Source organism: Candoia aspera, chromosome 4 (assembly GCF_035149785.1).
Source record: "Candoia aspera isolate rCanAsp1 chromosome 4, rCanAsp1.hap2, whole genome shotgun sequence".
Classification (NCBI taxonomy): Eukaryota; Metazoa; Chordata; class Lepidosauria; order Squamata; family Boidae; genus Candoia; species Candoia aspera.
The window spans coordinates 3,177,245-3,238,192 of record NC_086156.1 but is presented as its reverse complement, the minus strand read 5'-3'; the positions used below and the strand labels follow the sequence as shown (position 1 = coordinate 3,238,192).

Genomic DNA, 60,948 nt, shown 5'->3' with positions numbered 1-60,948 from the left:
GCCCAGCCAGCCACCCGAGCTGGGCTTCTCCAGCCGGCAAATGGAGGAGCAGCCCTAAGAAGGCCTCTGTGCAGGACTGCGACCCTTGGGTAGGTCCTTCCTTTTTCCTTCTGGCTCTTCCTTCCGGTCTTCCTTTCCCTTTCTCTTTTTCACTACATTCCTCTTTTCCTCTCTTTGTCCTTTCTCCCTCTCTTTTTCCGTTCTCTCTCTTCTCTTATTCTCACTTCCTTCCGTGATATTTTACTCTCTTCCCTCCCTTATTCTCTCCTTCCTTTATATATTTTTTTCACTCTCTCGTTCCTCCTCCCTCCCTCCCTTCCCTCCTTCCTTCCCTTATGCTCCTCCTTTTCACTCCCTCGTTCCTCCTTCCCTCCTTCCTTCGCTCTTTCTTTCCCATTCACTTTCCCTCTTCCCCCTTCTCCTTCCGCCCCTTCCTTCCCTCTCCCCCTCCCCGCCCCGCCTCGCCCGGCTCCGCCCCCCCGCCGCTCGGGCCCTCCCCGGGGGCGGGCCGTCCCCGCGCCCCGCCCCGCCGCGGACTCCCGGTCTCGGGGCCCCGCCCCCCAGCTGGGCTCTCGCCGCTGGCCTCCCACCCTCCCGCCCCCCCGGCCGCCGCGCCTATAAAGGGGGCGCCGCCGCCGCGGCCGCGGCGATCCGGCTGCGCGGGGCGGGAGCGCGATGGTCAGCGCGCGCGCCGCAGCAAGATGCTGGATGGACGCCGCCTGCGGCGCGGGCTCCTCTCCTGCGGCTCCTGCTGCGCGCTGCTAGTGCTGCTCGCCTGCGCGCCGGAGCTCTCCGCCGCCTACTTCGGGTGAGCGCCGCGCCGCGCCGGAGGGACGCCGCCTGCGCGCGGGGAGCTGCCGCTGGGATCGCGCTGCGCCGGGGGAGGCGGCGCGCCGAGGCGGCTCTCGGGGGAGCCCGCTTCCCCGGGAGAGGAGCCCCGCTGGCGGCGGCGGCGGCGGCTTGCCCGGGAGCGAGCTGCGCTTGGCCGGCGCCCTGCCCTGCCCTGCCCCTGCCCGCCGGTGCCACCTGCTGGGCCGGCGCCCCCTTGGCCCTCCGGGCGCCCGGCCTCGCCTTGCCCGGCCGCCGCGGGGCGCGGGGCGCTCGCCTCGCTTCTCGCCCGGGGCCCCCCTCGCCCGCCTTACCTGCCGCCTCCGGAGCGCCGAACAGGTTGCCGCCGGCTCCGGCTTCCTGCCTGCGCTGGGGACTCTCCGCGCCAGATCGCGCCCCGGGTCCCCGTGGCCGGCGGTCGGTTTTCGGCTTCCGGACCGTCGCTGCAGCCAGCCCTCCCCTCCCCTCCCCTCCCCCCCCCGGCCTCCCGCGAAGTTTGGCAAACTTTGTAAACCACCCCCCCTCCCCCCGATGGAGGTGCCGGCTGACCTGTGGGACTACCGAGCCCATCGCATGGCATCCTGCTGGCAGGGGATGTCAGCTGGGGGCATTGTGGCTGTGGTTCGAGCCCCCTGTGTGGTCCAACTTGGGGGCTGCGAACAGGTGGGTTGCGGTCCCAATCCTGCCTACTGGAGTGAATGCCGAATTGGAGAAGAAGGCAAGGAAGGGCAGGAATATGCCCACCTTTGATATGGCCAGACTCCTCCTGGGAAGAGAGTTAAGCCTGTCAAAAGGAAAAAGTGGAGGACTGTCTTGTTCTGCCCCTTAACATCTTTACACCTACGTGTTTTATATCCTCTGAGGTTGTCTTTTACTAACCTGGTTGCATGTCCAGGGTGATATTTCCTAGTTATTGGCAGAGGATAAAAACTGAAGCCCACCGGGCTGGTGAACCATGAGGACTATTTCAAAGTTGTTTCTGCTTACTTTCCTAAACTTAAGGAGAGAGATGCACTTTAAACATGTTCCTATTCAAGATTTCTATTCTGTTCGGATATATGGAGCTAAGCTGATGGGAAGTCCCTGGCTGAGACAACATGGGAATTAGAAACAGTTTTATTAAATCCTCCTTGGAGATTCTTTAGTGCCTGTTAGTTTTTCAGCCTGTGCTGCTTCCCGCTGATGCCCAGGAAGATGTATGTTTTCCCAGTATTTCGCTGTGAGAAATTCAGGGTGTCCCAGCAAATGATGGATTGATGGTCTTGAATTGGGCTATTTTATGCATCTTGGGGAACTCAGCCATTGAAGAAACAGTGGGGTAAATGGCAAGAACCTGTATTCCAGTTTGACTGCGGCCCTTTTAACAAAATCTAGAAAGATGTTGGTTAATATAATGATCTTTCAAAAAGATCCAGGACGTTAGTGAACTATTATATTTGATGCTTGGGGGCTTTAATGGCAGGATTTTAAAGGATCCTTTCTAGGTTTAATGCTACCCTAGAGTTCCAAGCTTTCTGATCGAGTTTGGATCTGACGTTTTCTTGGAATTTGAGAAAGTTATGATTTTGGAGGGCCCCTTGCTTTTAAATAAAGTAGGTCGACCCCTTCAGATGTGGTTTGATGTCTCAGCTGATAAGAACTGAGATGCTTGGCCACGTCTCCTTTTGCCTTCTTGCTGAGGCACATGGGGTTGCTGTGCATGGTGGTGGTCAAGTCAAAACCAAATGGTTGTGCCCTGTCTCAGGGGCAGAGGAGCAGTTACAGATTGGCTATCAGGTGCCTTTGGATGATGAGATAATAATTTGGTGGTGGTAGGGAAATATGTGGGGCAGGATGCCTGAAATTGCTTTAAGTGTCTCCTCCCTACAAAACATCTGCTTTCAAATTTTGCATTTCTCTAGAGGGGTGAGCCTGCTCAGGAGCTCCAGGCTGACATTAGCTTTTAACACTGGCGGGTCTCCCTTCCTTTCAGCCTCTGTTGTTCTGGCAGTGCAATTTTGTTCATGCCTTGTGTGGAAAGGGGGGTGGGGGCAGCTGGCTGGTTTAGCATGGGGCAGACAATGAGAGTCAGCAATCGGTGTCCCCATCTTCCTTGGCCTCCTCCAGATGTTTCAACAGCATCTTCCCATAACTTGATTTGCTGAGAATTCCAGAAGCCATAGTCTGAAACCAGCTGGAGAGAATGTGATGGTTATTATAATGGTGAAGTCTCTGTTTTGAGTGTGGGTGCGTGCATGCATGCATGGGCAAGAAGGGAACTGTCACCCAAGAGATGCGAATAATTTTTAATACCCTGGCTGTTCAGGATATGTGTTTTTGTCTTCTGTAAGCTCCAGTTGCAGAAGGTGAGTGGCATTCTACGAGGACAGGTGGTGTGTGGCAAGGTTGTGGCTCTGGTTGAGGGCATCCCTTGGAGATTGCCCCCCCGCCTGGCATCCAACTGGGAATGAGTTTAGGCTGCAGCTGAGAACTCTGGTTAGGCTCCGCGTTTTGCAGAGATGCCTCAGGAGCTGAAAATGTGTGGCTCTGGTTCTGCAGCAGCGTGCAGCTGTTTTTCTCCTACCCCCTCCGAGCCCAAGTGGTGTTTCTGGTGGGCAGGAAATCAAAGTGGATAAACAGTCTTCTTTTCTTTCCTCTCTGGGTCTGGGAAAGTGCCCCCCCCCAATTTGGAACCTCGCTGGGCTGATCTGGAAGTTGGTTTTCCCCTCCTCTGTCTGACCTGCGCCCGATCAGTTTCTCTCATTTCCTTTCTGGAAATCCAACATGGGCGCGGACCCTTTTTCCCTTGTTCTGGAGGGGAAGATCAGCAAATTTGCTGTCGGTGTCTTTTAAATTATTCTGAATTTTTCTAGATAGAGTTTCCCTCTGTTCAAGTAAATAGGATGTGCTTTCCCCCCTTGCTTCTCAGCTCTCCCTTCTTCTAATTAAGTTGGATGACGATTCGACTGTCTAAAACAGCATTTTCCAAACTTGGCCACTTTAAGATGTGTGGACTTCAACTCCCAGAATTCCCCAGCCAGCAGTGCTGGCTGGGGAGTTCTGGGAGTTGAAGTCCACACATCTTAAAGTGGCCAGTGGCCAAGTTTGAAAAGCACTGTCTAAAAAGTGCCTGCTGTCTTGTCACTTGCTAAATCAGCGATTGGAGCATGGGGGAAGGGTGTGCATGAAAAGAAACTGCAGTTCCCACTGTTGCCAGCAGAGGGGTCCATTAAACCGTTAATTAAAAGAAAAAAACCTTCCAAATTTGTTGGTGTTAAGGCTTGCAGGTGTATCCTGTGCTTTAAGAAAACAAAATATTTTCATGGGAAAGTTATTTTGCCCTCTTTCTCTCCCCTCTCCCCGCCACCGCTGTTCATTTCCATTTATTTTCTTTCTCCCTGGGAGGATCCGTACAGAGGTAGTCTGGATTTGAAGGTGAATGGCGAGGTGAGGTTGCTCCAAAGCGGGGCCCTCTGTATTTCTGAAACCCCAGTTTTGCAAAATGGGGTTTAAGCAAGGTAGGCTAAGAATGGATCGTTGATCCTTTCGGGCCTCGGCCAGAGCCAGAAAGGAAACCCCCTTGTTGCATCCGTAAAGAGAGATTGATGTGCTGGGTCACCCAGCATCTTGGGAGTTGAAGGGAAGCCCACCCCCCCAATTGGTAAGCAATGCAGGAGACATCACAAATGAAGTTGACAGGTAAAGCCCATGGCATTTTGCAGGCTGCCATCACCCAACTGGGTTAGTCAAAGATGCCATGATAGAAAATAATGTCTCTGCAGATTGTCCTGGGATCTCTGAGTGGTCTCCCATCCAATTACTCCCTAAGCCTGTCCCTGCTCAGCTTTTCAAAATCAGCCAAGGTTAGCTAAGTGTTGACCTGTAGGGGTCTGGAAACAGTTTTGAGGTCAGCTTGGCTTCTGGTGAACTTCAGAGACACATCTGTGGAGCTTTCTTAGTTACAGTGCAGAAGTGGTTGGCCAGTTGATTTTACTAGAATGGGTTTTATTTCTTTGGATTCCCAGTCTGTGGTGTAACTTTGGATTTTCCTGTGGTCTTCCATCCAGGTAGTGCTACTTGGTGGTCTCCCAAGTCACAGGAAGGCTGAGTGCAATGTGGGAACCTAAAGCGATACTTCCCAGACAAGGAGGTGCCAAGCTTTAGAACTGTGTTTCTCAGCCTTAGCAACTTTAAGATGTATGGACTTCAACTCCCAGAATTCCCCAGCCAGCAAGGCTGGCTGGGGAATTCTGGGAGTTGAAGTCCACATATCTTAAAGTTGCTGAGGTTGAAAAACACTGCTTTAGAGCACTCCTGCAAAAGGTTGAAAGGGCTCTGTGCTACTAGGCCCCCTAATAGCTGTGGATGGATTAGGTTTTATCCCACTGTTCTTCCAGGACCCACATGAGGGTCTCCCTGCATTTTTCCCAAGCTAGTCTGGGCTGAGACAGAGGGATTGGATCAGAGTCCCCTAGGGCTTCCATGACTGATGGGGGCTTGAACCTGGGTCTCCCCACTCCTAGTTCAGGACCTTCCTGTATTGGTATGTGGGAAAGACCTGGGAGATGGTGTGAAGAGATGCTGCCAAGGGAAGGGTCAGATAAGAGACGGCTTAGCCCACAGCTGCATAATGGGCAGAGAAAGAGGCTCAGGAGGAACCCTCCCTAACTTCTCAGGCTGAAAAGGAGATGGGGGGAGGATTGTACTTTCAGACTTGCAATATTCTGTCAGTGTAGCTTTACAATAAAGGAGAATTAGCTCATCTAGTCATGGTTCCTGTCTGGTCCACCTGGGAGGGCTGACACTTCCCCACTGGAGCACCCCTTGAGTTGAGAAGGAACTGGCTCAAAGCAATTCCTGGTGGTCCCCCATCCATGCATTCACTAGGCCAAGCCTCTTTGGCTTCTAGGATTTTCTTGCTACCTCCCCCCCCATCTTTCCTTTCAATCATGCCTGGAGTATTAAGGCACCAAGTCAGACTTCCTGGGGGCTCCATCTATGCTCTTTCCCATGATGTCCTGGTCTACCGTACAGCCCTGTGATTTCTCACCAGGGTCCCATCCCAGTGGGAGCCCGGTCTGGCCCTGCTTAACTTGGGGATTGGCTGGGAGCAGCAGCCAATGGCCTTCTTGCCTTCCGCCGCCTCTCTTTCTACTCTGGTCTGAACTGCTGTGATATGCGGGGGCGGGGGGCAGGGGGGCTGTTAGTGCAAGTTAAAAGGCTCCTGTGGTGTGAGATGAGTATAGGAGAATTGTGGAAGCTGAGGTCCCACCGCCTCTGAAAACATGCCATCTTAGGAAAGGCTGCTCAACAGCTTTTTCACTTTTCCCTTAAAAATGCATCATGGAGGGTCTTTGGGTTTGATTATCTGCCATCAAGTTGGTGCTGACCATTAGATAGATTTGTGCTTTATTTCTAACCTGGTCCTTCAGGTCTTCCAACAGAAGCCATCACCACTGTAACTGAGTCTGTCCGTCCGTCTGGCCGGCCGGCCTGCCTGCCATTCATCCTCATGGATTTGCATTCATCCTTTGAAATTAAGCAGAAAAGTTTTTTTAAGCATAACACAAAGTTTAACTATGGAATTTGCTGCCACTAGACATTGTTGGCTGAAAATTTGGATGGCTTTGAAAGGGGATTTCCTTGCACAAAGACTCTTTAAATGGCAGCTAGTAAAGACCGCCCTTTACAAATTTGTTGGTAAACTTTGCGGATCTACCGGTCTGGCCACTGGATGAGCCAAATTCTGAACTGGGTGGCCCTCAGCCCAAAGGCCGTTCTTAAATTTTGAGAAGACTCTGGAATCGTAGAATAGGAGGGTTGGAAAGGATCTTAGAGGTCATCTAGTCCATCCCCCTGCCCAGTGCAGGTATCTGTTACTGCAGCATCTCCAATCAATCAATCAATCAGTCAATCAATCAAATAAATAATAAGGCCAATAGAACCAGAGCACGTATTCACACAGTCCTCTGCCTTCAGTAAATATAAAACAGAAGATTCTTTTTTCAGAAGCCGAGCGGCAGTGCCTGCATGCCATTGGCTGACTTCAGAAACTGAACCAGGGCTGGACTTAGTTAATACTTGGATGGGAGACCACCAGGAGCTGCACTGTAGACTAGGAAGTTGAAAAATCATCCCAAAATATGTCGGTGGCAAACTATTTTCATTCCTTGAATCATGAAATGACGAGGATTATGTCCCTGGAGGAACCCATTCACCCATCATTGATGGCTGGTATTTTTTTTGGGGGGGGGGGGAAGAGTAGCAAGCTTCAAAGACTTTCATGCCGTCTTTGGGGAGGGGGCGCTCACCAGCAATAGGGACCTGCTTTGCTTTCCGGAGTGGAAAGGACCCGTTTTGTGCCTGAGCGAAGTGGGGAGGGGGCCAGCAAGGTCACTGATTAACGTGTCCCTTGGGAAACCAGACAAGGAGGAGGGGGACAACCACTTTTTCTTCCACTCTGCTCCCCCCCCTTGGACAGGATGCCTTTCCTGTTTAATCATTACAAAACAGTGTGCTTTATCTCTTATTTTGAGGTTTCTTATTAGAGGAGCAAGTAATTGAATTTGCAGGGAGCCGATGGGGGGTGAGAAGCGTGTGTTGGATGTGTAAACCAGGATTTAGAGGAGCCACAGGGGCCTGCCTGATGCTGAGCTGCTGGAGGGGGGTAGAAATGCTGTCAGTGCCCTTGTATTTCTTGCAGAAATGGCGCTACAGGTAGTCCTCACTTAACAACCACAATTGGGACTGGAATTTTGGTTGCTAAGCAAAGCGGTCATTAAATGAATCTGACACGATTTAATTACCTTTTTTGCTCCTGTTAAGTGAATCACTGCGGGCATTAAGTGAACCAGGTGGTCATTAAGCGAATCATGCCATTCCCCATTGATTTTGCTTGCCAGAAGCTGGCTGGGAAGGTCGAAAATGGCGATCACATGACCACAGGATGCTGCGAAGGTCATAAATGCAAACTGGTTGCCAAGTGCCCAAATCGTGATCATGTGACCATGGGGACCCTGTGATGTCTGTAAGTGTCAGGACTGGTCGTAAGTCGATTGTTCAGCACCATTGTAAGTCCAAACTGTCACTAAATGAATGGTTATTAAGTGAGGACTACCTGTAGTCCTCTGTGTTCCTCCATTGATTGGGATTGGAGTTGGTCCAGAAACCTGCCATGCTTGGCTGGAGGTTCCTAGTATGAATCTCTTTCATTGTGGTTTATTTAACAACCATGGTTTTGCACAGGGGGGACAATTTCCATGGAGCTGGGAGCCATACTTCTAATTTATTTGCCCGTGTGTGTGTGTGTGTTTTCAGGGATCAGCTTTCAAGAGTGAAATAGATTTAAGGCATCTATTTTGCCTCCTTAGTTTTTCCTGGAAATAGGAAGTCAGGCTGGGATTTGGCAGGGAGGAGAGTTGGGGGTTTTAAGAGTAAAATGGATGATTTCCCCCCCCCCCCGTTTTGCCCTGAGATAGGAACTAAATTCCCTTTAATGCCAAATTTTTGTACCAAGTTAACTAAACACCTGTTTTTTTCCTGCTCCACCTCAGTTCTAGTATTGATTCTGGAACATAATGGAGCTGAGATTTTTTTATTATTATTATTTTTGGACAACCCGTGTATATCCTCCTGATTTTTAAGTCTCGTGTCTTTATTTTTCCTTGTAAAAAACGCAATGCAAAGCAACCACTGGTGGAAGGAATCATGCGGAACAGTCTGGTAAAATCCAACAAGATGGGAAAATCTGGACTAACTGTGTATTTTTCAGTATTAAGTCCCTCGTTTCCAGTAAGAGTTAAGTGTGTGTGTGTGTGGAGGGGGTAAATCCATAGATTGGGATTTCCCCCCCCCCCGCTTTTTTTTTTTTTGTATAAATGAAAAAAGGCAGGGGGCAGTGATTGGATTTCTGGTTCTCGTAACACGGTCTGATCTGATCAGTGGAAGGTGTTTTGAGTAATGATTGATCCAGGATCAGTAGGGTTAAATCAGTGGTTTTCAAAATTTCTTTTCAAATGTCTTCTAAGCCACTATCCATTTAACTGGAGCTTGTTGGATAATCGACTGTTACTTGGCCTTTTGCATCATTCCAAGCTGCCAGAAGCCAGCCACATCAGGACAAAGGCTGTACCTGCAGATGTTGGGACAGCAAGAAACATCTGCAGGGCCTGTTCTCTGCATCTGCAAGAGGCCTTGCTAGGAAGAAGGGGCATGCTTCTTCAGTTGGTCCTCCTAAAAGCCCCCCAGGGGTAGGCAAAGCAGGCTTGGGAAGAATAGGTGGAGAATGTGCCAAGGCAGGGCTCCAGAGTGAGCCACAGTGCAGCAAAGGACTTGAAGGTGGCTTGGCTGTAAGTGATGCTCTGAAAGCCAGGTCAGAGAGAGCGGTCCAGCGAGAACTTCTTTTGGCAAGCCATTGGGGGCCCCTGGTGAGCCACCTCTGGCAGGCAGGCAGGAAAACATCTGCCTTGTCTTCTCTTGGCAGGAAGAATGGCAAATCACCTTTTGTGTGTGCGTCAGGGATTTGCACAACTGCAGGATGCTATTTGGTGGCTGATGCTAGTTAGGCAGGTCTGGCTTTGCGGCTTGGGAGAGAAAGCGGCCCAGGGTTTGTCAGGAGTAACTTGGTGGTCTTTGCAAGGAAGATGGATGGATGGATGGAATCGGGGCAGCTCATCCTCCCTGCTCCCTCCTGTCACACAAAAGAGCAGGAATCCACCCACCCGTCATCTCAAGAAACCTGCTCCCTCTAAGGATCAGTATTGCCTGGAGGGATCCAGAGAGGAGAGGATCAAAGAAGCCTGTCCTGGTCAAAAACCGTAAGAAAGACTTTCAGGAAGATGGGTAAAAGCTCACTGGAAAACACCCAAGCTTTTCAGGCGGGTAGATCTCCAATCCCCTGAGATTTCAGGCCAAGCAAATGAGCAAGAGGCAAGAGTGGGACTTAGTGCTGAAGGCTGGAAAACAGCATGGCGTGAGAGCCTGGGGCTGGGGGGCGCGTTCAAGATGCTGCTGAGATGACGGTCCAGTGTTTCTCTGGTGTGCACACCCACCCCACTATTCTACCAATAATTATGTTTGCCAGGCATTTTATACTGTTTTCTGGTAAGAGTGCAGCTGAGCAGGGCTTTATGTTCCCAGGGTACAGAAACACTTTTGCTGGCTATTTTTCCAACGGTTAATCATTCACCTTCTACCACCCAAGCAAATTGGGTTCCCTGTCCCCAGATAGATGCTAAGTAATGTAATGATCAATAACCATTTGGCAAATACCTTGTAGGGTTCAACAACCTCTGGAGCAGGAGACAGCTAGAGAAGGTGGCTTGCTGGGTGGCTCATCTTACAGATGAGTTGGCCCAGTGTTTCCGCATTTGGATAACCTCCGTATATGTAGGACTTCAACTCCCAGAATTCCAAGCAATGGGCAAGCTGACTGGGGAATTCTGGGAGTTGAAGTTCACACATCAGGGGAGTGCTCCGTTTAGGAAACACTGAGTTGGTTAATTAGGGCTGCCTGTTCCATGACTTCTCTGATCTTGATCAGTACAAACTGTAGTCTGGCTCAGGATGGAGGTTTGTGATACGCAAACTAAGCTGGCGCAGGCTTGGTCAATTTCTTGATGGGAGGCTGAGGTGGAACCGTGCACCCCTAAGTTCCATCACCGAGAAAAAGTGGGAAAATAAATCTGCTGTTTTGGGGCCATGGAAGCTGTGGGAACTGTGGTGAAACACAGGGCTTATGAAATGGCAGTTCATGGCTGGGCATGGAGAAAACCCCTTCAGTTTAAATTTGCGTGGCTGTCATTCGGTGGGAAGCAAGTCAGTGGGAAAGTGGTGGAGGCGAGCTTTGGCGCATGGGACTGGGGTGACCGAGGCCGTCTTTTATATTTATTTCTGCAAAACTGTACACATCCCCTTCAAGTAAGGGCCAGTCCGTGAAATGGGAGGACTATTCCAAACAACGTGGAGGAGTAACAGGCAAACTCAGTTGCCTTGGTTGGGGCATCAAATAAAGTCTGCATATCCCGTCAAAGAAACCAGGGTTTCTCAACCTTGGGTGGACCTCCACTCCCAGAATTCCCCAGCCAGCAGGCTTGAAGATGTGTGGACCTCCACTCCCAGAATTCCCCAGCCAGCAGGCTTGAAGATGTGTGGACCTCCACTCCCAGAATTCCCCAGCCAGCAGGCTTGAAGATGTGTGGACCTCCACTCCCAGAATTCCCCAGCCAGCAGGCTTGAAGATGTGTGGACCTCCACTCCCAGAATTCCCCAGCCAGCAGGCTTGAAGATGTGTGGACCTCCACTCCCAGAATTCCCCAGCCAGCAGGCTTGAAGATGTGTGGACCTCCACTCCCAGAATTCCCCAGCCAGCAGGCTTGAAGATGTGTGGACCTCCACTCCCAGAATTCCCCAGCCAGCAGGTTTTAAGATGTGTGGACCTCAACTTCCAGAATTCCCCAGCCCACATGCTTTAAGATGTGTGGATGCATCCTAACATCATAAGATGCTGGCTGGGGAATTCTGGGAGTTGAGGTCCGCCCATCTTAGAGTTGCCCAGGTTGGGTAACCTTGCTTTACACGATGACAGTAAGTCTAATAAAGAGACTGCCAACGTAGCTTCTTGGGACAGTGAGCTCAACAGGATTGGGGTGCCATGTGAAAGTCCCTTTTCTTGTTCTCCTCAGCTAGCCCTCCATTACCGCAATGGTGGGCCTTGAGCTGTTTATCTATCTATTTATTATTCAGATTTCTATTACCGCCCATCTCCCCCCAAAGACGTCTTCCGCCATTACCCAGATTAAGTGTCCAGCAGACATCTGGAGATGATTGCCCATCTGGATCTTCTTGAAGGCTCAGCCCCCTTCGAACGTAGGGGAATAGGCCCCCATTTCTACTGTCAGAGCAGCAGTCCGACTTTAGGAAGCTGAAGCTGTCTGCTCTTGGAGCCAAGATCCAGCCGAGCGCTCAGTGACTCCCTCCCCGTCCCCACCCCAGATCTTGTGTTTATCTGAAAGAGGAGAAATTTGCCTGTTGCAATGGAAAGGTTCGGCTCCACCAGCAAGAACTATACTTTCAGACCTTGGTTTGGGAGAGGACCTCAGCTGGACGGGCTCTCTTCTCCCCAGGAAGTTCAGCCAGAGAAAATATCAACAGTTCCATTAAAAAGTCTGCTGGTTTTACTAGAGTAAGGAAATAGGCATACCTGGAGGTAGAATGGCTTGAACTGCACAGGAAACATTAACTTGGGAGAACACACGCAGAGCCGGCTCTTCCCCCCCCCCCCCGTACAATCTCCCCAATAAAAAACATTGCGTATGCAGATGGCAAGGAATAAATCAAAACAGCAACTGTGGGGATGCAAACGGAGCCACGGCCGGGCCAAGAAAAAGACTCGTGCCGCAGAACTGGAGACGCGGAGCTTGAAACCGGAGCCGGGAGCGCAATCAGAGCCAAGGATTTGGAGGCTTGCTCTGCTGCCATGAGGAGAGGGCCTACAACTGCGGTCAAACGCAGGCTTTGAAGGCAGGCGGTGCGAGGTTCAGCTCCCGGTCTCTGCAGGCGTTGGGCTCTTGAAGGCCTGGGAACTTCAGAGAGCTGGAGATACCAGAACTTGAATTGTGAGATTGTAGGACTGTAGCACTGGAAGGAAGCAGAAGTCCAGCCATCTGTGGGAGGTGACAGTCCTGCTTGTCTTAAAAGCCATGAGAGATGGAGAACCCGTAACTTCTGCAGGTGGACCATCCCACTGTGGTAACATCTTACGCTCTGGAAGTGATTCCTTACATTGAGAGAAAATCTGGTTAGCTGCAACTTAGGCCCATTGTTTCTGGTTTAAGTATTTATTAATTTAGGAAATGGGGAAGATTCCTTACCGTCTTCTGTACTGCACTGTTTGATGTACCAGAAGAAGAGAATGGATGTAGCTCAGGGTTGAACTATGGAGTCCTTGGTGCTCCCTGAGCTTGGTGGTTGGCTTGCAGACGTTTCATGACCCAACTAGGTAACATCATCAGTGCTGGTGAGGGTGGGCTTTGCTCCCTGTTTGTATACAGTGGCTTGCTCTGCCCGTGGTGGTGGTGTTGTCTCCTTGGTAGTTCCTTGATAGGAACTTGAGAGATCAAGGAACAACCAAGGAGAGAATCATACCCCACCAACACTGTCAGGGCAAGTACTGTATATAAACAGGGAGCAAATCCCACTCCCTTCTAGTACTGAAGATGTTGCCTAGTCAGGCAACGAAATGTCTGCAAGCCAACAACCAAGCTCAGAGAGCACCAAGGACTCCACTGTTTGATGTACCTGAAGGCTGTTATGAGGTCTCCCCCGAGTCTTCTTCCAGACAGAGCATCTGAAGTTCCTTCAGCCTGCCCTCATAAGCATGTTCTAGGTAGCCACCGCAACATCTTCATGGCCCTCCTCTGAGGACATTCTAACCAGTCAAGATCCTTCTGGAGATGTGGTGCCCAGAATCATACATGGTACTCCAGGTTTGCCTGTCATGGATCTTACCAGCCAGTGATTGTGAAGGATAGCCTCTCATGTTCCAAACCAGGCCTTGTGGACCAAGGACGACCTTCTCTAGCAGTGGTCAGTTAAGTGATTCTGAAGTATCATAGATAGGGAGATAACCTCTTATCTCAAAACTGTGCAACTTGCACTTACTCTAGTTAGTCCACTTAGGTTCTGCAAAGTCTTGAAAAAGCTGCCGTGCATGGACTCACATGGTTGGACATGGAATTTCGCACATGGAATTTCTTCTTGCCAATGTATCTAACTTCTCAGCTGCCCTCTACTTTTGTCCCTCGTCTTCACATTTGCCTTTATATTGCTGCTGATGCTGGTTAAGCCTGTGCATAACAATGAATGAGATTCTCTAATTTTGCACCTTCCGAATAAGTCAAGATATAGCTTCTATCATCCTTGACCAGCATGAGGATTGCAATCTGGCTGACCCAGAAACAACCAAGTTGGAGACCATTCCTTGATTAAGATTTAATATGTGCTGAGGAGGATCCAGAGAGACATGGTTCAGAGACATTTGAAAAGGGTGATGCCAGGAGAAATGGAAGGGTAAAATTGATAGTTTCTTTTGCCTGGCATCCAGGCTGCAAAAGCAGGATTCCCAGAAGGTAGCTTTGGTCCCCATCCTCATGCCATGTAGGCATTTGGCAAAAATGCATCTCCTTCCCCAAGCTTGTAACTGTCAATCTTTTAAATAAACCTGATCTTGAATTTGATTTTAATTGTACCGCTTTTAGAGTTACCTCTTGCATTTTTGTTTTGTTGCTGCAAATTGGCTTGGGTGCTTGCTTAAGTAGAAAGGCAGGGTGTAAATTGAATAATAAATGAATTTTTGAAAGCCTTTTGGATGCAGACAAAGTTGTAGAGCAGTGTTCCTCAACCTCGGCAACTTTAAGATGTGTGGACTTCAACTCCCAAAATTCCCCAGCCAGCATGGGGAAACATTGTTGTGGAGCATTGCTTTGGAATATTCTGAAAAATTCAAGATAGGGGCTGATGGGAGACCGTTTCCCTTCCCGCCATCCTGGAAAACAGCGTAGAAATGATTACAGAAAGCTAAGAATCTGTTCAGCCCTTTGCAGAGATGTGCCGTTGGGGAACATGGTTCCCCTCTATGTCTTTTTGGAGATGATTTAGTGGTTTTGAGAAGTGAAGTCACCACGCTGGATCCCAACTTGAAGCCTTGGAAAACTGCTGCATTTTCTCTGGAACAGGATGGTCCGGACGCAGAAGAAAACATTTTTCAGTGTTCTGTTTCCAAGTCACTGAATTTTGCATATCCCTTTTCTGCTGCTCAGATGTGGGATTCACATCCCTGCCACAGATGGATCCCTTAGTGACCCAGCCAGCATAGGTTCCCTATTTGCCCTGAGATTTTCCTAGCTGGAAGCCTGCGAATTATGTAGCTTTGAGGCAGTGCCAAAACTCTATTTTTTATTTTTTAAATTTGCTGATTTGCCAGCTTTGGGGGTGTAGCGCCTCATAAATTTGTTTTCCCACTCTGGCACATTCAAACCTGGCAATCCGCAATCCCCTTGGCACGGGCTGTGTGAAACCCGGGCAGATCCTCTCCCATTTCGGCGGGGGTGGGGGTGGGAACCATCCCTCTCTGAAGCTGTTGACTTCTCAAGGATGGATGGAGACAAGTGAGAACTTGGTGGGAGCAGAAACATTTGGCAAGCGAGGCTGGGTCGGTTTCCGTTCTGGGCACGACAGCTGGTGCGTGGTGGCAAAGTGCAGGAAGGCTCCCAAGTCTGAACTGCTGAAGGGGTGGGGGGGAAGAAACACGGCCCCACAAATCACAGCTTCTTTTTGTCATTTGGCCGTCAAGAGTTCCTAGGTCTTCTGGTGACCTGAGGTCACCTCTGGATCTTGCAGTGAGGGAGGGTTGCAAGAGACTATCTTTCAGTCTAAGCAGGCCACCCAACGTGGAGAGGGAGTGAAGTGGAAGTGGGGGGCTTAGCTTTCAATTGTAGAAACAAGAATTGGGGTTTACTCTTTCCTTGCCCAACACCCAAGTCACTTACTCTCCATTGTTTGGAGAACTGGTGAATCACCTCTTTTTCTACCTTGGAAATGTCCCACCTACCACTCCAGATTCTCCTGCATTTGGAAGGAAGGATGTTTCATGCCAGACCTGTTAGACTCAACCCATCACACCCTCTGTACTACGGAGAGCATACCTTTCCTTTTACAGGTAGTCCTCGTTTAGTGACTGCCTTGTACAACAACCACTCGCAGTTACAACAGGGACAAAAAAGTAACTTTACAATCAGTCCTCATATTTATGACCTTCATGGGTCTGTAAAGCAAAGGAAAGCTGAAGTAAGATCATAAGCACAGTCATGGTTTCACTTAGGGACCGCTTTGCTTAATGGCCAAATTGCTGGTTTCCAGTTGTGATTGCTAAATGGGGACTACCTGTACAACGAATGAAGAAAGAAGGATATGTCAAGATGGGAAAAGTTGTAATTATCATGTTTGGGAAGGATTTCTGTGGTAAAAGTGAATGCACTACCTAGAACCGTGTTTCCCAGCTTTAGCAACTTTGAGACGTGTGGACTTCAACTCCCAGAATTCCCCAGCCACTTTTTAAGCCTTGGCAGAAAGATCTGTCTAGATTTATATGGCAAGGAAAGAAGCCAAGGGTTGAATACAAAATTCTCCAAGATGCAAAGGGAAAGGGGAGGACTGGGATGGCCTGATCTCAAACTGTATTTTGCAGACAACTTGAGAATTCTTGATGGTTATCCACGTGCTTGCCAAGATGTAAAAATCTGCAGCCTCTCCCCTTTTTCACTTACTGTATTAGGCTTGCAAAGGCTTAATTACAAGCATTGCTTGTAATCCAATTTAAAACAAAGCCAAGTGCGCTTCCATAGCAGTGTGCCTTTCTTGGAAAGGTTAAAGCACCCGCATTTCTTGGCCAGTTCAAAGCTACCTTTGTCTCTTTGGCCCCCTTGGATTCTCAAGGCATTTTCCATCAGGAAGAAAATGTCTGGTTGGTGTAAATCACAAGGGCTCGCTTGCTCGAAGTTGAACATGTGGCTTAGCGTGGCGAGCTACAGGCCAAAAACAGCCCTCCCTTGCTGCTTACCTGCTGATTGGTTGGAGTCTAACCCCGTCATCCCCAGCCAGCATAAACCATGGTTTTATAAACCACACTGGCGGTTTCCCATATACTGTGCTAAGTTTAAAAATTGACCCCACATTGTAGCTGAGCAGGATGCAGGAGCCTGACCTCCATGAACTCTGAAATGGCACCTGGGGATGGCTGGACCACCATCAAAAATGGCACAGCTTTGCAACTTTTTAAAAAGTTTGCAATTTGTATACTAATCTCCTCGGTGTGTTTGGGGAACCAGAACTTTGCAGGGGTTGAACAGTGAACAGGCATGGGTTCAAGTCCTGTTCAGCTCTCTTTCGTCAAGTGTTCATAGCCTTCTTCCAAATTTACTAATATCCAGAATTGGCTAGATTTTCCTGTCATTTTTGGAATTAGTGGTCTCCGTCCAAACTGCAGTTGGAGTCTGCCATGTTCTGAAACCAAAATAAGGCTTTTTGTATTTTGTCTTGGCTGGGATTTGCAAAGATCCTTTTAATTTAAGACGATTTGGCCCAGGCTGCTAGACCAGCAATGGCACGAAATAGGATTTTTCTTTTATGTAATCTTCCTCTTCCAGTTTGCCACACCACGACTGAATTTTTTTGTTGCCTGGATCAGAATAATTCAGGATAGTCAGACTGCCTCAGTCCGTTCTCTTGGATCTCTGTTGAAAATCTGAGCAGAAGAACCCTTATATAACTAGGTTTGTTTCCAGTGGCTGCCAGAGGCTGTATATACTGTAGATGGAAAGACTTGGCAGGAGTTTTACTCGTTGTGAAGCCACTGGCTGTTAAAGAAAACCTGATTTAGTAGCCAAGTGGTTGAGCATGGACCAACTCTCTGTTGACTTGGTTGGATTTATTTGTAATAGAAGATCCTGGAAAAAGTTGGTTGAGTTGTAGCCCCGAAAGAGATCATCTCTGCTAACCCCATGCTCAATTCATGATTCCAAACTGAATCATCCCCTAAGACTGCTATGTTACTTCATTTCCACTTCCACTTGAACACGCCCAATGAAGGGGACCCACCCCCCTTTATTAATTCTACTATGGAACTACTGTTGGTATTATAGATTGGAAAGGACTATATAGATCAGGTTCTGGGAGAGGTCCCTAGGGCTTCCCTGGGAGATCACGATTTATTTAAAAAATTATTCCAAATTCGGGCAACTTCCCATTCAAGAGGTAAGTGTCATTCTTTATTTTTAGTTTAAGAACGCTGTCAATGCATAGATACAGGCCTACCGATGAAGCGAACAGAATAATTTGGTAACTTCTGGCCTCTCTTTGAGCCTGGGTGGGCAGGGGGTCCCTGAGATTTGGCCCAGGCTGCTAGACCAGCAATGGCATGAAATATTATTTCAAGGGTTCCTCCAGGGTCAAAGGTTGAGAAAGGCTGATAGGCCATTGAGTTGAGTCCAGCCAGGACTGTTTGTATTAAACCCAGTGAAGTCAATTGATAGAACTTGATTGTCAGATAATTAAAATATCCAAGCAGAGAATGGTGGGAAAGGAAGAGTTTTAGCCATTCCTTGCCAATCATCATCACCATCCGAAACAGAGGCTTCAGCCGGTCTGCTCTCAGCTGGTAGTTGGCAGTTGCTGGCAGACAACAAGTCAGCTGGGCTGCCCGGCCTGTTTTTTGATGTCAAGCAAGGATGAGATGTGTTTTTGTGGCGTCTTGTGTTATGTGTATAAAACTTGCACCACTATGCAAACCCCACTCGGTCACAAGGCAGGCACGTAAAGGAGGGGCTTGAGCAGTGATGTCATTGCAGGGCGGGGCTTGCCGTATTTCGTCCTACTTTTGATGCTCCTGAGTCCAACCCTTGGTTTACTGCAGGAATCAAAGCTTCCCAAAGACTGGCTCTCCAACCTGCTTGAAGGTATCTAAGAGAGGGGACCCACCTCCTGGCTAGGCTGTTGGTTCCACTCTTACACTGTTCTTCCTGTTTGGGAATTTGCCTACCATACAGCTAGAATAGCATTTCTCAACCTCTGCAACTTTAAGATGTGTGGAGTTCAACTCCCAGAATTCTCCAGCCAGCTGAGGTTGAGAAACACTGACCTCGAATGCATGTTGGTAGAACTTTAAGCTGTATGGTATTCTCCAGGCTGGTTCACTTCTGCATCCCTCCCACCCCAGGCCTTTAGCTTCCCTCCCCTCCCCTTATTCCTCCCCTCCCTTTATCCCCTTCCCTTCCCTCTTTTTACCCCTCCCCTTCCCTCATTCTGTGTAAAGACCTGTTGGGACTTGCCTTCTGTGGAACTTGGACGGTATGTCGAGTCCGGTGAGAGATGGGGTGCATTAAGAGGCTTCCCCTTATGAGCCAAGCATCCCTTGCTGGTGACCAGGATTGCCTCAACTCATCTTTATCAAACTGTGGGGACCAGACCCTACCCTCAGGCAGGGTTGTATAACTCTGCAGAACACTAGAAAAGGGTGATGGTGGCTGGGTTGCAGAAATGCTTAGACTTGGCTTCTGGCATGGTGTTGCATGGAAATTGGTTGTAATGCAGTGTGTTGCGTCATCCCCAGGAAGCAAGTATTGATGAATCTGCTGTTTAATGTCTATAAACCACTGGATCATCCAGACTGTCCCTTCTGGCCCACAGTCAGTTAGAGAGGAGATATCTTGGATTTTTCTTGAGGCCCCCTTGAGGTTTGAGGGGCTGAACCTCTATTTGTCTAGCGAAAGCATCTGCCTCACCACTGAAGTATCATTCCTCTTATGAGATAAGGATGGCGAACTGGCTAGATTATAGTTGAAGGCTAGCCTAGGAAATAATAGTAACTAGGCGACCCGTGCCCCGCTGGGTCATCGCTTCAGCGGTATTTCCTTACCGGATTCCTCAATGCCTTCAGCAATGGCAGTGCTTCTAATGTACTGGAAAAGTTCTTTAAAATTCAGGGAGACATTCCGATTACTGCCTTGAAAGTAGCCCACGTTGAACTGTATAGCCCAGTCAAACATCAGGAGTTGACCACAGGAAGTGTTTGATGACATTTTGTATTATGTCATAACACGTTTTATAAAATTTGTCAAATTTCTATTCTATGGGAGCCATGGGTCCCGGATTTGGGACGCATTCTGTAAGTTAGCCCATTTGAGGTACCTCGGTTCAAAAACTGTTGGCCTATGATGCCCCGTTTCGCCCAGTTAAAGGTTACAAAGTATCAAACAGACACAAGAGTTTTAATAAGGTCTAGTTAATAATAGTAGTAGTAAACAACCATCTTGAAAGAAGGCAATGGGCTATCACTTCTGTAGTCTTGCCAAGAAAAGTATGCAGACATCCATTTGACCACCAGGAGTTCAGCTTAATCCAAAGGTTAAACTTTGCACGTACTTATGCAGAGGAAATAATAATTTATAGCAAGTACTTTGAAGGGAAGAATTCCTCTTTGTAAAAAAGCTTAATGTTATGTCTGGATTATCTTTGTTAGGACCGCAGAGTTCACTGGTGGAATTCCAGAACAATCTTCTTCTGATCCTTCTCCAACTCTTTCCACTGTTAACAGACTTTCTGCTCCCTCCTCAACGGCCTCTAAACCCTTTTCATTGGCCGTCTTCGCACCCAGACTGAATCGTGGCTTGTTAAACACCCATCACAGCCTAGTTTCATGACCTATGGAGTAGGGAGGGCCAAAAAGACAAGAAGGTGGAAATGGCATTGCAATGGAAGTCCTGCCTCTTTTGTTCATGTCGCTACGTGGGGTGGCTCTGGCATCATGATGTCACTTCCGACATCTTGCCTTTTTTGACCTCCACCTGTGGGTGCCACTGACCTGGTTCCCATAGAATGCTGAGGCATAACTTGTGGTTTACAAATCATAAAGTCTGGATTCCCGTCGAAATCCATACAATCCACCCAAAGCTTGGTGTAATATGTGAATGGTCATTTCAGCTGACATTGTTCAGGCACCTGGAAATACAGGTGGTCCTCGTTTAGCGACCCCAACTGGGACCGGCAACTCAGTTGTTAAGTGTCATGCGCTGCCTATCTCTGAATAACGTTCAGACACTGGTTTGCGAATCAGGCTCTGGTTTATTGCAGGGCAGGTACAGCGTTGGTAGAAAAAAGCTGAGAGTGACAGGAGCGCGCCGGTGCGGGGTTTAAATACCCCGCGCCGGTCAGCGCCCCCTCGCTCACGGTCACGTCACCCCCCTTTTGTCCCATGCGTTGCCCTGCCGGTGGGTGAGGGTTTCCGGGATCGCCCATCATCAGGTTTCCATTCCTCTGCTGATTGCTTTCAGCTGGGCGATCCCCGTTGTATTGCCGCTGATGGTTTGGGTGGCTCCGTGATTCATTTGGCTATTGTTTGTTGGCCGTTAGTCGTTGTAGGTTGATGGCTACTTAACTTGTACCCCTTCACCTATTTCCTTGTCATTGTCATGTGTGCCATTGCGCTGATGACTTTAGCTCAACGGCACTCATGACATTAAGTGAAGTGGTCGCTAAGTGAAAGCGTGGCTGTGATTACAATCTGACTTCAGCTTTCCTTTGCTTTGTGAGGATGCTTCACCAAGTTTTATTTATTTATTCAATTTATTTATTATTCAAATTTAATTACCGCCCATCTCCCCCAAAAGAGGGGAAAGTTACTTTTTCATCACTGCTGTAACTGCGAACAGTGACTGAAGGCAGTCGCTGAACTGGGTTATCGGTATTTCTAGCAAAGCAGAAACCCTGCGCAGCCTTGAAAAGTTGTATGCCTTTTTATGCTGAATTGTATGTCTTGGTGAGAGGCCCCTAGATGTGTTAGAATGATATTTCCTGCCACCTCAGCCCAAATATACTGGCTGAGGATGGTAGGGTATTTTATTTATTAATTCATCTATTTAGATTTGAAAGGCCTTCTGTCCCACATATGACGTACAGTTAGTCCTTACTTAACAATCACAACTGGGACTGGAATTTCAGTTGCTAAGCGAAGTGGTCATTAAGCGAATCTGACCCGGTTTTATGACCTTTTTCGCAGCAGTCATTAAGTGAATCACCACGGGTGTTAAGAGAACCACATGGTCATTAAGCGAACCGCGTGGTTTCCCATTGATTTTGCTTGCCAGAAGCTGGCCGGGCAGGTCAAAAATGGTGATCACATGACCACAGGATGCTGTGCCGGTCATAAATGTGAACTGGTCGCCAAGTGCCTAAATTGTGATCACGTGACCGCAGGGATGCAGCAACGGCCGTAAGTGTGAGGACCAGTCATAAGTCAGTTTTTTCAGCACCATTGTAAGTCTGAACTGTCACTAAATGAATGGTTGTTAAGTGAGGACTACCTGTAGTTAAAAGGAGGAAAAGAAAGAATTAAAAAAGGATGTGTACAAAATCGCCAATCGAGTTAGAAAACCCAGGGATTCCCGGCCTGGGAATAAAGCCAAGTGTTGAAAGGGTGGGAGCTGTGTGAAACATCTCTGGGGGATGGTGTTTCAGAGGGCAGGCGCTGCCACACAGAAAGTGTGCTTCCAGGGTCCCATAGATGACATTGTTTAATTCAGGGGACCCAGAATGGCCCCATTGCACCTGATCTTCCTGGATGGGAAGGAACCACTGGAGACAGGTGGTCCCTTAGATAATCAGGCTCCATGTTTTATAGAGGACAGCCAGCACCTTGAATTCCCCCTGAAAGTCAGCCGGCAACCAGTGCAGCTCATGGAGCAGTGAAGACACATGAGCTTGCTGAGATGCCCCCATTCCTGCCCACGCTGCTGCATTTTGGACTAGCTGTAGTGTCTGGGTGGCCTTCACGGGCAGCCCCATGTAGAGTGCATTGCAGTAGTCCAGTGGCAAGGTGACTGGGGCATGAGTGACTGTCTGAAGGGCCTCCTGTTCTAGGACTGGGTGCACAAGATGTACCTCTGCAAAGGCCCTCTTGGTCACAGCTGTCACCTGCTCCCCAAGTGGGAGCTGAGAGTCCAGAAAGACCCCCAGATTGCACATCACTCTTGAATGGGGAAGTGCCACCCCATCCAAGGTCAACACTGGAATATTCCCAGATCTGGTCAGTCCAAACCCCCACAGTCTTGTTCGGGTTGAGCATGAGCCTGTTCCTCCCCATCCAGATCTGAATGTCCTCCAGACCTTGAGTTAGGACATTGAGAGCATTGCTGGATGGCCCAGGATGGAGATATGTAATTGGGTGTCATCAGCATCCTGATGATACCAGACCCAAACTCATGTACCCTTCATGTAGGTGTTAAGGAGGAGCAGTGAGGGTATCTACCCCTGAAGTACCCACAAACAAGCAGTTGGAGACACAATCCCTTCACATGCCCTGGAACCAACCATGGAGGAAGGAGGAGAACCACCATAAAACAGTGCCACGCACCTCCAAGCCCCAGAACTGGTCCAGAAGATGGTTGATGGTATCAAAGCCACTGAGAGATCTTGGAGCACATGGATGGATGCGCCATCCGCATCCTGGCGCTGCCAAAGGTCATCAGTAGGCATGACCAACACTGTCTCCATAGCGTACCTTGCCCTGGCATGGAAGTCACAGTTCCAGCTGGGCACCAGGCCATGGAAAACTGTCCTTAAGGCACCTGGTGAAGAAAAAAATCTTGCCGTCCGAGAGTGGCTTTGTTTGATTTATTTGGACAGGCAGAGTGACAAGGTTGTGATCTTGTCCCCAGTAATGGCTTTTTCTGGCCTGTTGGGGTTGAAGTGAGTGGTTGATTTTCTGACTTGGCTGTTTAAATCTCTGTTAAGTCAACAATCAATGACATTTCAACTGAGGCTGGCTGATGGAGGTTTCCTCCTTGCGTCTTCCTTTTTTCTTCTTTTTAAAATTTTTTAAATCTTTCTTTTTCACTGAGGCTGGGTGGGTGATCTCGGCAGAGAGCAACTGGCCACGTTTGGCCTGTTTGAGTGAGTTTTGCAGAAAGAAAAGCTAAATTCCAGCTGGGGATCACGATTTGAAAAAAAAAAGAAATCAGCTTGTAAGCTAATGATTGCTTTGCACAACTTGCTAAACCCTGAACTCCGTTTGGTTTTTTGGTGCCTTCAAGTCAGTTTTTGACTCCTGGTGACTGCCTGGACTAACCCCTGCAGTTTTCCTGGCAAGGTTTTTCAGAAGTGGTTTGCCATTGCCTCCTTCCTAGGGCTGAGAGAAAGTGACTGGCCCACGGTCACCCAGCTGGCTTCGTGCCTAAGGCGGGACTAGAACTCACGGCCTCCTGGTTTCTAGCCCGGTGCCTTAACCACGACCCCAAACTGGGTCTCTCAAACCCTGTTTTACAGACGCAGTTTCTCTGTCCTCGCTGCATGTTCCACCCACCCAAATAAAGGATATTTTGGTTTAATGTGATGGTCTGATTCACACAGAATGCTATGACCATGACAGAGTTCCACAAACTGCAGGGTCCCATCGCATCTGACCCAGCAGGTTGTGTGAACCCAGCTGGGCTATTAGACACCCTAATGTGAATGGGCTCAGAGTCTGGGGGGATTTTTCCTCCTTGCAGTTCAGAAAGGGTGCACCCGAGGTGGGACTGGTGTGAAGAAAGGCTACCAGGCTGATGAAGAAGTGGGATAACTCCTTTGCAAGGTTACAGCCCAGTTGGGCTTGCTTAGTTAGGGGAGGGGGGCAAGGAGCCGAGAACGGGCTGTATAAAATGCATGGCAAGGAGAAAGTGGGGAGGGGGATCTTTCTCCATGACATTATCTCCAACCAAATTTGCAAGGGTGTAAATATAATGCATCTTCCAGCAGGAATAACGGAATCTCCCGTTCCACCCATGGACGTAGGATGGGAATAGAGGCAAGGAAGAATTGCTTTCAAATTCCTCACTATTTCCTCTGGTAGCGTGTTTGATTTTGGCCATGCCTTAACTTTGGCCCGGAGGAACTGGAGCTGATCTCTGGCCGGATTCAGCTCATCAGCAGCCTGGGTGGGCTGGAGGACAGCAGTGGGCGGAGCTTTAAGGCAGAAGGTCCACCCTGGTTTTGGCTCCAGACAGGAGAAGGGGAGATGGTCCTCACTCTGGCCAGCATGGGGTAGTTTCAGGCACCCTGTTCCTGCCCCCGAATTAGGTCTGTAGCCCAGAGATTCTCCACGCCAGGATGATGACTATCCCAGTGTGTGGCACTTTGGACATGTTACACACCACAAAGAGATGCATATTTTGTTTTGCTTGGTTTCCGCGTGTCAGAGCAGAAGATGAAGCAAGTTCCACAGGGTGATAATCCAGCAGGAGAGCCTGGGAAGGTCAAAATCACGAGAAGTATGTTCTGACGCATTTGCAGTGAATCGACGTCCTTCTGAGTGAAATTACAGGAAATTAAGCTGGAAATCGGAGCGGCTCTGCATTGGCTTGAGTCGGCTGCGGCCATGTGGAACTTCCGCATCTGGCTTGAAGTGGGTTTTTCGCTTGGTCCCCAAAGCAGTGCCTGCCTCAGATGCACTGTGCAAAGTCAGATTTAATGGAAGAAATAGGGACGTATGAATACTAATTCGGGGCCCAACTGGAGCTAAAAGCTCAGGAAATTTTCATCTCTCTGCAAAAAAAACAACCCAAAAAGTTTACCAATTGCCCCAAATTTGTTCCAGTTTGGTTTTGTTCCTTGACAAATGAGTCTGAAATTGAATTTTCCCCCCCAAACAAGCACACATTGCATTCAGTCTCTCTCTAAGAGATGGTCTAAAACTCAGAAATGATAAAGCATCCATTCAGATTGATTCCTTCTTTCCAGTCCCGCAGATTGGGAGTGAAACTCTGTCCCTGCAGCTGTGATGTGTCATTCCCTACGACTCAGGACAGGTGGGCAGTGTTTTGCTGGCCACATTTTAGGATGTGCCAAGGACCATAGTGGGTAAGCTACAATGCAGGGTGGATACAGCTGTATGACACTACAGGTAGTCCTCACTTAATGACCATTTGTTTAGCAATGGTTCAGACTTATGATGGTGCTGGAAAAACCGACTTATGACCAGTCCTCGCGCTTACAGCCATGGCAGCGTCCCCTGTGGTCATGTGATCACACTTTGGCACTTGGCAACCGGTTCGCATTCACGACCATCGCAGCATCCCACGGTCATGGGATCGCCATTTTCCACCTTCCCAGCCAGCTTCCGGCAAGCAAAATCAATGGGGAACCGTGTGATTCGCTTAACAAACCCATGGTTCGCTTAACAACTGCCGCAAAAAAGGTTGTAAAGTTGGGTTGGATTTGCTTAACAACCACTTTGCTTAGCAACTGACATTCTGATCCCAATTGTGGTTGTTAAGTGAGTTCTACCTGGTACAGGCACAGCCAGCATTTTCTGAGTCATTTAATCGTCAGTTTTACAAGGCTTAAAACATTTATTTTCATCCTCAACTCCCATCCCCAAAACATGTTCCCAAATAGGGCAGTTATTTTGGCCCTTTCCTTTTTGGGGGCTACAGCCAAGATGCTGGCAGCTCCTACGTTTTAAAAAACTTTTGTAAACGAGCAAAGTTGGCCAGACCGTCTTCGGAGGTGCATCAAGTATCTTCTGTCCCTGTCTAGAACTGACTTTTGTCTTTTTGCTACCCTCTCCCCCCTAAATTGGGGAGGGGGAGAATGCCCCCTCTTTCTAGCAGGCTTGGCTTCCCGCGCAGCCTGGTTGAAATGTGGGAGCCTTAAGCTGCAAAAGCCGGGTTGCGCTTGCGAGGTGTAAACGATAGCCTTCGAAAAGGCAGCACAGCCAGTAGCAAGACGCCCCATCCATCACGGAGCTGTTTAAAATTAGGAGGTGAAGACTTAAGGCTGTCTGGGGTGTTAGGGAGACTCATGGGCGGCTGGTTCCAAAAGTCAGACGTGTGCGCGCTTTTGCGCAGGCAGGCGGGGGCTGACCAAGACTGACAGGCACACATGGGGGAGCCTTGCAGGGGTCGGGAAGGCTGGCCAACCTGATCCCCCTCCCCACGGTCTTCTGGTTGATCCTTCAGAAGCTTTTGGGAATTGCCGGGGTGAAAATCGGCTTGCTGCAATTGCAAGATTTGCAGATGGGGCTTGGAGGTGGAGGGGGCCAGGTGGGCTTGGGGCATCAAGAGCAACATCGAGCTGGGAAAGGTGCTCAGGGGAGGCTGTATGGCAGCAGCTGGCAAGTTATGGAAGATGCTCCCCGGTGACTCCATATAGAAAAGGATCGCTGCAGCTCAGGGCTGCACTGTGGAGTCCTCGGTGCTCGCTGAGCTTGGTGGTTGGCTTGCAGATGTTTTGTGGCAGGACCAGCCAACATCTTCAGTGCTAGAACGACTCCACAGTGAAAACCGAGTTGACTAATTACTACCCAGGGCTGCTAGGGAGTAGCTGGGGGCCATGAATATAAGGTGACTTGTACTTTGGGTCCTAGTATTGGAATCAGGAAACTTAAGAGTTAGAAGGGACCTTAGAGGTCCTCTGGTCCAGCATCCTGCCCATGCAGGATTTCCAACAGCACCTCTGACAGATGATTATCCAGCCTGTTTTTGACGGCCTCTGGCGATGGAGACCTCCCTGCTTCATGTGGCAGTCTGTTCCACCGGCTCACAGGTCGTGCGGTCAGGAAGTGCCTCCGGATATCCAGCCTGAGCCGCCGCCTCTGGTGTCTCAACCCATCAGTTCTAGCCCTGCCTTCTGGGGAAGAGAGAATGAGTCCACCCCCGCTCTCTGTGACCCCTCTTCAGCTGTTTGAACAGTACGCTACGTATGAGTGATGGCCGGCCAGCCTTTGCCTGCTTCGTGGGTGTGAATTCTCCCAGGCAAAACGCAGCCCAGCGTAAGCCAGATGGTGTGATGGACAGCTGATAGGGCTAGGCAAATGAGCTGTGTTGCAAAGAATTTTGGGGTGGGTGGGTTAGCGTGCAGCGAGCGGTGGGAGGGAAGAAATAAATCTTTGCAAAAATGAAGATGAAGGGTACCAAATTCCTCTTTCTCTGATCCATGCACATTCCACTGATACCACAATTATTCTTTTGTAGGCTGGGGAAATCTCTCCTCTCTGGCCTCCCCCTCACATTTTCAGCCTTGACGGAACGACAGCGGGTGGAGGGCCGATGGAGTTGAGATCATTGTTTGGAACGTGTGCATTGTGGCTTGATCAAATCTCCTTTAAGAGAGCCAGGCGGGAAGGAATTCCAGAGCTAATGAAGTTGTCGTCTGAGTTTCCTGGCTGGAAAGAGGGTCTTCTCCCCATCTTCTACTGCTGGTTTCCCAACTCGGTGCCCTCCAGGGTGTGGACTTCAATTCCCAGAATTCCCCAGCATTCCCCAGCTAGTGCGGCCACAGTTGAGAATTCTGGGGATTGAAGTCCGCACATCTGGAAGGGGCCCGGATAGGGAGAAGTTGGTGTTAGCGAGAGCTTCTTAGAGAGATTATGAAGACATTCTGGATGCTGAATAGAAAGAGATTCTAAAACCTCCTTGCTTAGCAGGGAATGAATGAACTGTGGGCAACATTCTGCTTTTCTTTCATATCTCTTCTCGGATGCAGCCATTGAAGTAGATCTTACTAGCAAAGATGCCTTGAGGAGGTGCAGGTAGATAGATCAGCATTTTCAGGTGGAACAGCAAACATTGCATTACTTTATTTTATTTATTTATTTATTTGATTTCTATAGCTGCCCATCTCAACAAGTGATGAATGCTGTCCTGTTGGCTTTGATGCCGTGAAGCTTCCCCTCTTGGCCATAGTCATTTGGAGAAGTGGTGTGTATATGGGCGTGCGAGTGGAATGGCTGTGAAGTGGCTAGAGAGCTCCGGCTATTTGGTGGTGTAAAAGTTTTGATAAATAAATTTGAGTGTTGTCCAGAGCTGTGGACTGGAGGTTCTCTTAAAGCAGGGGTTGAATGAGGCTGGGTGGACTTGCCTGCCCCCTTCTTGCAATCTTGGAAAGGTTGCTGCGAGCTGTGATTTTCTGGGTGTCAGAAAAGGAAGAAAGATGTGGGAAGTGGACAGAATTCCTTCCGTTCATCAAGTTTTGTGATGTGCCCCAATCCAGCACGTGCAGAAGAACGGAGCCTTGGCGTGCCACTGAGACGCTGCTGTTGGCTCACGCTTGGTTCAAAGCAAGTGACTGTGCTGTCTCTTCCTTTCCTGGAAATCTTTTCCGGAATGGCTGAAGAAGGAAGATAAGGTGTTGGGAGGAAAGGGGAGATCCAAGAAATGGGACACTTCTTGGGGACTGATTGGGTTATAGCTGGGTTTTTTGTTGTCAGAGATTGTAAGCTTGATCAACAGGGTCTGCAGGAAGGGGTCGAAAAAGTCAAGATGGCAGCCGTGATTGCACAATCAAAGTCCTGCCCTTTTAAAATGTTGTATGTAAAAATAGGAACAGGGCTTTGATTGTGCAACTGTGGCCACCATCTTGACTTTTTTAACCCCCTTCTAGAGACACCCCTGAGATGGATGAGGTGCGGTACTAGTTCCCATTGTAAGCCAAAACAAGGAAAACAGGACAAATGACTCATTCATGAGACAGAACTGACTTACACTTCTTATTATGATTGTTGTTTGCTGTTGCTTTTTCTTTGTTTAATGGTTAAGTCTGTTAGAGCTTTCCTCGTGGTCTCCCATCCGAATACTAATGAGACCCTGCTTAGCTTTTCTGAGATTAGTAAGGTCAGCTAGGTGCTGTTACCTATAGGGATGGGGGGTTGTATGTTTGTGTGCCCCTTGGAGTCAGTTTTGACTCTCGACAAAGTCCCAGCAGTTTTCTTGGCAAGGTTTTGGAAGTGGTTTGCCTGGCCTCCTCCTTCCTAGGGCTGAGAGAGAGGGATTGGCCCAAAGTCCCCCAGCTGACTCCATGCCTAAAGCAGGACTCGAACTCAGGGTCTCTTAAATTCTAATCCGGCACCTTGAACCACTACACCAAACTGGCTCTCACTGTTATCTATCTACTTCAGCCTTTCTCAACTTTTTGACCTTGGGGGAACCCTTGAAATATTTTTTTCAGGCCTCGGGGAACCCCTGCACGTACCTCTTTAATGTGACGTTGCCTGCATTTGAAATAATTTTTTAAATAAATCATGATAGTGATTCTTGTGGAACCCTAGGGTTCTATGTCACCCTGGTTGAGAAACCCTGATCTGCTTACATATCTGTCTGTGTGTCAGTTTCCCTCTTTTCTTTCTATCTATCTATCTATCTATCTATCTATCTATCTATCTATCTATCTATCTATCTATCTATCTATCTATCATCTCCCCTCCATCAATCACTGGTGTAAAGACTATTGTTAGCCCATGAGCTTCTGAGTGAGCAGAGTCCCTATTTTACCCTTGGCCTTCTCTCTTCCCAGAAATACGAACGGCACAGCTCTTTGGGCAAAGCACTGGAAAGCAGGCTTAGGAGAGGCCAAACGTATAGACCTTTTACTAGATGGGCTGAGAAGGCAAATCTTGCCGACAAAATTCAGAAAAATCTGTGTGGCTTGCCGCCGACCCGCTTGTTTTTCTAACGTTGCAAGCCGGTGTTGAAATAGGATGGAATGAATTTAAGGCGGGGTGGTGGCCAGGGATGAAAAACCCAGAAACTTGAGAGACGTGTCCATCCCTTGAGCCAAGCTACGCTGCTGGTCTAGCGTGGGTCTTGCCCTTACACACAGCTGTTATCTGCAGGAATCCTTGGGTGGGAAGCGCCGGCTGGATCACGCCCAGAGGTTCAGGGGAAAACTATTGTCCTTGGCTGGCATTTTGGCTGGAGAGTCCAGACCACCATTGTGCCAAAGTTGGGGAGAAGAGCAACCTCTGTGACCTCAGATGATCCCTTGTTCTTCCTCTCTCATTCCTTCTCTCAGTTGTGTAAAAGGAGGCCAAAGGCCAAAGCCATCCCAGACTGAAATCTTAAGCTATGGACCAGCGTTTGGGTTAAGAGCCTCAGAACTGCCCTGCAGGATGAGGCCATCTGCTCAGCTCATCCAGCACGCTGGTCCCCCAGTGGCCAATGGGATGTGTCTGGGAAGCTCATAAATGCGAACTGGAGAGAAATGCCTCTTTCTCTTGCCTTTTTGGAGCCAACGGTATTTAAATCACGTGGCCAAGAATCCAGGAGGTCAACGCAGCCATCAGCATCAGCTTGCTTCTCCAGGAATCTGTCCAGTCCCCTTCTTGAGGTCACCTAGATGGGTTGCCGTTGCTGCAATGGGTGGCTTGGGACCTGGGTGTCTTCAAGACCACTTGCTTGTCTGCCCATCGCAAAGGCCGGGGTCCTTCCAGGTCTGCCCCCCTGGGAATGCCTTGAACAGACCCCCTTCTTCAGCACAGCATCCCCCTGAGATCAGACTGATCCCAACTCTGTTGGGTTTTAGAAAAGCCATTAAGGCTCCTTCCAACAGGTGTTATGGGCTGATATGGCAGGGTCCACCCACAGGGAGAAAACACTTGTCCGGTTGGCTTTGAGTGTTCCTTGGTGTGTGGAGATGTTATTGGGGTGGGGTTGGATTGGCGCTCGTCAACCCCGTTGCTTTTTTTTCTGCAATTCTGCATCGTTTCGCTTTCGCCCTCTTTCTGGACCACAAACAAGGGAGCCGCTCAGGATTCGCAGCGATTGCAGTGGCATATATAGGCCGGGAAACAAACCGGTGGCCTTTCCGTCTCTGGTTCAACCTTCTGAAAAAGAGACACGGCTGTTCACGGACACCCTTTTTTCGTAAAGCCATCGGGCCTCGTCTGTCGAGGCCCACCAAGCTGTTGCCTGCAGAACAGCAAACAAACCTACTGTGTGCAGGAATTGTCTTCCTTTTGGGCAATGGAGTGCCTTGTGACTCATGGATCCTGCCCTGGCCGGCGGTTGGACTAGATCTCGGTGGTCCCTTCCAACTCCGTGATCTTGTATGGGTCAGCTGGTGGTAGCCCTCTGAATCGAAGGCTTTTCCATTCTGATTCCCTGCCCTTCACTGGCATGGTCTCCTTGTATATTTAGCCCAAGACTATCCTGCAACGAAGGAAGGCTGGGGGGAGCCTTCATGCTGTTGTGCCTTTCTTCCATCTGAGTTTCTGGCTTTTTAGGGTTGGATTTTTCTTGTTTTGGCACAAAGGGCCATTTCTGGGTTTCCCCCCAGGGAAACCGACCCAAGTTCTGATACAGTTACATTTTTACTGACTCTCTGCCCACCCGTCCCCTGACTGGAAGGTCCAGGTAGCCAAGCCAGGAAAACTGGTGAGTCTTCCCAGTGGGAACCTCTCCAGGGTTACCGCTTGACCTCTGTGCGGCCCCGTGGGACGTAGAGTGGTGTGCAAGACCCTGGCTTCCTTGCACGCCTGTGTGCAAGAGGAGAGCGAGGCCATAACAGATGCAAGGCGGGAGCGCCAAGCGAAATTTCCCCCGTGGGGTTTTCATTTGCTTGCCTAGAAAGCTGCCTTGGCCAGACGGCGTCTGCTCGGTAAGAGCAGAAAGGGGTTTTATTTAATATCATCGTTGCTGACATAGATTACTTGTACAACCCATTTCCCCTGGCTGCTGCTACCAAATGCTGCCAGCGATGCACACTTAATACTGACCGGGTCCTTGCCCTCTTTTTGGAAGTGCAGAATTTCCACCTGCCAATTCCAAGAAGCGCCCAACGTCACGACCACCTTCCCTATTGGCTAAGAAGGGGGTAGTGGGTGTGGCTTGGGCACTGCAGCCAATCACTACTTGGGACCGGTTTTCTACCTGCTAAGTCAATGTTTCCCAACCGTGGCAATTTGAAGACGGGTGGACTTCAACTCCCAGAATTCCCCAGCCAGCCGTGCTCTTCCGATGACTCATCCCACCTCCTTTCTCTCGCCAGGTTGACGGGGAATGAGCCACTGACCATCCTCCCTCTCACCTCAGAAATGGAGGAAGCCGCTATGAAGGCCCATTACAAAGTCTGTGACCGCCTGAAGCTGGAGAAGAAGCAACGCAGGATGTGCCGGAGGGACCCGGGCGTGGCTGAGACCCTCATGGAGGCCATTAGCATGAGTGCCCTGGAATGCCAGTATCAGTTCCGCTTTGAGAGGTGGAATTGCACCCTTGAGGGACGCTACAGGGCCAGCCTGCTGAAGAGAGGTGAGTGAAGAAGGAGTAGCAGCCAAGCATCCACAGCAGCGTTTCTCAGCCTTGGCCGCTTTAAGACGTGTGGACTTCAACTCCCAGAATTCCCCAGCCAGCATGGCTGGCTGGGGAATTCTGGGAGCTGAAGTCCACACGTCTTAAAGCGGCCAAGGCTGAGAATCACTGGTCTACCGGGAGAGTTGGAAGATTCCACAAGAACATGCAGAATTTGAGCCTTCGTTGCTATGGAGCCGGCTGAGATCTGGAGATGGACCATAATCATGCAGAATAAGGCAGCTCTGTTGACATCAGCGGTTGTAGTGGGTCAAGGGAATGGCCTTGAGGGACAGGAGGAACAGCCGCTACCGAGGCAGTTGTCAGGTAAGAGAAATCGGAGTCTGGGCCAGACCTGTAATATGAGAAAGTGACTCAGACTCCCAGGGAAATAGGGAGGGTGCCTTCTGAGATGTTTTCTCCACCTCCGTTCCTCCTCTGGGCTGAGATGTCTCTTATCAGACCATTGTCTAGGCTGGTGTTCCTCAACTTCAGCAACGTTAAGACGTGTGGACTTCACCTCTGTAGTTCTCTTGAAGATGATGAGAGGGAGTGGGGAAACACATCCAGACTTGGAAGATTCTCTCACTGTATCTGTATTATAAAAGCAATATTGGCCTGCATGACTTTGGTTTCCTAGTCCAGTCTACCTTGAAGGGCTGGTGGTCACCCTCTGCCTGGGGGGATGGGCACATTGGACAGTGAGCTCTCTGAATGCATCCCGTTGAGGAGGGGGACTAATTAGAGGACCCATGAAGGCTCAGAAGCTTCAGAGAAGCTGCCAGCCCTTTGAGGTAGTCCGGACGGGAAACCAAACCCATGAGTACAAATACTTTTATTATAGTCTTAGTACCTTTACGGGAGCGTTACAGTAACAGCATCTTGCAAGTCTGAAACTGCTCCTCCCTTCCCTTGCCTTTACTTTCCAGAGAACTAGGGAGGGTCCCTTCTGAGATGCTTTCTCCACTTCCATTCCTTCTGTGGGCTCAGCTGCCTCTTATCAGACCATTGTCTCAGCCAATGTTTCTCAACCTCAGCAACTTTAAGACCTGTGGACTTCAACTCCCAGAACTCCCATAGCTGGCTGGGGAATTCTGGGAGTTGAAGTCCACCCGTCTTAAAGTTACTGAGGTTGAGAAACACTGGTCTAGGCCGCGTCTCTTCCTCCTGTCTCCCAAGGTTATTCTCACATCCACTTACAGAAGGGCAGATGGGCCTAGAGGTCTACAGAAAGATCTTAGCGTCCATCTTCTTCAAACATGCCTGGGACTACAATTCCCCACAACTCCTAAGCTGAGAGTCATAGCTCAACATATTTGGAAGGTGTCAGATTGGGGAAAATTGCTTTGAGTGTGCAGATTTTCTGGGCCAAACGGGGCAGAAGGGCAAAAACGCTGTTGGATTTCATTAACGCGTCAATACTGTCGGGGAGCACCCCTCCCTTGGCGGTGGTGGGCAGCTGCTGATGGTGTCTCTCTGCTCGCCTCCTTCTGTGCCCTTTTTGGTGTAGAGATGAGCTTGCGCCACCTTTGTCTAGGCCGATGACGACGATGACAGGTTTATAGAGCAGAATCATCCTGGCAAAGAGGGAGGGTGATTTTTGGCTGCGCTAGCTGGAAATTCCTGCCATTGCAATCGGGACGCATCTGGTGTTTGGGGAAGGATGGGGCAGTCCTGGGAATCTGCTTCTGTAGCTTCAGGTGTATGAGGGGGCACGTGATGAGAGATGGGCACACCAGAGGCGTTAAAGATAATTATAAAAGTAATGCAATGCAAGGAAATTCATATTTGCCTGATTCCTGTCTGCTAACCCCTGGGTGAATCAGCAAAGCACACTAGCTCTGCTTTTCAGCCCCCGTTTCAGCAAACCCTCGTTTGGCTTCCGGTTTCCAAGCATGTTCCTCCAGCGATAAAGGCTAGAAACCTGCATCTAGATTTAAAACCAGGCAGAGATGCCTCATGGACCAGATCATGAGCCAGATGCGCATTCCTTATTTCCTTGCAGCTGAGGATCGTCCTACACGGGCATCCCTTGGGACTTAAAGGGGGTTCAACTCCACGTAGCACTAACAGCGTGGCCGTCTTCCTCCGCAGGGTTTAAGGAAACCGCCTTCCTTTACGCCATCTCTTCAGCGGGGCTGACCCATGCGATGGCCAAGGCCTGCAGCGCCGGGCGCATGGAGCGCTGCACTTGCGACGAGGCCCCCGACCTGGAGAACCGCGAAGCTTGGCAGTGGGGCGGATGCGGGGACAATCTCAAGTACAGCAACAAGTTTGTCAAAGAGTTCCTGGGGAAGAAGTCGAACAAGGACCTGCGAGCCAGGGTGGACTTCCACAACAACCTGGTTGGAATGAAGGTGAGTGCTCGCTGCCGTTGTAGGACCTAGCTGTGGAGGATGGGCCCTTGAGGCGAGAGCGGAGCAACCAGGAGAGAGGGAATGGCAATTCCCGGTCGTCTCCACCGGGAATGGTACGAGCTGGAACATTTGGAAGGCATCAGATGGGGGAAGCAAGCTCAGGGGACAAGGACCCTGGGATTGGAGAAGATGGCCGGGGCCACCAAAAATCCAGTCTGCAAAAAGGGTGGCCAGCACCCAGCTATGACGAAACAGCAGGAGAAAGGAATGTTGGGACGCATGGACATGTATGGCTAGATTCTTTATACAGCTAATCTCCATCATTGATTGATTGATTGATTGATTGATTGATTGATTACGTGCCATCAGGTCAGTGTTGACTCTTACCAACGGCATAGGTAGACCTTCTCCAGGACAATCTGTCCCAACCTGGTCCTTCAGGTCTTCTAATGATACAACTTTGGCTACTGTAATCAAGCCCATCCACCTTCTGCTGGTCCTCCTCTTCTGCTCTTTCCTTCCACCTTTCCCAGCATCAGAGCCTTCTCCAGAGAGCTGGGTCTTTGCATAATGTGTCCAGAGTAGGATAATTTGAGCCTGGTCCTTTGTGCCTCGAGTGAGAAATCTTCCTCATCCCTGCAATAAATATTATTGCAGTAAAATATCTGCAGTGAAAATCATTGTCCATCTGAACCTTGCCCTTGGCTTTCCAACCACAGTTTGAGTGTGGCTTGAGTTTCTAAAGAGAGATTTCCTGCGGCAACCTGGTGTGATGGTGGGATCGGGGCACAGTTGAGGGCACCAGGCTGGAAGCCTTTTCGTTCTGGGTTGGCTTTGCCCATCTTCAGAATTAGGCCATCGCATTCGGCCACTTCTGTTCCATGGCAGATGGAAGTCTCAGCTTTGAGGTGGCGTCTTCCATTGCAAAGGAATTAATAAACCTTATTATAGCTGTACTGTTCCCTATGCACTGTTTTTCTTAAAAACCAGAGATTGCTTGCTGTTGGGCACTTCAGATCTTTTTTCCCCAAGCACCAGCTTGGGGATTTCTCAGCAATATGGAAGATAATTTGTGCAAATGCTGCCCACCATTTGGTAAGTCTCTTGATACTTGCTAGATAGCTTCCTGTCCCCAGGCTTTTGAATTAACCAGCAAGAAAGAAAACTGTTTTGTTCCTCCTGGACAAGATTTATTTCTGCTGTCTGAGCTATGCGATGATAAATCCTCCAGTGCCAACTTTTCCCTGTACCCATTAACAAAATGCTGCAGGAAACTTCTGGATGGGGTCCTGCACTTCTCGGTGGATTTTTGCACATTCTTGCTCCGGGGTGGCAAGCTGGCAGCAAGGGCATTGACCCCCACCTGTTTATGGTATGAATTGAATGCCGGGGCCAGGACCAACTTGCCTGGCATGAAAAGAGGTAATCAGTTAGGACGGCTCCTCCAAAATCTTTTTTTGCTTTACGGGTTCCACAGTGGGGGGCGGGGAGCTTTGGAATATGGACCTGATTCGGAAAGCAATTTTGCCTCCTACCCTTTCCATCTGAGCAGTCTGGGGTAGGGTCCTGGTGGAGGGAGAAAAAGGGGTTAGAGGGCAGGAAGAATGAGAAATGGAGACCTTTTCCTCCAGTGTCTCGGTGGATATGAAATGTATTGTTTTCTATTCTGCTCCTGGTTTTCTGCTTAGGATTCCCTCTTTTTCCCAGTTCCCCCCGTCTCGATTGCATTCTCCATTTGTATCCTGTTAATGAAAAGTCAAGAGCATGAGCCCTCTTGATTCGTTCTGCCAGGCCTGAGTTTAAGAGAAGTTTTAATTAAAAAGGAGAGAGCCTCCCTCCAGGGTTTCTCATAAGCCTCATTAAACACAACTTTCTAACTGCATCTCTCAGGAGCGTTGCTAAGTTCCTTAATCCCTGGAACAGCAGAGTCCCCACTGGAGCAATGTCGGAAGAGTCTGGGAGCTTCTGGAAAAAGATGCTGTTCTTGAGTGCAAATTAAGATCCAGGCTTGGCATCTCTCTGCGTTCCCTTTTCTCGTTTCCCTGTTGTTTAGTTTCTGATGAAGGTGATCGTGGTTGGAATACTGGTGATCCATTATTAAATACAGGTAGTCCTTGTTTATCAACCATTCATTTAGTGACAGTTCAGACTTACAACGGGGCTGGAAAAACAGACTTATGACCAGTCCTCACACTTACAACCGTTGCAGCTTCCCCGCAGTCACATGATCACGACTTGGACACGTGGCCACCGGTTCACATTTATGACCGTTGCAGCATCCCATGGTCATGTGATTGCTATTTTTGATCTTCCCGGACGGTTTCTGGCAAGCAGAATCAATGGGGAACCGCTGGATTTGCTTAATGACCACGTGGTTTGCTTAATGCCCGTGGTGGTTCACTTAACCACCACTGCAAAAAAGGTCATAAAATTGGGTCATATTTGCTTAATGACCGCTTTGCTTAGCAACCAGAATTCCGGTCTCGATTGTGGTCATTAAGCAAGGACTACCTGTAGGGGGGATCCCTGGATTAGGTTGTAAGTGAGGACAATTCTGTCCTTTGCTACGGATCTGGAAATTACAGGCAGGGGTCGAGCCCACGCAAACTGTCTGTTTTGAACCCTGACTTTTCCAGAGTCTCTCAGAGAGAGGCAAATCTCCTGTCTGAAACTCCAAGAAACATTGAATGCACAGTGGCTGTTTGTGCATGGACTGCAGAGCTGGGACGTTTTTCGCCCATGGCTGCACCAATTCTTGGGGCTCAGCTTGCATAGAACACATGGATCTGCTCCTCCAAGTCCAAAGACAGTCTGCATTACAGGTGGTCCTCACTTAATGACCACAATTGGAACAGGCATTTCAGTCGGTAAGTGAGGCGGTCATTAAGTGAATCTGACCCAATTTTACGACATTTTTTGTGGCAGTTGTTAAGCCGATCACTGTGGTCGTTAAGCGAACCATGTGGTTGTTAAGCGAATCGAAGTCAGTGGTTCCCCATTGATTTTGCTTGTTGGAAGCTGGCTGGGAAGGTTGAAAAGACCTTCCAGTGGAGATCATGTGACCGTGGGGGATGCTCCGACAGTCACGTGAGGACCAGCTGTAAGTCGGTTTTACAGCACCATCGTAAGTCCGAACTGTCACCAAATGGATGGTCATTAAGCGAGGACTACCTGTATGGCTGTTTTTATACAAACCCATGATCTTCAGTCAGCTTATATTCATAGCAACGTGGTTAAAATCCACTTTGCTCTTTTAAGACGACGACAACCAATGTTTGGAGACAGTTTGGGTTCACACCACCTGCTTAATCGAGGTCAGGGACAAACCAAGGGGTGGGCTTTACACCCATGCAAAGCTTGGTTAATTTTACCTGTTGTTGTATTCAGTGCATGGCATGAGCAAACCCTCCTGGCTTAGATTACGTTTTGATTATGCGCCAACAAGTCTTTTTCGACGGCGAGCAACCACATAGATGGATTTTCTCCATGATGATCTACCCATAACCCAGTGTTTCTCCACCTCATCAACAAGATGTGTGGACTCCAACTCCCAGAATTCCCCAGCCAGCACTTTAAGATGTGTGGACTCCAACTCCCAGAATTCCTTAGTCAGCTGAGCAACTTGAAAATGTATGGACCTCAACTCCCAGAATTCCCTAGCCCTTACCAGTTCTTCCAGGTCTCCCAAAGGTCCCCCATCACCACTGTAACTGGGTTAGTCCACCTTGCTGCTGGCGTTAATTGGGAAAAGGCGTTAATTCAGTCACCCGATTGATCAGACCCGTTAGCAAACCAAGGCCTTTTCTCACTCTTGTTTTTGAAACTTCTAACTCTGCCAGCCAGTGGATATACGGCTCCCCAAGCGGGAGGGAATTGCCCCCTTTTAACATATGGAAGAGAGAACGGGAGGGCTTGCATGGAGCAGGAATGGGGTAGCTTGGGAGAATTTTGCACGGGATCCTCTCAGACAACGCGACCCTTTGTGTCTTGTAAAACATAGGTGCTCATCCCCACCGTATCTGCCTCAGCCTTTTATAGCCAGCGGGGAGGCATTGGAAAGCTTGGAGAATCCTAGGATTGGAAGGGACCTTAGAGACCATCTAGTCCAACCCCAACTCAGGGTCCAAATCCACGCCCACCCCTCAGGTTTGCCACGACGGGGGAAAAGAAAGATTTAGCCCGAAAATGTAAGGCACAGACGTCCAATTTTTTAGCGACGGCGGGGAGTAGAAAGCCAGCGGGAGAAGGGGATGGCTGACAATCGGGCACACTGAACTTGAGCGTTTGGTGCGGTGGCGTTTTGTTGTGCGATCCGCTTGCCTTCCAGTGGTTCACTTTGGGTCCTTCTCCGCAGGTCATCAAAGCCGGCGTGGAGACCACTTGTAAATGCCACGGGGTTTCAGGGTCTTGCACCGTCCGGACATGTTGGCGTCAGCTCTCTCCGTTCCATGAGATCGGCAAACAGCTGAAGCAGAAGTACGAGATGGCCCTCAAGGTGGTGAGCACCACCAACGAGGCCACGGGCGAAGGGGACATCTCCCCGCCAAAGAAATCCACCCCGGGCCACGGCGACCAGATCCCCAGGACTACCGACTTGGTTTACCTCGACGACTCCCCGAGCTTTTGCCTGATGAGCCGGTTTTCGTCGGGCACCTCCGGCCGGAAATGCTACAAAGACAAGAACTGTGACAGCATCTGCTGTGGGCGGGGCCACAACATCCAAAGCCGGGTGGTCACCCGCCCTTGCCAGTGCCAGGTCCGCTGGTGCTGTTACGTGGAATGCAAGCAGTGCACACAGCGGGAGGAGGTCTACACGTGCAAGGACTGAGGGGGTGTCCGACGAGCCCCAGCGCTGGGACCCGCCCCCTTGGAGACAAACCCGGGCCGGCTGGCGAGGTGGTGGCTGTGAGCTACCCTGCTCTGGCGGAAGCATTTCGAAGGGTGCCACGTCTTGCTGATCCTGCGTCTTTCTCTGCAAACAGATTCTGGAGGCCCGCAAGATGGAAGGGCCCCGGCGATGCCCGAGATGGTGCCTTGGAGAGAGAGAGGGAATCGATGTGATGCGATGCGATGTGATGTGAGGGCTCAGCTGCCCACCTTCATCCTTTTGCATCGCCGTCCTGAGCAAAACGAGAATTCTCTTGGAGCCGGATGATCCCGCTTGGTCTGGGAGCAGCCCAGCTCCTGGAGACCCGCAATATGGAACCGTAGAAGGAGTTCTGGGAAGAAGATGGCCCAGGAGGATCAAGAAAAGCCAGCTAACTTGGAACTTCCGAGACTCGAGGGCCAGAATCAGAAGCCGCGTCCCGTTCGCTGGAGATGTCACTATGTAAGGACTGCTCCTAAAAGCGATTTCTACCGGCACTTTGTAGCAGTTGGTGAAGAAGCTGGTTTTTATTTTTGTTTTTATTTTCCCTTTGTGTACTCTCAACCCCTGTTTCATTCCCCCCCCCCCCCCCGCCCCACCGCCTTCCTGGCCCTCTTTGCAATCCACTTGGTAAATTTGGAAAACCACTAGAGACTGGACAAACCTGATATTCTTCCAACATGCATTTTTGCCCCCTTGCATGCTAAATTATGATTTTTCCCCCCCTGATTTCTCTTATTACTTCAGTTGGCATGGGAGGCTGCTTCGAGGCCAGCACGACACCCTGACCGTGAACACAATTTGGCCGTTGGTCTTCGGAAGATGGAGAAAACGCAGAGTCTTTTAGACTACGATGCTGCTTTGACTTTGCATATCTGGAATGGGATCGTGGCATCCAAGAATGCGTGTCTCTTTAGGATGCCATTCTACCTGCCTTTATCGGTGGCAGTGATATTATCTGGGGCAAATTTCTATAAAGGCCTGTTGCTTTAAAAAGGAAAAAAAAATACTCAAACCACTAGGAACCTGCGCATTAGAAATAAAACGGTGACCAGCCACACACATACTGGATTTCAAGGGCCTGTTGATCAGAGGGAAAAATACAGAGAAGCATCTAAATGGCAGACTGGATCAGTAATAGCAGTGGGATAGACTACACAGCATCCTTCCAACATCTGAATTTGGGAATATTACAAATATGCAACTTTTTTTTTTTTTTGGTCTTTAAAAAGACTGGATCGGAAGCAGCTAATGGACTCTTGGCCAACCGCCCATGCAGGGTGGACCATGATCCGTCTGATTCTGCTCCCGTTGCATTTTTGCCCCCGGGAATTGCAATTGGACCTGTTTCCCGTTGAGAAGTAGAGCAGAAATCTTTTGCGTTCTCTTCCGGGAGATCATCCCTGCCCTCCCGCCTCGCTTTACGGACGCACTGAAAAAATAATAATAAAACCGTGGCCACTTCTATCAAAGCTGTAATTATTTGGGAGGGGGTGGATCTGGATGACGGTGTAAGCACGGGGCATGAATAACTAGATTGCGGCTTGGTGTTAGAAAATGGAAGGTGGCTGAGTGGCCCCAGGAAGGCGTGGGCCTTTTTACTGATTGGAGGAGTGATAGAAAATGGAAGACAACTTCTAGCTTGTAACTGACGTTAAATTCTGGTCTGATAGCCCGGTGTGGCCATATGCACCCAAAACTCTTAATTGGGGATCCTGTTTTTCTTCTGTGCCCAGCGGACCAGTTCCGAAGCTAAGTGCAAGTGATTGAAAACCAAACCAAATGAAGACTGTACAGGACTGTTGTTATTCAAGTGTGGAATGAATAAATGAATGAAGGAATGAATGAATATATATATATATATATATGAATATATGTGAATATATATATATATATATATATATATATGAATATATGTGAATATATATATATATATATATATATATATATATATATATATATATCTTATGCCTAGATATAAATATTGAACGTTTATTTATTAAGCTTTTCAGAAGGACCTTGTCTGGTTTTGATGTGGTATTACGAACTGGGCCTCTTTTGAACACGTGGGCACTCATTCCTGTTTGCACGCTGGTGTTGGACCTTGATTCCCAAAGGGGCTCTTCAGCTTTTCTAACAGCGTAAGGCATGACATCTGAGCAAGCTGCAGCCTCATTCTTCCCTTTTTTTCTTGCGAAAGTTATTTTGAAAGGGAGGGTTTCTGAACCACTTGGCTTGGAAGAATATGTCTGGAAACCTGCTTTTCATTCAGTTAGCCCCAATCCTGGGTGATGTATTGGAGAAGCACGATTGATGTCTTGCTGTGGCTGGGAAAGGGCATCTGGATGTCTGCAGATTTGGGGAGAATTGGGAAATTCGGAGAGATAGAACTTGTTCCTAGACATAGGCTTCATCTCTGGATACCTGGGGTGAAGAAGAAGTAACCCAATTCCCTCCTCACATCAGTGTGAGCATCCTTGGACAGTTGGCCAACATGAGGTCCCCAAGACTGGGGCAAGCCTTCAGTACACCAGATCCTGCTGTTGGCTATTGAAAGTTATGGGATGGTGGTTGCTTAATAATCCACTTGGCCACTGGTGCTTCTCAGCGGTGTGAGATCCTGATACCGTTTTTCTGCTTGAGATTGCGGAGCGCAGTTTTTCTCTTGAAAAGCCAAGGTTGGCCACTGTCTTAGATATCTGGTCCAAAGATGGCTTTAAAATGAACAGGCCATCTTGTGAGATCTTGAACGCACTTGGGGTTTCAGCCATCTCATCTCACATGGGGGGTGACCTGCTTGATTTTGAAGGCCTCGCCTGAAATATCAGCCAAGCCTCACCCGAGAATGCTTAGATCCTACACAACGGGGATCACAGTTTAATCAGTTCTGGAGATCTGCAGGGGCCATTACTGCAAGCATCTTCCAACCCTGGGTATAGACACGTGCTGTATAGATTGAAGTTTCTCCTTCCAGTAGAATTGTTAGTTTAGCCCCCCCCCCCCAAGCTTGCTTGTTTTAAAAGGCAAGCAGGCCACCATTTCCATTTGGTCATTATTAGAGTTTTTGAGGGAACTGGGTTTCAGGAAGTTGAACCATGGCACTGAATGGCATGGCTTGTTGTGACTTTCTCTAAGACAGTGTTTCTCACCCTTGGCAACTTCAAGATGCATGGACTTCAACTCCCCGAATTCCCCATGCTGGCTGGGGAATTCTGGGAGTTGAAGTCCATGCATCTTGAAGTTGCCATGGGTGAGAAACACTGCTCTAAGAAATGCCATATAGGCTTGCAGTCCTAGAGCAATTGTACCCAAGAAACAAATTGATTGAACAATTCATTTTTTAACAGATTTTTACTTTCCTAGGCTCGGGACAAATCTCTCCTCAGGTGATAGGTTTTTGACAACCTATTGGCTGGGTTCACACAACACACTAAAACTTGGGTCACTGAACCGGTCTATTTCTGGTGTGCACAGTACCTAACTTTACCAGACAGGCTGGGTTTGCACCAGCAGCTGAGCACCAAAGAAAATTAACCGCCATGAAAATCAACTGCATGTAGCATCTTACGCAAATGCAGCCGCTGGATCTTTAACTGATCTGGCTGAGCCTGTTGCGTGAACCAAGCTGCTGTCCGTTTTTTTAAAAATGCAACTCTGGAATGCAGAAATGAAGCTTACGGTCTAGTCAGCGTGCATAGGATTGTGGCCTATATATTTATTGCAAGTGGGACTGCAGCATGTGGGGGTTCTTCTGCTTCAGCATCAAAATAGCATAAGCTGTCATTAGATTTATGATAGATTTGCTTGCTTTCCGGGTGAATATATCCAAAAGTGGTGGGCGTAGGTTTCAATCTTTTTAAAAAAGCATAAATCTCCCAGGAGAGGTGACTGCATTGCACGTAGTCCTTGACTTATGACCTCAATTGGGACTGGAACTTCTGTCACTAAGCGAGGTGGCCATTAAGTGAGTCATGCCCAATTTTACGACCTTTTTGCCGCAATCGTTAAGCAAAACACCATGGTCATTAAGTGAATCACATGGTTGTTAAGTGAATCCAGCTACCCCCCATTGACTTTGTTGGAAGCCGGCCGGAAAGGTCGCAAATGGTGATCACATGACCCTGGGACGCTGCAACCATCTTAAATACATGCCAGTTGCCAAGTGCCTGAATTTTGATCATGGGACTGCAGGGCTGCTGAGATGGTTCTAAGTGTGAGGACTGGCTGCAAGTCACTTTTTCCAGTGCCGTTGTAACTTCAAACGGTCACTAAACAATTGGTTGTAAGTTGAGGACTACCTGTATTAAAAGACAGTTGGCTGCAATGTTGAGCTGTTTTTTTTAGGAAAAAACATGGGGGTGGGGACAGGTATTTTTGATGCATTTGGGAATACAGGCCCAAACCTTGTGCAAATTTGGGGCGTGTTTGGTTTTAGTTGTGCGATGTGTGTGGCAGTGCAAGAAAGCAGATCTTGGCAATTCTCACAGGCTCACCACACACATGTTGCTCACAAGTCTAAAGGGCAGAGGTGAAGGTGTGAAAGAACTACTGAATGGGGTGGGGCGGGGACTGTATAGTAATGCACGCACTGAAGCCAGAGTGTTTCTGTAAGTATTTTTTTTAAGTATTTATGTTAATTAATGCAAATAGTATTGCTTTCCTGTTATATATTGTAAATAATAAGGTTTATTCTCCTGTGGTTTTTAAATATATATAAATAGCATTGAGGCACATGCATTCATTGTATAGGCAGGTGTAATATGCATGCTCTTAACTCTTCCTCCCCCCCCTTTTGAAATTGGGAGAACGTCTGCAGAATATGGTCAAAAAGTCAAGAGGGCGGCCGTGACAGTGTGATCAAAGCAGTTTTCTTCTTTTTTTTAACGTGTGTGGATCACACAGTTGTGTTACCTTCTTGGCTTTTTGGATCCTACCTGGCAGGTCCCCCTGCTTAAGAAGCTTTTGTTGATAATGTTTGCGAAAGCCTCCTGACTTTTAAGGTAGAAAGACTGAAGACCACCGTCCGTGCAGATGCCTGAGTGGCAACCAGCCCCCTCGCTTGATCTGTGGTCTCTTTTAAAAAGTTAATATATATACACATATATATATATATATATATATGGAAAGAGAGAGAGAGGATTCTGCTGTTTCAGGAAAACAGTACTGCACAGCTCAGCCTTCAGCCTTTGGTTGTACCAGCCTGCAGTACTGGATTTTTGGCTCGGAAGGAAGGAAATTAGAACATACTCTTTACTAAGCAGATCTGGGAGTGTTTGAGAATCAGCAGAGATTTTATATCCTACACAGTAAACCCCTCAATTTACCAGAATTTGAAAGAGGTCTTTGGGTGCAACAGACAGCCATCATTTTACATGTGCGTAAAATCCCATGTGCCTTTATGGTGTCTAGAACACTGATTTAGAGACAGTTTGGTGTCGTGTCGTAAGGCACCGTGCTAGAAACTGGGAGACCCTGAGTTCTAGTCCCGCCTTGGGCACAAAGCCAGCTGGGGGACCTTGGGCCAGCCACTCTTTCTCAGCCCTGGGAAGGAGGCAATGGCAAACCACTTCTGAAAGACCTGGCCAAGAAAACTGCAGGGCAGTTTGAAAACAATCCAGGCAGTCTCCAAGAATTGGACACGATTGATCAGATTACACACACACACACACACACACTGATTTAACACAAGTTCAAAATTTCATTTTGATTTCATTTGGCCCTAACAGACCCCTTTTCGCCGTTGTTATTCTTTTAAATTGAGGGTTTACTCTGCTTCTGATTTTTTTTTTCCCTTGCTACTTTTGTCCTTAAGGTTTGTCCTTTTTAAAAGCCAAACCTGTGTGCAGAATGATGCATATTGCAGAAGCTTCCTTTGCCGTTGCATTCGACTGATACAACATCAGAATTAATATCTACGTCCGTGTGTTTTAAATATAATGCCATGGGTAAAAACTGCAGCCTGTGGAACTCTTCAGAGTTATAACAAACCTGCATCTAGCCTTGCAATTAAATTCTTAGGGTCTGCTGAATCAGTCAGTGAACAAACAAGTATCCAACTGTGTACAAAAGTTGTATTTGGGATAATACACAGAGAGAATTCACAGTCCAATCCTATCTGGATTCTGTCCTTTCTTCTCGGCCTTATACAGGCTCTGTCCATTGGCAGCCTGTAAGTGGGTCATTTTGGTGTCGTTTTAATTCATTTAAGTCATAATGTTCGTATTTCACCTTAGGATAATCATGGCCCTTGTCTGAAGGTACGGACGTTCACCACCGTGCCAATGAAAAGGAAATGTTTAAGGTGGAGGTATGGATATTGGAGACGGTGGGCATCAGAGTCCCAAGGAAACTGGAGCACATTGGGTGAGGGCAAGCTGGTATAAAATAGAGCTTTTTGATTTGCCAGTCTCACTTGAGTGAGATCTTGCTTGGGTGATCTAGCAGGTGGAGAGGAGAAATTAAAGATTCCTCCTGCACTAAACTAGGATGAATCAGGAATATTCACTGAACTTACCTCCAGAGCAGTAACCTGTTGACTTTAAATGGGAGAGCAGTAATCGCAGATGGCCTTTCTTGAAATTCATTTGGTCATTAGTTTCATTTTCCAAGTTATGAAGGTTCTAGGTAAATTGGATTCTAAGTTTCCTTCTTCTCCAGCCATTGGGAGGTGTGTTCTTCTCCCCTTGCATGGCCAAGAAACGTCTAGAACCTACAATGTCTAATTCCTGGTCAGATGACTTGATGTGGAATGGATCGATTCCTCCTGGAAAGTTTGGGAAATTCATGCCTTGTTGGATCATATTGGCCGTGCGTCATCCATGTTTCTCCCAGGCTGGCTTTGGCTTTGACCAATGGGGGTGATTTAGTCTGACCTGATGGGATGTGTCTTCATGAAATGTATGAACACAGTATGGGATTCTTGGGCTCTTGAACTGCCCGGTTCCAACACAGAGCATTCTAAAAACTGCTCACATTTGGATCAGGTCAACGTGATCTCCTTTTCTAATTCTTAAACTGGAGATTACAAATGTGGGACCTCGAGAGACTTCTGAAGTTCCACCCCCAGAAACATCAGCTAACATCGCCAATGATGGGAGGTGTGTCTCGGCAGCATTTGGGTGGCCACAGAACCTCAATTCCTGGTTTAAAGTAGAGAATGCACTTATGCACTTAGTGAACCACGTTGTTTACTCATTTCTAAAGGCCTCCCTTACAACTGGTGATCCTCCAGACACCAATGCCTTGAAGTTGTGGCCACCCTTGAAGATCTACAGCCATACATGATTCAATCCAGCCTTTCATAATTCCATTAATCACACAATCAAGGCTTTCATTTACAGTAGTAGCTCTCACTGAACAGTGTGCAGGTAGTCCTCATTTAATGACCACAACTGGGACCAGAAATTTGGTTGCTAAGTGAAGTGGTCATTAAACGAGTCTGACCCATTTCACAACCTTTTTTGAGGTGGCCGTTAAGCGAATCACCATGGGTGTTAAGCGAACCATGTGGTGGTTAAGCGAATCACATGGTTCCCCATTGATTTTGCTTGCCAGAAGCTGGCTGGGAAGGTTGAAAATGGCGATCATGTGACGCTGCGATGGTCATAAATGTGAACTGGTTGCCAAGCATCCAAATCATGATCTGCGGGGACACTGTGACGGTTATAAGTTGGTTTTTTCAGCAACGTCGTAAGTCTGAACATCACTAAACGAATGGCTGTTAAGCGAGGACTACCTGTACTTAGGACCTAGGGTGCCTTGTATCAGTAAACAATCAATAAATTGGGTCCACAGTGGAGACTTTGGTCAATTATCTTTGGCTTTCTTTTCCTCAATCTGATCATTATCTTGGGAGTTCTACTTACCCACTTCGCTTTCTCCCACCAGTTTGTCCCTCAAGCCATAATGTATATGTTACTACCTAGCTACCTAGCTGTGTAGTTACATCTGGATCAGAAGGACGGGGGAAGTGTTTTTGTCAATGACCTAACTTTGTGGTAGCTTGCAAAGGTTGGACTAGAAGCACATGCCCAGTAGCATCCTCATCTTTTCCTGAGATAGCTAAAGAAAAATGACAAGCTTGGGCTGGTGTGAATGTGTGATCTAACACATATGTGATTCTTTGTGTGCAATAAATCCTAACTCTCTGTCCCATGATTGAGGGAGGGGGGCCAGGTCCATCTCTCTCCCATGTAAACCTAATGTGACTTGATGGTACCTACCTTCTTCCTAGGGCTGGGCAAGAAGGATTGGCCCTAAGTCACCCTGCTGGCTTCACGCCTAAGGCGACACTAGAACTCACGGTCTCCTGGCTTCTAGACCGGTGCCTTTCACCACTGCACCAAACTGGCTTACTCACACACACACACAAATGGAAATGGACTCCCAGTAAGACTTGCGACCTGTGTCTTTTCATAAGGAACCTACATTGCCTAGATTCCCTGTAGCACTGAGGACCAAAGATACCCTAATTAGAGGCCAGGAAACTCCAGGTTTGGATGCATTCCTGCTGGCCCCAGACAGGAAAAACATCTGTTCATCCATATGGATTTGGAGAAACTCGGAAGGTGATGTCAAAAGCTCCACCGCTTTTCCCAACCTGGATCCCTCTGCTGTTTTGATAGCTCCGTCCAGCTGTAGTGGCCAATTATCCGGGGACAGTCAGAATTCCTAGGTCAAACTATCCCAGGAGACAGACACAGGTTGGAAAGGCTCTCATCAATTTCTGATGAGAAGTCATTTTCAGCGTATCACATTTAATGCTTATTTGAGTATTTTTCCCAGTTCTGGGTCTGCAAGAAGACCAGTTCTCTAGGCCATTGTTCCAAAGCCAGCTTGTAGTGTATGCTGAATATTTAAAGTTGCTTCATTTTCTGTTCTTGGTATGCATTGATTCTTTTTTCAGAATTGTATCTGGGGCTTGCTAACTTTTATTGGTCAACTTACCCCAAGTCTTGTCAACGAAACATGAATGTGGACTTGAAGGTTGGCTGCACGCACTTGTGAATGGAGTTCCTCCTGGGAGGGTTGTGAGGAACAAGCATATGAAGGATTTGTAGTATTTTATTGTCCGTGGGTTGGGGGGTGGTTAATGCTTTAAGGGAGCCTAAATTATTTTCTCTCTACCTCATATGTACAGCTTGTAGGTATAAATCTGATTCTTGAGTGACTGTGGAGAATGTATTTAAGTTATTTAACAACTTGGTATAACAAATGAGAACAAATGAAACAATAAATGTATTTTAAATTATACATGGAGTTTGTGTTATATGCTGTTGAGTTGGGACAGTTTTTGCAAATTGCTTGCCCTAACTTAGAGCGAAGTCCCATGCTGAGACAGTGAGTTGGTCTCTAGTGTTTATTGAATGCTCCAGTAGATAGAAAATCCTGCCAAACTGAAGGAACGTGGGAATCCCACACAGATAAACCCACAGCTCAAGGCAGGTCTGCTCTGAGTTTCTTCGAAGGACAGTTCAAAGCCTCTAAACTATGCATGTGTTTTCCCCCCTGAATAGGGGCCCCCTCCTGCTCACCATCCGTATTCATGGCATTGCTGCAATTTTGCCCAGAAGGAAGAGGGTAGGTTCAGCTTCTAGGCAATTCAAGAAAGAGAACTGCCCAGAGTCCCCCAATGGGAGATGGGTGGGGACAAATTTAATAAATAAATAAATAGAAAAGAACTTTGTTACAGTGGTGGGTTCCTGCCCTGGGTAGAAGGTTGGGCACCTGTGTGATCTTTAGGGGTCACCCATCATAGAAACGAGCAAGATACCAATAGTGACATAGGGGAGCAGTCTGCTAAATTGTATAACTTCTGTCGGTCCCGCAACACAAAGTCGAGAGATGAAATTTGCAGCCCTCAGATTTGATGGTGGCTGCCAAAGTGAACTGCTGTAGAAGAAGATGTGACAAATTCATCACAAGAACTATGAATGGCTATTAGGTAAGCTGGTTCTTCAATCATGGGGTAGTGCACCTTAAATATCTGCTGCCTCAGAACAAGAATGCAAGATTGTGGAGTCTGATTGACCACATAGAATAATGGAGTAGACTTAGATAGACTTTTGGTGGGATCCAGCCGTAGGTTCTCCTGCTCTTAAGGTCCTGGACCAATTCTAAGTATTAATCTGGACCTTCCGTTGAGCAATCACTTCCTTGCCTTGATCCAGAACGGCCTTATGATGTCTGGGTTGACTTTGGAACCTTCTCATCCAACCCTGAAAGTGGGAGACCATTGGGTCTCAACATGGGTCTATAGCATGGTTTCTCAACCAGGGTTCCATGAGAGGTCACTAGGGATTCCTTGGGAAATCTCATTTATTTAAAAAATTATTTCAAATTCGGGCAACTTCACATTAAAGAGATAAGTTTCATTCTTTATTTTCAGCTTAAGAACACTGTTAATGCGTATATACAGGCCTCCCCATGAAACGAATAGAATAATTTTGTAACTTCTATATTTGAGCCTGGAAAATATTTCAAGGACTCCTCCAGGGTCAAAGGGTTGAGCAAGGCCGATCTATAGCAACGTTAAAAGACTTGGGGTTGATTCAGAAGGATGAGTCTCTCTTGCTAGTTTAATACAAAAAAAAAGTTCAGGCTAGGAGTGTGATCAGCCAAATTTCAGTGAATATTCGTTCCATCTAACGGTTGGTCGGTCTCCAATGGGTTTTTGAAGGATTTGCCAGCAAGGAGCACACTGCCTGCTTTAACCTAGAAAATAAATTATACCCAAATTGACATGCATGACTCTTATATCATGGAATGTAGAAATGGAGTGTGCTATATTTTTAGCATGCTTGTCCATGTGTGTGCATGCATGTACATATGTCTGTGTGTATTATAATCTATATGAGGCCTAGTATACTACTACAGTCCCCAAATTCCCCCATTATGGTAAAGATACTTTGCTATCATTATAATAGGCAAAGGTCATGAATTAGCATGGACATTCAGACCATTCAATCTAAAGTCTTTTGGACTGAGGTTGGCTTCATCAAGGGCTCATGATCCAATCTGGTTTGGCACAATCCTGTTCTTACCTTCAGGCCAGATTTATATATTTATTGAATTTATGGGCTGCCCATCTCGTATACATGACTATGGGGGGCTAACAGTGAAAACAGAGTAAAAACAATAACAACATCCAAAATTCAAAAATTGCAGAAGGAGCAGACAAATAGCGGAGAACGCTCATAAGAACTCCAACTGACCACAGAAGGGGCTCACCCACACTATCAGGGTCCCAGGCTTGATGGCACAGCCAAGTTTTTAGTGCCTTGCAAAAGGCCAGCAGGGTCAGGCTAAGTCTGGTTTCTGGGGATGATGTTCCAGAGGGCGGGTGCCACGGCAGAAAAAGCTCTCCTCCTGGTCTCCACAGGTGACAATCTCTCATGGACAGGATCCAGACCGTGCGTCTCCTGCCTGATCTAACAGGATGGTTAGATACCACTGGGGAGAGACAGTCCCATAAGTAAGTTGAAGAATCATAACCCTATGAAACACCTATGCTGGTCTATGACTGTAATGAAGGCTTGGCTTGGCTTGGCTTGGCTTGGCTTGGCTTGGCTTGGCTTGGCTTGGCTTGGCTTGGCTTGGCTTGGCTTGACACGACTTGACACGACTTGACACAACACACCACTGGCCAAACTTTGATTGGGTTTCTGAGTCTGCAACTGAAAAGACTTTACGGTGGGCCTACCAGGCTGGTCCCGATGATTTGGAGGTGTGGAATTTCCCCAAGTCCAATCCGTAGTGAACAGAATCGGTGTTCTGCTCCAATGCTTTGGGTCCACCAGCTATGCTCAAAGTTTTAGCTGCAAAGGCCTTCTTTTTTCCCTTCTCCCGCCACACTTCTGCCCCGTTCACGGGAGTGCACGCTTTTTGGCCAACATTGGTCTCCAACAAAGAAGCATTGAAGGGCATGCCATCTTTCCACCCACTTCATAACCATCTCAGGGAAGTCAACTCCCCCTGAGGTGGACCTGCAATACGTCAGTCTAAGCTTTGCCCAAGTCTTGGCTGGCACTGAAAGGAAAGAGTGGCGGTTTTGTCTCTCACCCGCCCTCCCTCGACGGGGCTATTTACACACGGCCTGGCAGGTGAACTTAGCTTAGGACTGGGTTGCCACCTAGATCTGAGCAAAAGTTCTTTTTCCAAGCTGTCCTTTGAAAAGGCTCAAGGGAGTCAATGCTGAGAGGTTGCGCCTGTCATAAAAGAGCCCTCACCTCACTGTTAGGCAAACAAGTTATGTCATCCAGTTTAGTAAACCCATTTTCCTTCCTGGATGGTGGAAAGAGCCGGTCCTTTGGCAAAGTTCTGGAAAGTATAACGTATGCTCCTTGCCCTCCCCCCAATTCCCCCCCCTATACTGCTGTGGCTTGGTTTCTTCCACAGGGTGGAAAAATCCACCACGGGCTCCCTTGCGGGTCGCCAAAGCCGTTTAAGCAGCAATGGGTCCTTCTCTGCACATAATAAATGCTTCTTGATTAATCCAGTTGAACTCCAGCAGCATCACACCTGCATTTTATTTTCACTGGCAATCAGCAAGCGGGGAGCCCCCCCCCCCATGCCCTACCCTTCCATAGAGAAGACCCCATAATTGGTGTTAAACAGCCGACACATCAAGCCAGCCCCTCCACTTTTGATTAAGTGGTGCAGGAAATTGCAGTTTGCAGACCGTGTGGAAGGCAAGCTATTGTGAAGAGCAGTTGGATTCCAGACTCTCTGAAGATTACATTGCTCCAAGTCTTGACTATGTTAGCCAGGCCATCAGAGACCAAAGTCCAACAGCTTTAAATCTATTGACATTGATAGGATTTAAGGGCCTAGCTAGGCATAAACTGGAAGGGGTGCTCCGGACTCTTGGGTGGGGCTGCAGAGCCCCTGGGGATGCATCAATATCATTCATGGTTCTGAAGCAAGGACGCATCCAGTCTTCAGTCCACTGCAGATTTTGAGCTGGTGACTTGACAGATCTTTAATAAGGAGTTTGGGGTCTTCCTGCAGAAAGGTACCTGCAGAAGAGCTAGATTCTCCAGCTAAAGTGGGACTGCTCAATGCAATGCAATGCCATTTTTCTTTGGTCATAGACTAGCATAGATGGCCCTGTTCTATAGACACCATATAGCGAGACAATGGAGGTTTCTGGACTCCCAACCATGTTTCCTGATCAAGCTAGCTTGAATGACGAGCGTGCCCTGCCTGGCTAGCCATTTCTCTTGAAAGGACAGCTGGGCCACGGAAGGGCTCATCGGATGCCCTTCTTGCGTGTGGGAAATGTGGTGGCACGCACAGTGATGGGTATGGCTCTGCGAGCTGTGCTGGTTGCCAGTTGGCTTCGGCAATTCAAGGTGCTTGTAACACCCATAAAGTCCTATATGGCCTAAGGTCTGGTTTCTTGAGGGACTGCCGTTCTCCCATAGCTTTTGCCTGTCCTATAAGACCTGGCAGAGCTGAAGTGCTCTGGGTCCCATTGAGTAAGCAACACCACCCGATGGGACCCAGGAAGTGGGCCCTCTCCATCACAGCTGCTGCCCTCTGGAGGAACATCCCTCCAGGGATCCGCACAGCCCCCATCCTGACCTGTTTTAGACAAGCCTTAACACCTGGCTCTTCACTCAAATCTTGGCTACAGTGTGTAGAAGACTTCTTGTGGATTGTCGGATTTGTGAGATGGTGTTGTTGTTTTTCTCCAGCCATTTCTTTTCGTATTGTTTTTATATTGTATTATTTTAAACTCTTATATTGCACACTACCGAGAGTTGTGGTGGAGTTGGGGACTTGTACATTTCTTTATTGGTTTCATTACATGTAGATGTTGTCTGTCTCCAGAGTGACTGTGGGGGACTCACAATTTAAAACAAAACCACACTATACCAAATGCAATGTAGGTAGGAAGGAAGGAAGGAAGGAGGGAGGGAGGGAGGAAAAAGGAGAAGAAGGAAAAAGGAGAGGGAGGGAGGGAGGGAGGAAAAAAGAGAAAAGGAAGGAAGGAAGGAGAAATATAAAGGAAGGAAGGAAGGAAGGAAGGAGGAAAAAGGAGAAATAAGGAAGGAAGGAAGGAAGGAAGGAAAAGAAGGAAAAAGGAGAGGAAGGGAGGGAGGGAGGGAGGGAGGAGTGAAAAAAATATAATAGGAGGAGAGAATAAGGGAAGGGATGGCCCAAGGTCCTCAGGGTTTGCAGAGACATACAAAACTAATAAACAGATAAGCCAATAGAAAGTTGGATCTCCTGGGGATGCCACAGCCAGGAAAAAGAGAATCAGGGCAGGAAAAAGCTAGAGGGGTCAGGCTGAAAAGAGGGGAGCCATAGATCCCCAGGGGTGCTGGCAAAGTCAGTCCCCAGACTGCAAGCCTGGGGCCTGTTCTGTAACAGGGAAGGCCTCTCCACCCTTATTTCTGCCTGACCCACATGACTCGTGTCCCGTCCCTTAAGCGACGTCATCTGATGGGACTTAGGCAGCATGCCTTCTCTGTTGCAACACCTAGCATCTACCTGGGGATTTGGACTGCCCAACCCTGCTAGCCTTTAGATCAGTGTTTCTCGACCTTGGCAACTTTAAGATGGGTGGACGTCAACTCTCAGAATTCCCCAGCCAGCCCTGCTGTCTGGGGAATTCTGGGAGTTGACGTCCACCCATCCTAAAGTTGCCAAGGTCGAGAAACACTGCTTTAGATGTTCTTTAAAAACTCAGCTTTTCCGCCAACCTTGGGGATAAGCTGGTGGTGTGCCATCCGATGCATATTGTTGGTTTGAGTTGTGATGTGCGTTTTCCTGTCTTACAGGACGTTCTTTCTGTCATTTTGCTGTTCTTAGGTGTTGTCCTGGGAGTAAATTGTGTGCTGCGCAGTTGTGCTTCTGAGTTGGGGTAGTCTAATAAAGGGAAAAGATCAATCAATCAATATATGCGGCGGCTGCTGCCCAGAGAGAGCCGTTCTCCATACCAAGCCAGGCTCACCTTACGTTCACAGCAACAAGGTCAGCAGGAGTGCGCCGGCCACAGCTCCGAACACCATGCATGATCTAGGGGGATAAGGAACACCTTCTTCCCAATGTGGTGGCCTCTCCCAACTGGCTAGGGAAACGTGAGGAGGAAATGTCCAGAAGAGATAAAACGTATTTGTAGGAAACCGCCCAGAGTCCCCGCTTTGGGGGAGATGGGCGGTGGCTAAATTTGATAAACAAACAAACAAACAAACACATAAATAAATAAATAATATTTTTATGTTGCTTCTCCAGCCTCTGCCATCTTGAGCAGCTACAACTTTCTGCCAGTCTTGAACTACTGGTGCCCGTCAAGGGCCAGAGGGACTCCGGTCCCACTCTGCAGCTTGTAACTGCAAAGGTGTGTTCTTTCCATGGGGGTCCCCTCTGGATTCCCCCATTTTTCTTGCACGGCTGCTGTTTGTTTGTTTGTTTGTTTATCTATCAAATTTGTCACCGCCCACCTCCTCCGACTGGAGGGACTCAGGGCGGTTTACACTATATAACGATAAATACATAATAAAATGTCAATATAAAACACACGAGAAAACCATTTCACAGAGCTACCAAATATAATAAAATCCAGATGGCTGTGGTCTCATTCAGTCATTGGATAGGAGGGGCACTTCAAGGCACCAGCCAGCCCCAAGTATGACAATGGGAAGGTTTCCTTCCTTTCTGCTTGACCCGCCTCTCAAAGTTATCCAGGGACCATCCACAAAGCCAGGAGATTCCCCTGAACATCTCTGCCTCTCCTTTTACCCCACCTAGAGACCCCCTTCCTGTTGCCTTTGAGGTTCTTCTTGGTGCATCTTTAGGAAGGCAAGATCATCCTTGGAAATATTGGCTCCAAGGGGACGCCACGTGATTCAGCTGCCTGGAAGTGAAGGTCGCATGGCTGCCATGCAATCTCTATGTAGCAGGAATTATGCAGCGTCCCTCCTTTGGCCCTCCTATTCCCACGTGCCACAGTCTGCGTGCTTTGGATTCAGTAGCGCCTTGCTTTCTCCTGGGGCATGGAGAGACAATCTGTCTGCCCCCCCACCCGCTGACAATGTGTCAAAAGAGCAGATAATGCTTGGGAAACAGGACATCCAAAAATGAGTCACGAGAAGAGCTGATCTGAAGAAGCAGCTGTGCTAACATTGACTAAGATGCTTATTAAAAATATTGGCAGCCAAAGAAGGATAGCACACCATCTTTTCTTTCTTTCTTTCTTTCTTTCTTTCTTTCTTTCTTTCTTTCTTTCTTTCTTTCTTTCTTTCTTTCTTTCTTTCTTTCTCTCCCTCTCTCTCTCTTTCTCTCTCTGTCTTTCTTTCTTTCTTTCTTTCTTTTCCGGGCGGGGAGAAGAATGAGCAAAACAATCCAGGGAGATTTTGGAATAATACTTTTGGGTCAAAATAAGGCCTGTTGTTTTTAGCTGTAAAACCTTCCATGTTCTTGACTGGTGGTTAGCACAGAGGAAACAGCTTTATTGACTCTTGCGCACTTCTGGGATCTGGTTCAATCAGCTGGGCTTCTCCCTCGCTTGCTGATTCATAGAGTTACGGTGGACCGAAGGTTGGTGATTCCCACATGCTCTTGGGAACTGTAGACTTCCTTGGAGGTGATTTGTAATTTGTCTGTTAAAAATGGAGGAATTCAGAAAGGGTTCAGAACTGTTGAGTGCCTGGAAGGATCTGTCCCATAGTCTGAATCTTCTAGGCCTTGGGGTCCTTCTGAGGACTCTTTAACTGAATGAACACCATGTTACCACTGGAGGGGTAGACAAGGTTGCAAAGATGGTTGTCTGTCTGGAGAAGGGGATCCGAGACTTGGAAGTGGTACTCAGAGGAGGACTCGTGAGAGCACAGTCGTACCTCTAGCTCCATAATTTGTTGAGTTGTACCTACATCTGGCAGGGAGATACTGTGGCTGTAGGAATTCCATCTGACTGACCAGAAGGTACAACAGAAAGTTGAGTGTTAAGGTCTGGCCAGGACAATGCTTCCCATGATCTGAAATTTATTTGATATTTTGTTTGTCTTGCTGGTTATCTGTAACTCTTTCACTCTCTAAGTTTTAGATTGATGGTTGCCCTAATTCTCCCCAGGGTTAGAGGATGAGTTAAAATGTTCTGATGGTGCCTGAGGGGTCCCAGTACTTTCCTGAACTTGCTTGAGAACCTCTATGCTTTGTCAAGGGAAGCCCTGGACAATTTGTGGAATCTAGAGATGGCCCTGGTAGCTTTGATTGAATGATTGATGGATTGATTATGTGGGTCATGGGGTATAGACACATCCCAATGTCTGAATACCTTTTCCAAGACCTTCATGGCTGCTCTACCAAGTGCTAGTCTGTGGCGCATTTCTTGACTGCTTATTCCTCTACTGTTGACGGTTGACCCTAACAGGCAGAAGTTATGCACCACTTCCATATCTTCATTGTCGATTCTAAGCCTGGGTACATGGCACCCTTTTTTTCTGCAGCAGTGCTAAATTGGCATTCTTCTTTCCCATTGAGCTGAGTGCAATGAAGGAGAGTGCTCAGGGATGAATGGGCTTCTCCAAGGCTGGGAAAATTTGCAGTTCATTACAGTGGCAAAACTCTTGCATGTTCCTCCTGTATCAGGGAAGGAAATTCACAATCTCCCCACTGCTCCAAGAGCGGGTCAGCAAGAGAATCAAAGCATCTGTGCCCTATCTAAGCGACTGATAAATGTGAAGGGCCAATGGACAGATACCTGCTTTCCAAGATTCTGCAACCTAACTTTTTTTCCTTTCAATAAATCTCCTTGCTAAGACTGTAGGAATCTACCCTTTTGGGTTGTGATGAGTTGCTAATGGTTTGACAAGGGCTGGAATGCAAATAAGGGAATTCTTGAGATGGATCGGCCCCAACGTGGCTGGGACCCTTTTTAAGCCCATTGGAAATCTTGTTCTGTGGCAAGATTGCTATATGCTCAAAAGTGGAAAGGCTCAACACTCCCCACAAGGGAGGAATGGTCGGTGAAGATGATGGAACTTGCTGAGATGGTTAAATTGACTTCCTCGATTAGAGAAAAGGCAATGTCTACTTTTAGGGCTGACTGGAAACTCCTTACAGACTTTTTGCACGAAACATTAAAAAATGCACTTACAACTTGTGGTTTTGACAATTAGGAAAAAAAAAAGATAATAGAAAAAAGTGAGCTTTTATAGAGCAGTGTTTCTCAACCTTGACAACTTTAAGATGTGTGGACTTCAAAGAATTCCCAAGCCAGAGCTACAACAATAAAACAGCATTTCTTGAATCCCTATTTTGTCTGTTTCCTGGCCTGGCCTACCTTGAAAGGCTGACAGATCCCTAAACAGCCTAGGGTGGGAAGGGTCTATCTGAAAATGCCCCTTTGCCAAAAGCTAAGCTATGGGAAAAGGTTCCTGAGCTACAGAATGTTCTCTGCAGGGAATGCATTTGACCCCTTCTCTCCCAGGATTTAACAAAATAGGGAAAAACCATCTCTTTCCCCAAGGATTTAACTGTTAACTGATTTTCAGTGTATGATAACTCATATAATTGTGATCTGTTTGACAGTTGTGTCTTATATTTTGTGTTTTTGTTCCTCTGCCATAAGCCGTCTAACGTGCTCAAATAAGCAGAAGGGTATTTATTTAATAATAAATAAAAAAGAATAGAAAATGCTGGCTTATCCTCTTGGGATGTTAATGCAAAAATATTTCTCCCTCCTTTCTCACAAGTGGTGAAGTTTAGAGCTCTAAAATTCCCTTGTTTCAGTCTTGGGGGGCAGCAATCACCCCCTTTGTCTGGCAAGCGGGGAGCTTGCAAACCCAGGTTGAATTATTCCCCAAATTCAAGGAAAAGATGACATAACAAAACATGACTTCAATAAATGTCAATCCACAGCACTTTATTACAGGAGCTGCAATGTGGTCAGAGCCCTGAAATAAATCTTTTACGAGGCAGATATTTCACAAAAACTTTCCTGCAGTGTTTACTGTGCCCACCATTAATTTCCCAAACGTACACATCTTACAATGATATCCAACCACTCTTTTCCTCTTTTTGGGAGACCTGGGTGGGGAGGGGAAGTGCGTTTTCGAAAGCCTTTTCTTCCCAGCCTACCACCTTCAAATCTTTGGATTTAATTCTCCTTCGCGGTGTGTACATTCTGCAGAATGGGTGATCTTTGCCCTTATCTATATTATTTCAATTTTTTTTCAGACATGCTGTGGAATGTGGGATTATGCTGTCTAATGCAGCATTACCAACCCTTAATAACTTGGCTCCCCCCAACACTGCCCTCCCTGCCTCCTTCTGTTTGTCCTTTCGTCCCTGAAATCTTCCCTCCCAAGGCCCTGTTGCTTTTCCTAATGAAAAAAAGGGATTTAAGAACAAGATCTGGAGGCCCCAACAAAGGGGAAATAAAAACATCATAATAATCCAGAAATCCCCTTCCCCATGCATTATAATCCTTGACTATATGAGAATGCTGACGGTTTGGTAACTAATCCATTGGGCAAATGCGAGAAAGTGCAGCCGTCAATATGCTTGAAGGTTTGGCTAGAGGTAATATTTGCTAACAGAATTCAATCAAAGTGTGTGTGGGGGGGGCAGTGTATATTCTCACAATGGGCATCACTGTTTTGGCTTTGCGGGAGGGTGAACGAGCTGAGCATCCCCATTGCAAGGCAGCAGCATCAAGACTCAGCGCCAGAGGCTGGTGGTGGGAACTCCTGCCTGCTTAGTGGGCCTCCGATATTAGCTGGGGAAAAGTTAATCCTCTGACATTTCACACAGCAAACAAGATTACTGTTGGCAGTTCAGGGGGGGCTTAAACAGGGAGGAAAGAAGGAAGGAATCCAGACCATATGCCTATCCTCACACATCAGAGATGAAAATGCCCTAAAGCTGTAGCATGGTGTAGGCAATCTGGCAATGTGTTGGACTTTGATCCCTGTCCCAGTTAACATGACTAAGGGGGAGGGGGGATTCTGGGACCTGCAGATCCCCCCTCCTAATATTTGGAAGGAAGAAGGGTGCTTTAGGTGCTTGGGATTTCAGAAGTCTATGTGCTGGGCTACTTATTACACTTCCCACCAAGTCATAAGAATGTGGAATTTGCTGCCAGTTCAGATGGTGGTGATGGGAACCAGTTTGGATGGTGTTGCAAGTGCACAGAGGCAATAACTACAAAAACAGTTGACTGTTTTCTACTTCCTGAATCATGGGTGATTGATTGATTGATTATATGCCAGCAAGCCAGTCCTTGGTTGTCACATGAAATTGCAAATATCCTGGTGAATCACCACAGCCTAATATGAGGGTCCTCTAGCTGCTGGTTGTCCTCTTCTCTTTCCTTCTACCTTTCCCAGCATTGTAGACTTCACAAGGGTGATGGGTCTTTGTGTTGATTGACTGATTGATTGATGAGGTGCCATCTGGTTGGTGTCAACTCCTAGCAACTACATAGGTGTATTGTATGTGGATTATGATCATCTGTCCTCAACCTGGTCTTTCAGATTTTCCAATAATGCACTAATCTCTGCTGTAATGGAGTCCCTCCACCTTGCTGTTGGTCATCCTCTTCTCTTTCCTTCCACCTTTCCCAGCATTAGAGAGCTATGTCTTCACATCATGTGTCCAGAGTAGATAACTTGAGCCTGGTCATTTGTACCTTGAGTAAGACTCTGGGTTGATTTGTTGGATGATCCATCTGTTCGTTTTCTTGGACATCCACAGTATTCTCAGGAGTCTTCTCCAACACCAAAGTTCAAAAGTGTCCATACTCTTCCTCTCCTGCTTCTTCAAAGTCCAGAATTATGAGTAGAATGATCTTAATACTGGTTGCTGCGATGGGATACTGGAGAAGGACTCTTTCCTTCCAGTCCAGGCTTAGGAGCTTCCCAAATTCCAGCTGGCTAGGATCCTGAATGATAAAATAAACAAGCCAGTGGCCTCATCCATCAGGGTTCATCTTATGGTCTTATGATAGCCTTCTCCAACCTTGTGTCCTTCAGATGGATAGACTATCTTCAGAGGATTAACACATTACATTACATACTTTTCTTCGCCAAGGAGTAATCCTGCTCCAGAGTGACAAGTGATCGGGGGTAGATTGCAATACAATCTTCTCTTGGCATTCAGAGCAAAAGCTTCAGGCAAACATTCTTCTTTCAAGTGTAACATAGCTGGGTTACAGCTTAAGTTGTGTATGATTTTTCAGATTCCAACTTTGGAGGCACATCTGCTCATAAGTAATCTTCTCATGGGAACGTGGAGGTAGAGATCCCCACTCCCTGGTAGCTCT

The 60,948-nt window shown here is 47.9% G+C and overlaps 1 protein-coding gene across 1 annotated transcript; it reads left to right on the top strand.

The window, feature by feature from the left end:
* Window positions 1–676: 676 nt before the first annotated feature.
* WNT9A (Wnt family member 9A) lies at window positions 677–41,487 on the top strand. The gene is made up of 4 exons (XM_063301911.1): window positions 677–808; window positions 32,155–32,414; window positions 34,548–34,810; window positions 39,165–41,487. The coding sequence occupies exons 1-4, from the start codon at window positions 702–704 to the stop codon at window positions 39,636–39,638; spliced, it is 1,104 nt and encodes a 367-aa protein (XP_063157981.1). The 5' UTR covers window positions 677–701; the 3' UTR covers window positions 39,639–41,487.
* Window positions 41,488–60,948: the final 19,461 nt, after the last annotated feature.

What these genes read in the sequence shown, in the direction of transcription:
- WNT9A (XM_063301911.1), top strand. Translation starts at nt 702, where the DNA reads ATGCTGGATGGACGCCGCCTGCGGCGCGGGCTCCTCTCCTGCGGCTCC. An exon ending in GGCCAGCCTGCTGAAGAGAG is followed by an intron (nt 32,415 to 34,547) that starts GTGAGTGAAGAA and finishes CTTCCTCCGCAG; the next exon opens with GGTTTAAGGAAACCGCCTTC. An exon ending in ACAACCTGGTTGGAATGAAG is followed by an intron (nt 34,811 to 39,164) that starts GTGAGTGCTCGC and finishes CCTTCTCCGCAG; the next exon opens with GTCATCAAAGCCGGCGTGGA.